This window comes from Kogia breviceps, chromosome 10 (assembly GCF_026419965.1).
Source record: "Kogia breviceps isolate mKogBre1 chromosome 10, mKogBre1 haplotype 1, whole genome shotgun sequence".
Lineage (NCBI taxonomy): Eukaryota > Metazoa > Chordata > Mammalia > Artiodactyla > Physeteridae > Kogia > Kogia breviceps.
This window is the reverse complement of record NC_081319.1, coordinates 59,641,158-59,713,246: the sequence shown is the minus strand read 5'-3', so window position 1 is coordinate 59,713,246 and position 72,089 is coordinate 59,641,158.

Below are 72,089 nucleotides of genomic sequence, written 5' to 3'. Positions count from 1 at the left end.
GCAAGGGCGACCACGTCCTTGGCGAGTTAGGGATTCTTGAACTGTGTCAGCGAAGCTGTTTGGAGGTCGGAAAATCAAACTGTCCCAAGGAAAAGTGCGGTGTGCTGCACCTTACTCTGCAAACACAGAGCGACTCTGAAAGGCCTGCGATGCTGGATTTTGCATACAGGGCCCAGAGCATCGTGGAGGTACAGAGTGTGCTGAAGCCTAAACGGTTGCTGACACGAGGTGGCAAGGAGAACGATAAAGCCTCTTCCCCATAAACTGACACAGAACAGCAATTTAGGGCTCACGGAGCTGTTGCACTCCTTCACTTAGGGAAGCTAAGTCAAGCTCTTCCTCCTAGGCTTGATCTCACATTGAGCTTCACATTTGCTATAGAGCAGAGCAGGATGAGTTTGCAACTAGGAAGTGCAAGCACAGTGCTTCTTTCCACAAAAGTAACTCATGGTCTATGCTGAGTCATGCTGGCATGTACTGAAAGGCCTGCCGTTACAAATGCTTTTCAGGTTGCTTTGATGCCTTATGAACGGAGCTTTCAAAACTGGAAAAAAAATCCTTTGGGATCACACTCCTCTTTCCAGGTTGACTTCCAGCCTTAGTACAGGCTGAGTCTAGCATGACAAAATAGACACAATTAACCCACTGGGCCCTTCGCTGATTCACGTTTTTCTATACCCGCTATTCTGGGGATAACGAACTCTCTAAAGGACGGACGCTGGTGGATGCCCAAGAGGTCTCTGCATCTTCCGTACGCCTGTCGTTTTACACCACGAACTGTGCTTCTGTGGAATTTGGAACGCACGCTGACCCTCTCCTTGACGAATTGCTTACCTCACATAAGACGTGTTGGAAGGAAATAGAAACAGAGTGCTTTGTTCTGTTGAGCTTACTTAGGGCAAGGGCGACCACGTCCTTGGCCAGTTAGGGATTCTTGAACTGTGTTCCCGAAGCTGTTTGGAGGTCGGAAAATCAAACCGTCCCCAGGAAAAGTGCAGTGTGCTGCACCTTACTCTGCAAACACAGAGCGACTCTGAAAGGCCTGCGATGCTGGATTTTGCATACAGGGCCCAGAGCATCGTGGAGGTACAGAGTGTGCTGAAGCCTAAACGGTTGCTGACACGAGGTGGCAAGGAGAACGGTAAAGTCTCTTCCCCATAAACTGACACAGAACAGCAATTTAGGGCTCACGGAGCTGTTGCACTCCTTCACTTAGGGAAGCTAAGTCAAGCTCTTCCTCCTAGGCTTGTGCTCACATTGAGCTTCACATTTGCTATAGAGCAGAGCAGGATGAGTTTGCAACTAGGAAGTGCAAGCACAGTGCTTCTTTCCACAAAAGGAACTCATGGTCTATGCTGAGTCATGCTGGCATGTACTGAAAGGCCTGCCGTTACAAATGCTTTTCAGGTTGCTTTGATGCCTTATGAACGGAGCTTTCAAAACTGGAAAAAAAATCCTTTGGGATCACACTCCTGTTTCCAGGTTGACTTCCAGCCTTAGTACAGGCTGAGTCTAGCATGACAAAAGAGACACAATTAACCCACTGGGCCCTTCGCTGATTCACGTTTTTCTATACCCGCTATTCTGGGGATAACGAACTCTCTAAAGGACGGACGCTGGTGGATGCCCAAGAGGTCTCTGCATCTTCCGTACGCCTGTCGTTTTACACCACGAACTGTGCTTCTGTGGAATTTGGAACGCACGCTGACCCTCTCCTTGACGAATTGCTTACCTCACATAAGACGTGTTGGAAGGAAATAGAAACAGAGTGCTTTGTTCTGTTGAGCTTACTTAGGGCAAGGGCGACCACGTCCTTGGCGAGTTAGGGATTCTTGAACTGTGTAACCGAAGTTGTTTGGAGGTTGAAAAATCAAACCGTCCCAAGGAAAAGTGCAGTGTGCTGCACCTTACTCTGCAAACACAGAGCGACTCTGAAAGGCCTGCAATGCTGGATTTTGCATAAAGGTCCCAGAGCATCGTGGAGGTACAGAGTGTGCTGAAGCCGAAACGGTTGCTGACACGAGGTGGCAAGGAGAACGATAAAGCCTCTTCCCCATAAACTGACACAGAACAGCAATTTAGGGCTCACGGAGCTGTTGCACTCCTTCACTTAGGGAAGCTAAGTCAAGCTCTTCCTCCTAGGCTTGTGCTCACATTGAGCGTCACATTTGCTATAGAGCAGAGCAGGATGAGATTGGAACTAGGAAGTGCAAGCACAGTGCTTCTTTCCACAAAAGTAACTCATGGTCTATGCTGAGTCAGGCTGGCATGTACTGAAAGGCCTGCCGTTACAAATGCTTTTCAGGTTGCTTTGATGCCTTATGAACGGAACTTTCAAAACTGGGAAAAAAGCCTTTGGGATCACACTCCTGTTTCCAGGTTGACTTCCAGCCTTAGTACAGGCTGAGTCTAGCATGTCAAAAGAGACACAATTAACCCACTGGGCCATTCGCTGATTCACGTTTTTCTATACCCGCTATTCTGGGTATAGTGAACTGCATAAAGGACGGACGCTAGAGGATGTCCAAGATGCCTCTGCATCATCCGTATGCCTGTCGTATTACACAACAAGCTGTGCTTCTGTGGAATTTGGAACGCACGCTGACCCTCTCCTTGAGGAATTGCTTACCTCACATAAGACGTGTTGGAAGGAAATAGAAACAGAGTGCTTTGTTCTGATGAGCTTACTTAGGGCAAGGGCGACCACGTCCTTGGCGAGTTAGGGATTCTTGAACTGTGTTCCCGAAGCTGTTTGGAGGTCGGAAAATCAAACCGTCCCCAGGAAAAGTGCAGTGTGCTTCACCTTACTCTGCAAACACAGAGCGACTCTGAAAGGCCTGCGATGCTGGATTTTGCATACAGGGCCCAGAGCATCGTGGAGGTAAAGAGTGTGCTGAAGCCTAAACGGTTGCTGACACGAGGTGGCAAGGAGAACGATAAAGCCTCTTCCCCATAAACTGACACAGAACAGCAATTTAGGGCTCACGGAGCTGTTGCACTCCTTCACTTAGGCAAGCTAAGTCAAGCTCTTCCTCCTAGGCTTGTGCTCACATTGAGCTTCACATTTCCTATAGAGCAGAGCAGGATGAGTTTGCAACTAGGCAGTGCAAGCACAGTGCTTCTTTCCACAAAAGTAACTCATGGTCTATGCTGAGTCATGCTGGCGTGTACTGAAAGGCCTGCCCTTACAAATGCTTTTCAGGTTGCTTTGATGCCTTATGAACGGAGCTTTCAAAACTGGAAAAAAAATCCTTTGGGATCACACTCCTGTTTCCAGGTTGACTTCCAGCCTTAGTACAGGCTGAGTCTAGCATGTCAAAAGAGACACAATTAACCCACTGGGCCCTTCGCTGATTCACGTTTTTCTATACCCGCTATTCTGGGGATAACGAACTCCCTAAAGGACGGACGCTGGTGGATGCCCAAGAGGTCTCTGCATCTTCCGTACGCCCGTCGTTTTACACCACAAGCTGTGCTTCTGTGGAATTTGGAAGGCACGGTGACCCTCTCCTTGAGGAATTGCTTACCTCACATAAGACGTGTTGGAAGGAAATAGAAACAGAGTGCTTTGTTCTGTTGAGCTTACTTAGGGCAAGGGCGACCACGTCCTTGGCGAGTTAGGGATTCTTGAACTGTGTAAGCGAAGCTGTTTGGAGGTCGGAAAATCAAACCGTGCCAAGGAAAAGTGCAGTGTGCTGCACCTTACTCTGCAAACACAGAGCGACTCTGAAAGGCCTGCGATGCTGGATTTTGCATACAGAGCCCAGAGCATCGTGGAGGTACAGAGTGTGCTGAAGCCGAAACCGTTGCTGACACGAGGTGGCAAGGAGAACGGTAAAGCCTCTTCCCCATAAACTGACACAGAACAGCAATTTAGGGCTCACGGAGCTGTTGCACTCCTTCACTTAGGCAAGCTAAGTCAAGCTCTTCCTCCTACGCTTGTGCTCACATTGAGCTTCACATTTGCTCTAGAGCAGAGCAGGATGAGCTTGCAACTAGGAAGTGCAAGCACAATGCTTCTTTCAACAAAACTAACTCATGGTCTACGCTGAGTCATGCTGGCATGTACTGAAAGGCCTGCCGTTACAAATGCTTTTAAGGTTGCTTTGATGACTTATGAATGGAACTTTCAAAACTGGGAAAAAAGCCTTTGGGATCACACTCCCGTTTCGCTGTAGACTTCCAGCCTTAGTACAAGCTGAGTCTAGCAAGTCCAAAGAGACACAATTAACCCACTGGGCCCTTCGCTGATTCACGTTTTTCTATACCCGCTATTCTGGGTATAGCGAACTGCCTAAAGGCCGGACGCTGGTGGATGCTCAAGAGGTCTCTGCATCTTCCGTACTCCTGTCGTTTTACACCACGAACTGTGCTTCTGTGGAATTTGGAACGCACGCTGACCCTCTCCTTGAGGAATTGCTTACCTCACATAAGACGTGTTGGAAGGAAATAGAAACAGAGTGCTTTGTTCTGTTGAGCTTACCTAGGGCAAGGGCGACCACGTCCTTGGCGAGTTAGGGATTCTTGAACTGTGTCAGCGAAGCTGTTTGGAGGTCGGAAAATCAAACTGTCCCAAGGAAAAGTGCGGTGTGCTGCACCTTACTCTGCAAACACAGAGCGACTCTGAAAGGCCTGCGATGCTGGATTTTGCATACAGGGCCCAGAGCATCGTGGAGGTACAGAGTGTGCTGAAGCCTAAACGGTTGCTGACACGAGGTGGCAAGGAGAACGATAAAGCCTCTTCCCCATAAACTGACACAGAACAGCAATTTAGGGCTCACGGAGCTGTTGCACTCCTTCACTTAGGGAAGCTAAGTCAAGCTCTTCCTCCTAGGCTTGATCTCACATTGAGCTTCACATTTGCTATAGAGCAGAGCAGGATGAGTTTGCAACTAGGAAGTGCAAGCACAGTGCTTCTTTCCACAAAAGTAACTCATGGTCTATGCTGAGTCATGCTGGCATGTACTGAAAGGCCTGCCGTTACAAATGCTTTTCAGGTTGCTTTGATGCCTTATGAACGGAGCTTTCAAAACTGGAAAAAAAATCCTTTGGGATCACACTCCTGTTTCCAGGTTGACTTCCAGCCTTAGTACAGGCTGAGTCTAGCATGACAAAATAGACACAATTAACCCACTGGGCCCTTCGCTGATTCACGTTTTTCTATACCCGCTATTCTGGGGATAACGAACTCTCTAAAGGACGGACGCTGGTGGATGCCCAAGAGGTCTCTGCATCTTCCGTACGCCTGTCGTTTTACACCACGAACTGTGCTTCTGTGGAATTTGGAACGCACGCTGACCCTCTCCTTGACGAATTGCTTACCTCACATAAGACGTGTTGGAAGGAAATAGAAACAGAGTGCTTTGTTCTGTTGAGCTTACTTAGGGCAAGGGCGACCACGTCCTTGGCCAGTTAGGGATTCTTGAACTGTGTTCCCGAAGCTGTTTGGAGGTCGGAAAATCAAACCGTCCCCAGGAAAAGTGCAGTGTGCTTCACCTTACTCTGCAAACACAGAGCGACTCTGAAAGGCCTGCGATGCTGTATTTTGCATACAGGGCCCAGAGCATCGTGGAGGTAAAGAGTGTGCTGAAGCCTAAACGGTTGCTGACACGAGGTGGCAAGGAGAACGATAAAGCCTCTTCCCCATAAACTGACACAGAACAGCAATTTAGGGCTCACGGAGCTGTTTCACTCCTTCACTTAGGCAAGCTAAGTCAAGCTCTTCCTCCTAGGCCTGTGCTCACATTGAGCTTCACATTTCCTATAGAGCAGAGCAGGATGAGTTTGCAACTAGGCAGTGCAAGCACAGTGCTTCTTTCCACAAAAGTAACTCATGGTCTATGCTGAGTCATGCTGGCGTGTACTGAAAGGCCTGCCGTTACAAATGCTTTTCAGGTTGCTTTGAGGCCTTATGAACGGAGCTTTCAAAACTGGAAAAAAAATCCTTTGGGATCACACTCCTGTTTCCAGGTTGACTTCCAGCCTTAGTACAGGCTGAGTCTAGCATGTCAAAAGAGACACAATTAACCCACTGGGCCCTTCGCTGATTCATGTTTTTCTATACCCGCTATTCTGGGGATAACGAACTCCCTAAAGGACGGACGCCGGTGGATGCCCAAGAGGGCTCTGCATCTTCCGTACGCCCCTCGTTTTACACCACAAGCTGTGCTTCTGTGGAATTTGGAAGGCACGGTGACCCTCTCCTTGAGGAATTGCTTACCTCACATAAGACGTGTTGGAAGGAAATAGAAACAGAGTGCTTTGTTCTGTTGAGCTTACTTAGGGCAAGGGCGACCACGTCCTTGGCGAGTTAGGGATTCTTGAACTGTGTAAGCGAAGCTGTTTGGAGGTCGGAAAATCAAACCGTGCCAAGGAAAAGTGCAGTGTGCTGCACCTTACTCTGCAAACACAGAGCGACTCTGAAAGGCCTGCGATGCTGGATTTTGCCTAGAGGGCCCAGAGCATCGTGGAGGTACAGAGTGTGCTGAAGCCGAAACGGTTGCTGACACGAGGTGGCAAGGAGAACGGTAAAGCCTCTTCCCCATAAACTGACACAGAACAGCAATTTAGGGCTCACGGAGCTATTGCACTCCTTCACTTAGGCAAGCTAAGTCAAGCTCTTCCTCCTAGGCTTGTGCTCACATTGAGCTTCACATTGGCTCTAGAGCAGAGCAGGATGAGCTTGCAACTAGGAAGTGCAAGCACAATGCTTCTTTCCACAAAACTAACTCATGGTCTACGCTGAGTCATGCTGGCATGTACTGAAAGGCCTGCCGTTACAAATGCTTTTCAGGTGGCTTTGATGCCTTATGAACCGTACTTTCAAAACTGGGAAAAAAGCCTTTGGGATCACACTCCCGTTTCGCTGTAGACTTCCAGCCTTAGTACAAGCTGAGTCTAGCAAGTCCAAAGAGACACAATTAACCCACTGGGCCCTTCGCTGATTCACGTTTTTCTATACCCGCTATTCTGGGTATAGCGAACTGCCTAAAGGACGGACGCTGGTGGATGCTCAAGAGGTCTCTGCATCTTCCGTACTCCTGTCGTTTTACACCACGAACTGTGCTTCTGTGGAATTTGGAACGCACGCTGACCCTCTCCTTGAGGAATTGCTTACCTCACATAAGACGTGTTGGAAAGAAATAGAAACAGAGTGCTTTGTTCTGTTGAGCTTACTTAGGGCAAGGGCGACCACGTCCTTGTCGAGTTAGGGATTCTTGAACTGTGTAACCGAAGTTGTTTGGAGGTTGGAAAATCAAACCGTCCCCAGGAAAAGTGCAGTGTGCTGCACCTTACTCTGCAAACACAGAGCGACTCTGAAAGCCCTGCGATGCTGGATTTTGCATACAGGGCCCAGAGCATCGTGGAGGTATAGAGTGTGCTGAAGCCTAAACGGTTGCTGACACGTGGTGGCAAGGAGAACGATAAAGCCTCTTCCCCATCAACTGACACAGAACAGCAATTTAGGGCTCACGGAGCTGTTGCACTCCTTCACTTAGGGAAGCTAATTCAAGCTCTTCCTCCTAGGCTTGTGCTCACATTGAGCTTCACATTTGCTCTAGAGCAGAGCAGGATGAGCTTGCAACTAGGAAGTGCAAGCACCATGCTTCTTTCCACAAAAGTAACTCATGGTCTATGCTGAGTCATGCTGGCATGTACTGAAAGGCCTGCCGTTCCAAATGCTTTTCAGGATGCTTTGATGCATTATGAACGGAGCTTTCAAAACTGGAGAAAAAATCCTTTGGGATCACACTCCTGTTTCCAGGTTGACTTCCAGCCTTAGTACAGGCTGAGTCTAGCATGTCAAAAGAGACACAATTAACCCACTGGGCCATTCGCTGATTCACGTTTTTCTATACCCGCTATTCTGGGTATAGTGAACTGCATAAAGGACGGACGCTAGAGGATGTCCAAGATGCCTCTGCATCATCCGTATGCCTGTCGTATTACACAACAAGCTGTGCTTCTGTGGAATTTGGAACGCACGCTGACCCTCTCCTTGAGGAATTGCTTACCTCACATAAGACGTGTTGGAAGGAATAGAAACAGAGTGCTTTGTTCTGTTGAGCTTACTTAGGGCAAGGGCGACCACGTCCTTGGCGAGTTAGGGATTCTTGAACTGTGTTCCCGAAGCTGTTTGGAGGTCGGAAAATCAAACCGTCCCCAGGAAAAGTGCAGTGTGCTGCACCTTACTCTGCAAACACAGAGCGACTCTGAAAGGCCTGCGATGCTGTATTTTGCATACAGGGCCCAGAGCATCGTGGAGGTAAAGAGTGTGCTGAAGCCTAAACGGTTGCTGACACGAGGTGGCAAGGAGAACGATAAAGCCTCTTCCCCATAAACTGACACAGAACAGCAATTTAGGGCTCACGGAGCTGTTGCACTCCTTCACTTAGGCAAGCTAAGTCAAGCTCTTCCTCCTAGGCTTGTGCTCACATTGAGCTTCACATTTGCTATAGAGCAGAGCAGGATGAGTTTGCAACTAGGAAGTGCAAGCACAGTGCTTCTTTCCACAAAAGTAACTCATGGTCTATGCTGAGTCATGCTGGCATGTACTGAAAGGCCTGCCGTTACAAATGCTTTTCAGGTTGCTTTGATGCCTTATGAACGGAGCTTTCAAAACTGGAAAAAAAATCCTTTGGGATCACACTCCTGTTTCCAGGTTGACTTCCAGCCTTAGTACAGGCTGAGTCTAGCATGACAAAAGAGACACAATTAACCCACTGGGCCCTTCGCTGATTCACGTTTTTCTATACCCGCTATTCTGGGGATAACGAACTCTCTAAAGGACGGACGCTGGTGGATGCCCAAGAGGTCTCTGCATCTTCCGTACGCCTGTCGTTTTACACCACGAACTGTGCTTCTGTGGAATTTGGAACGCACGCTGACCCTCTCCTTGAGGAATTGCTTACCTCACATAAGACGTGTTGGAAGGAAATAGAAACAGAGTGCTTTGTTCTGTTGAGCTTACTTAGGACAAGGGCGACCACGTCCTTGGCGAGTTAGGGATTCTTGAACAGTGTTCCCGAAGCTGTTTGGAGGTCGGAAAATCAAACCGTCCCAAGGAAAAGTGTAGTGTGCTGCACCTTACTCTGCAAACACAGAGCGACTCTGAAAGGCCTGCGATGCTGTATTTTGCATACAGGGCCCAGAGCATCGTGGAGGTACAGAGTGTGCTGAAGCCTAAACGGTTGCTGACACGAGGTGGCAAGGAGAACGGTAAAGTCTCTTCCCCATAAACTGACACAGAACAGCAATTTAGGGCTCACGGAGCTGTTGCACTCCTTCACTTAGGGAAGCTAAGTCAAGCTCTTCCTCCTAGGCTTGATCTCACATTGAGCTTCACATTTGCTATAGAGCAGAGCAGGATGAGTTTGCAACTAGGAAGTGCAAGCACAGTGCTTCTTTCCACAAAAGTAACTCATGGTCTATGCTGAGTCATGCTGGCATGTACTGAAAGGCCTGCCGTTACAAATGCTTTTCAGGTTGCTTTGATGCCTTATGAACGGAGCTTTCAAAACTGGAAAAAAAATCCTTTGGGATCACACTCCTGTTTCCAGGTTGACTTCCAGCCTTAGTACAGGCTGAGTCTAGCATGACAAAAGAGACACAATTAACCCACTGGGCCCTTCGCTGATTCACGTTTTTCTATACCCGCTATTCTGGGGATAACGAACTCTCTAAAGGACGGACGCTGGTGGATGCCCAAGAGGTCTCTGCATCTTCCGTACGCCTGTCGTTTTACACCACGAACTGTGCTTCTGTGGAATTTGGAACGCACGCTGACCCTCTCCTTGACGAATTGCTTACCTCACATAAGACGTGTTGGAAGGAAATAGAAACAGAGTGCTTTGTTCTGTTGAGCTTACTTAGGGCAAGGGCGACCACGTCCTTGGCGAGTTAGGGATTCTTGAACTGTGTAACCGAAGTTGTTTGGAGGTTGAAAAATCAAACCGTCCCAAGGAAAAGTGCAGTGTGCTGCACCTTACTCTGCAAACACAGAGCGACTCTGAAAGGCCTGCGATGCTGGATTTTGCATAAAGGTCCCAGAGCATCGTGGAGGTACAGAGTGTGCTGAAGCCGAAACGGTTGCTGACACGAGGTGGCAAGGAGAACGATAAAGCCTCTTCCCCATCAACTGACACAGAACAGCAATTTAGGGCTCACGGAGCTGTTGCACTCCTTCACTTAGGGAAGCTAAGTCAAGCTCTTCCTCCTAGGCTTGTGCTCACATTGAGCGTCACATTTGCTATAGAGCAGAGCAGGATGAGATTGGAACTAGGAAGTGCAAGCACAGTGCTTCTTTCCACAAAAGTAACTCATGGTCTATGCTGAGTCATGCTGGCATGTACTGAAATGCCTGCCGTTACAAATGCTTTTCAGGTTGCTTTGATGCCTTATGAACGGAACTTTCAAAACTGGGAAAAAAGCCTTTGGGATCAGACTCCTGTTTCCAGGTTGACTTCCAGCCTTAGTACAGGCTGAGTCTAGCATGTCAAAAGAGACACAATTAACCCACTGGGCCATTCGCTGATTCACGTTTTTCTATACCCGCTATTCTGGGTATAGTGAACTGCATAAAGGACGGACGCTAGAGGATGTCCAAGATGCCTCTGCATCATCCGTATGCCTGTCGTATTACACAACAAGCTGTGCTTCTGTGGAATTTGGAACGCACGCTGACCCTCTCCTTGAGGAATTGCTTACCTCACATAAGACGTGTTGGAAGGAAATAGAAACAGAGTGCTTTGTTCTGATGAGCTTAATTAGGGCAAGGGCGACCACGTCCTTGGCGAGTTAGGGATTCTTGAACTGTGTTCCCGAAGCTGTTTGGAGGTCGGAAAATCAAACCGTCCCCAGGAAAAGTGCAGTGTGCTGCACCTTACTCTGCAAACACAGAGCGACTCTGAAAGGCCTGCGATGCTGTATTTTGCATACAGGGCCCAGAGCATCGTGGAGGTAAAGAGTGTGCTGAAGCCTAAACGGTTGCTGACACGAGGTGGCAAGGAGAACGATAAAGTCTCTTCCCCATAAACTGACACAGAACAGCAATTTAGGGCTCACGGAGCTGTTGCACTCCTTCACTTAGGCAAGCTAAGTCAAGCTCTTACTCCTAGGCTTGTGCTCACATTGAGCTTCACATTTGCTATAGAGCAGAGCAGGATGAGCTTGCAACTAGGAAGTGCAAGCACAATGCTTCTTTCCACAAAACTAACTCATGGTCTACGCTGAGTCATGCTGGCATGTACTGAAAGGCCTGCAGTTACAAATGCTTTTCAGGTTGCTTTGATGCCTTATGAACCGTACTTTCAAAACTGGGAAAAAAGCCTTTGGGATCACACTCCTGTTTCCAGGTTGACTTCCAGCCTTAGTACAGGCTGAGTCTAGCATGTCAAAAGAGACACAATTAACCCAGTGGGCCCTTCGCTGATTCACGTTTTTCTATACCCGCTCTTCTGGGTATAGCGAACTGCCTAAAGGACGGACGCTGGTGGATGCTCAAGAGGTCTCTGCATCATCCGTACTCCTGTCGTTTTACACCACGAACTGTGCTTCTGTGGAATTTGGAAGGCACGCTGACCCTCTCCTTGAGGAATTGCTTACCTCACATAAGACGTGTTGGAAGGAAATAGAAACAGAGTGCTTTGTTCTGTTGAGCTTACCTAGGGCAAGGTCGACCACGTCCTTGGCGAGTTAGGGATTCTTGAACAGTGTTCCCGAAGCTGTTTGGAGGTCGGAAAATCAAACCGTCCCAAGGAAAAGTGCAGTGTGCTGCACCTTACTCTGCAAACACAGAGCGACTCTGAAAGGCCTGCGATGCTGGATTTTGCCTACAGGGCCCAGAGCATCGTGGAGGTACAGAGTGTGCTGAAGCCTAAACGGTTGCTGACACGAGGTGGCAAGGAGAACGGTAAAGCCTATTCCCCATAAACTGACAGAGAACAGCAATTTAGGGCTCATGGAGCTGTTGCACTCCTTCACTTAGGCAAGCTAAGTCAAGCTCTTCCTCCTACGCTTGTGCTCACATTGAGCTTCACATTTGCTCTAGAGCAGAGCAGGATGAGCTTGCAACTAGGAAGTGCAAGCACAATGCTTCTTTCAACAAAACTAACTCATGGTCTACGCTGAGTCATGCTGGCATGTACTGAAAGGCCTGCCCTTACAAATGCTTTTAAGGTTGCTTTGATGACTTATGAATGGAACTTTCAAAACTGGGAAAAAAGCCTTTGGGATCACACTCCCGTTTCGCTGTAGACTTCCAGCCTTAGTACAAGCTGAGTCTAGCAAGTCCAAAGAGACACAATTAACCCACTGGGCCCTTCGCTGATTCACGTTTTTCTATACCCGCTATTCTGGGTATAGCGAACTGCCTAAAGGACGGACGCTGGTGGATGCTCAAGAGGTCTCTGCATCTTCCGTACTCCTGTCGTTTTACACCACGAACTGTGCTTCTGTGGAATTTGGAACGCACGCTGACCCTCTCCTTGAGGAATTGCTTACCTCACATAAGACGTGTTGGAAAGAAATAGAAACAGAGTGCTTTGTTCTGTTGAGCTTACTTAGGGCAAGGGCGACCACGTCCTTGTCGAGTTAGGGATTCTTGAACTGTGTAACCGAAGTTGTTTGGAGGTTGGAAAATCAAACCGTCCCCAGGAAAAGTGCAGTGTGCTGCACCTTACTCTGCAAACACAGAGCGACTCTGAAAGCCCTGCGATGCTGGATTTTGCATACAGGGCCCAGAGCATCGTGGAGGTACAGAGTGTGCTGAAGCCTAAACGGTTGCTGACACGAGGTGGCAAGGAGAACGATAAAGCCTCTTCCCCATCAACTGACACAGAACAGCAATTTAGGGCTCACGGAGCTGTTGCACTCCTTCACTTAGGGAAGCTAAGTCAAGCTCTTCCTCCTAGGCTCGTGCTCACATTGAGCTTCACATTTGCTCTAGAGCAGAGCAGGATGAGCTTGCAACTTGGAAGTGCAAGCACCATGCTTCTTTCCACAAAAGTAACTCATGGTCTATGCTGAGTCATGCTGGCATGTACTGAAAGGCCTGCCGTTCCAAATGCTTTTCAGGATGCTTTGATGCATTATGAACGGAGCTTTCAAAACTGGAGAAAAAATCCTTTGGGATCACACTCCTGTTTCCAGGTTGACTTCCAGCCTTAGTACAGGCTGAGTCTAGCATGTCAAAAGAGACACAATTAACCCACTGGGCCATTCGCTGATTCACGTTTTTCTATACCTGCTATTCTGGGTATAGTGAACTGCATAAAGGACGGACGCTAGAGGATGTCCAAGATGCCTCTGCATCATCCGTATGCCTGTCGTATTACACAACAAGCTGTGCTTCTGTGGAATTTGGAACGCACGCTGACCCTCTCCTTGACGAATTGCTTACCTCACATAAGACGTGTTGGAAGGAAATAGAAACAGAGTGCTTTGTTCTGTTGAGCTTACTTAGGGCAAGGGCGACCACGTCCTTGGCGAGTTAGGGATTCTTGAACTGTGTTCCCGAAGCTGTTTGGAGGTCGGAAAATCAAACCGTCCCCAGGAAAAGTGCAGTGTGCTGCACCTTACTCTGCAAACACAGAGCGACTCTGAAAGGCCTGCGATGCTGTATTTTGCATACAGGGCCCAGAGCATCGTGGAGGTAAAGAGTGTGCTGAAGCCTAAACGGTTGCTGACACGAGGTGGCAAGGAGAACGATAAAGCCTCTTTCCCATAAACTGACAGAGAACAGCAATTTAGGGCTCATGGATCTGTTGCACTCCTTCACTTAGGCAAGCTAAGTCAAGCTCTTCCTCCTAGGCTTGTGCTCACATTGAGCTTCACATTTGCTATAGAGCAGAGCAGGATGAGTTTGCAACTAGGAAGTGCAAGCACAGTGCTTCTTTCCACAAAAGTAACTCATGGTCTATGCTGAGTCATGCTGGCATGTACTGAAAGGCCTGCCGTTACAAATGCTTTTAAGGTTGCTTTGATGACTTATGAATGGAACTTTCAAAACTGGGAAAAAAGCCTTTGGGATCACACTCCCGTTTCGCTGTAGACTTCCAGCCTTAGTACAAGCTGAGTCTAGCAAGTCCAAAGAGACACAATTAACCCACTGGGCCCTTCGCTGATTCACGTTTTTCTATACCCGCTCTTCTGGGTATAGCGAACTGCCTAAAGGACGGACGCTGGTGGATGCTCAAGAGGTCTCTGCATCTTCCGTACTCCTGTCGTTTTACACCACGAACTGTGCTTCTGTGGAATTTGGAACGCACGCTGACCCTCTCCTTGAGGAATTGCTTACCTCACATAAGACGTGTTGGAAGGAAATAGAAACAGAGTGCTTTGTTCTGTTGAGCTTACTTAGGACAAGGGCGACCAGGTCCTTGGCGAGTTAGGGATTCTTGAACTGTGTTCCCGAAGCTGTTTGGAGGTCGGAAAATCAAACCGTCCCAAGGAAAAGTGTAGTGTGCTGCACCTTACTCTGCAAACACAGAGCGACTCTGAAAGGCCTGCGATGCTGTATTTTGCATACAGAGCCCAGAGCATCGTGGAGGTACAGAGTGTGCTGAAGCCTAAACGGTTGCTGACACGAGGTGGCAAGGAGAACGGTAAAGTCTCTTCCCCATAAACTGACACAGAACAGCAATTTAGGGCTCACGGAGCTGTTGCACTCCTTCACTTAGGGAAGCTAAGTCAAGCTCTTCCTCCTAGGCTTGATCTCACATTGAGCTTCACATTTGCTATAGAGCAGAGCAGGATGAGTTTGCAACTAGGAAGTGCAAGCACAGTGCTTCTTTCCACAAAAGTAACTCATGGTCTATGCTGAGTCATGCTGGCATGTACTGAAAGGCCTGCCGTTACAAATGCTTTTCAGGTTGCTTTGATGCCTTATGAACGGAGCTTTCAAAACTGGAAAAAAAATCCTTTGGGATCACACTCCTGTTTCCAGGTTGACTTCCAGCCTTAGTACAGGCTGAGTCTAGCATGACAAAAGAGACACAATTAACCCACTGGGCCCTTCGCTGATTCACGTTTTTCTATACCCGCTATTCTGGGGATAACGAACTCTCTAAAGGACGGACGCTGGTGGATGCCCAAGAGGTCTCTGCATCTTCCGTACGCCTGTCGTTTTACACCACGAACTGTGCTTCTGTGGAATTTGGAACGCACGCTGACCCTCTCCTTGACGAATTGCTTACCTCACATAAGACGTGTTGGAAGGAAATAGAAACAGAGTGCTTTGTTCTGTTGAGCTTACTTAGGGCAAGGGCGACCACGTCCTTGGCGAGTTAGGGATTCTTGAACTGTGTAAACGAAGTTGTTTGGAGGTTGAAAAATCAAACCGTCCCAAGGAAAAGTGCAGTGTGCTGCACCTTACTCTGCAAACACAGAGCGACTCTGAAAGGCCTGCGATGCTGGATTTTGCATAAAGGTCCCAGTGCATCGTGGAGGTACAGAGTGTGCTGAAGCCGAAGCGGTTGCTGACACGAGGTGGCAAGGAGAAAGATAAAGCCTCTTCCCCATAAACTGACACAGAACAGCAATTTAGGGCTCACGGAGCTGTTGCACTCCTTCACTTAGGGAAGCTAAGTCAAGCTCTTCCTCCTAGGCTTGTGCTCACATTGAGCGTCACATTTGCTATAGAGCAGAGCAGGATGAGTTTGCAACTAGGAAGTGCAAGCACAGTGCTTCTTTCCACAAAAGTAACTCATGGTCTATGCTGAGTCATGCTGGCATGTACTGAAAGGCCTGCCGTTACAAATGCTTTTCAGGTTGCTTTGATGCCTTATGAACGGAGCTTTCAAAACTGGAAAAAAAATCCTTTGGGATCACACTCCTGTTTCCAGGTTGACTTCCAGCCTTAGTACAGGCTGAGTCTAGCATGACAAAAGAGACACAATTAACCCACTGGGCCCTTCGCTGATTCACGTTTTTCTATACCCGCTATTCTGGGGATAACGAACTCTCTAAAGGACGGACGCTGGTGGATGCCCAAGAGGTCTCTGCATCTTCCGTACGCCTGTCGTTTTACACCACGAACTGTGCTTCTGTGGAATTTGGAACGCACGCTGACCCTCTCCTTGACGAATTGCTTACCTCACATAAGACGTGTTGGAAGGAAATAGAAACAGAGTGCTTTGTTCTGTTGAGCTTACTTAGGGCAAGGGCGACCACGTCCTTGGCGAGTTAGGGATAATTGAACTGTGTAACCGAAGTTGTTTGGAGGTCGGAAAATCAAACCGTCCCAAGGAAAAGTGCAGTGTGCTGCACCTTACTCTGCAAACACAGAGCGACTCTGAAAGGCCTGCGATGCTGTATTTTGCATACAGGGCCCAGAGCATCGTGGAGGTACAGAGTGTGCTGAAGCCTAAACGGTTGCTGACACGAGGTGGCAAGGAGAACGATAAAGCCTCTTCCCCATAAACTGACACAGAACAGCAATTTAGGGCTCACGGAGCTGTTGCACTCCTTCACTTAGGGAAGCTAAGTCAAGCTCTTCCTCCTAGGCTTGTGCTCACATTGAGCGTCACATTTGCTATAGAGCAGAGCAGGATGAGTTTGCAACTAGGAAGTGCAAGCACAGTGCTTCTTTCCACAAAAGTAACTCATGGTCTATGCTGAGTCATGCTGGCATGTACTGAAAGGCCTGCCGTTACAAATGCTTTTCAGGTTGCTTTGATGCCTTATGAACGGAGCTTTCAAAACTGGAAAAAAAATCCTTTGGGATCACACTCCTGTTTCCAGGTTGACTTCCAGCCTTAGTACAGGCTGAGTCTAGCATGACAAAAGAGACACAATTAACCCACTGGGCCCTTCGCTGATTCACGTTTTTCTATACCCGCTATTCTGGGGATAACGAACTCTCTAAAGGACGGACGCTGGTGGATGCCCAAGAGGTCTCTGCATCTTCCGTACGCCTGTCGTTTTACACCACGAACTGTGCTTCTGTGGAATTTGGAACGCACGCTGACCCTCTCCTTGACGAATTGCTTACCTCACATAAGACGTGTTGGAAGGAAATAGAAACAGAGTGCTTTGTTCTGTTGAGCTTACTTAGGGCAAGGGCGACCACGTCCTTGGCGAGTTAGGGATTCTTGAACTGTGTAAACGAAGTTGTTTGGAGGTTGAAAAATCAAACCGTCCCAAGGAAAAGTGCAGTGTGCTGCACCTTACTCTGCAAACACAGAGCGACTCTGAAAGGCCTGCGATGCTGGATTTTGCATAAAGGTCCCAGAGCATCGTGGAGGTACAGAGTGTGCTGAAGCCGAAACGGTTGCTGACACGAGGTGGCAAGGAGAACGATAAAGCCTCTTCCCCATAAACTGACACAGAACAGCAATTTAGGGCTCACGGAGCTGTTGCACTCCTTCACTTAGGGAAGCTAAGTCAAGCTCTTCCTCCTAGGCTTGTGCTCACATTGAGCGTCACATTTGCTATAGAGCAGAGCAGGATGAGATTGGAACTAGGAAGTGCAAGCACAGTGCTTCTTTCCACAAAAGTAACTCATGGTCTATGCTGAGTCATGCTGGCATGTACTGAAAGGCCTGCCGTTACAAATGCTTTTCAGGTTGCTTTGATGCCTTATGAACCGTACTTTCAAAACTGGGAAAAAAGCCTTTGGGATCACACTCCTGTTTCCAGGTTGACTTCCAGCCTTAGTACAGGCTGAGTCTAGCATGTCAAAAGAGACACAATTAACCCACTGGGCCCTTCGCTGATTCACGTTTTTCTATACCCGCTCTTCTGGGTATAGCGAACTGCCTAAAGGACGGACGCTGGTGGATGCTCAAGAGGTCTCTGCATCATCCGTACTCCTGTCGTTTTACACCACGAACTGTGCTTCTGTGGAATTTGGAACGCACGCTGACCCTCTCCTTGAGGAATTGCTTACCTCACATAAGACGTGTTGGAAGGAAATAGAAACAGAGTGCTTTGTTCTGTTGAGCTTACCTAGGGCAAGGGCGACAACGTCCTTGGCGAGTTAGGGATTCTTGAACTGTGTTCCCGAAGCTGTTTGGAGGTCGGAAAATCAAACCGTCCCAAGGAAAAGTGCAGTGTGCTGCACCTTACTCTGCAAACACAGAGCGACTCTGAAAGGCCTGCGATGCTGGATTTTGCCTACAGGGCCCAGAGCATCGTGGAGGTACAGAGTGTGCTGAAGCCTAAACGGTTGCTGACACGAGGTGGCAAGGAGAACGATAAAGCCTCTTCCCCATAAACTGACACAGAACAGCAATTTAGGGCTCACGGAGCTGTTGCACTCCTTTACTTAGGGAAGCTAAGTCAAGCTCTTCCTCCTAGGCTTGTGCTCACATTGAGCTTCACATTTGCTATAGAGCAGAGCAGGATGAGTTTGCAACTAGGAAGTGCAAGCACAATGCTTCTTTCAACAAAACTAACTCATGGTCTACGCTGAGTCATGCTGGCATGTACTGAAAGGCCTGCCCTTACAAATGCTTTTAAGGTTGCTTTGATGACTTATGAATGGAACTTTCAAAACTGGGAAAAAAGCCTTTGGGATCACACTCCCGTTTCGCTGTAGACTTCCAGCCTTAGTACAAGCTGAGTCTAGCAAGTCCAAAGAGACACAATTAACCCACTGGGCCCTTCGCTGATTCACGTTTTTCTATACCCGCTATTCTGGGTATAGCGAACTGCCTAAAGGACGGACGCTGGTGGATGCTCAAGAGGTCTCTGCATCTTCCGTACTCCTGTCGTTTTACACCACGAACTGTGCTTCTGTGGAATTTGGAACGCACGCTGACCCTCTCCTTGAGGAATTGCTTACCTCACATAAGACGTGTTGGAAAGAAATAGAAACAGAGTGCTTTGTTCTGTTGAGCTTACTTAGGGCAAGGGCGACCACGTCCTTGTCGAGTTAGGGATTCTTGAACTGTGTAACCGAAGTTGTTTGGAGGTTGGAAAATCAAACCGTCCCCAGGAAAAGTGCAGTGTGCTGCACCTTACTCGGCAAACACAGAGCGACTCTGAAAGCCCTGCGATGCTGGATTTTGCATACAGGGCCCAGAGCATCGTGGAGGTATAGAGTGTGCTGAAGCCTAAACGGTTGCTGACACGACGTGGCAAGGAGAACGATAAAGCCTCTTCCCCATCAACTGACACAGAACAGCAATTTAGGGCTCACGGAGCTGTTGCACTCCTTCACTTAGGGAAGCTAAGTCAAGCTCTTCCTCCTAGGCTTGTGCTCACATTGAGCTTCACATTTGCTCTAGAGCAGAGCAGGATGAGCTTGCAACTAGGAAGTGCAAGCACCATGCTTCTTTCCACCAAAGTAACTCATGGTCTATGCTGAGTCATGCTGGCATGTACTGAAAGGCCTGCCGTTCCAAATGCTTTTCAGGATGCTTTGATGCATTATGAACGGAGCTTTCAAAACTGGAGAAAAAATCCTTTGGGATCACACTCCTGTTTCCAGGTTGACTTCCAGCCTTAGTACAGGCTGAGTCTAGCATGTCAAAAGAGACACAATTAACCCACTGGGCCATTCGCTGATTCACGTTTTTCTATACCCGCTATTCTGGGTATAGTGAACTGCATAAAGGACGGACGCTAGAGGATGTCCAAGATGCCTCTGCATCATCCGTATGCCTGTCGTATTACACAACAAGCTGTGCTTCTGTGGAATTTGGAACGCACGCTGACCCTCTCCTTGAGGAATTGCTTACCTCACATAAGACGTGTTGGAAGGAAATAGAAACAGAGTGCTTTGTTCTGTTGAGCTTACTTAGGGCAAGGGCGACCACGTCCTTGGCGAGTTAGGGATTCTTGAACTGTGTTCCCGAAGCTGTTTGGAGGTCGGAAAATCAAACCGTCCCAAGGAAAAGTGCAGTGTGCTGCACCTTACTCTGCAAACACAGAGCGACTCTGAAAGGCCTGCGATGCTGTATTTTGCATACAGGGCCCAGAGCATCGTGGAGGTAAAGAGTGTGCTGAAGCCGAAACGGTTGCTGACACGAGGTGGCAAGGAGAACGATAAAGCCTCTTCCCCATAAACTGACACAGAACAGCAATTTAGGGCTCACGGAGCTGTTGCACTCCTTCACTTAGGCAAGCTAAGTCAAGCTCTTCCTCCTAGGCTTGTGCTCACATTGAGCTTCACATTTGCTATAGAGCAGAGCAGGATGAGTTTGCAACTAGGAAGTGCAAGCACAGTGCTTCTTTCCACAAAAGTAACTCATGGTCTATGCTGAGTCATGCTGGCATGTACTGAAAGGCCTGCCGTTACAAATGCTTTTCAGGTTGCTTTGATGACTTATGAACGGAGCTTTCAAAACTGGGAAAAAAGCCTTTGGGATCACACTCCCGTTTCGCTGTAGACTTCCAGCCTTAGTACAAGCTGAGTCTAGCAAGTCCAAAGAGACACAATTAACCCACTGGGCCCTTCGCTGATTCACGTTTTTCTATACCCGCTATTCTGGGGATAACGAACTCTCTAAAGGACGGACGCTGGTGGATGCCCAAGAGGTCTCTGCATCTTCCGTACGCCTGTCGTTTTACACCACGAACTGTGCTTCTGTGGAATTTGGAACGCACGCTGACCCTCTCCTTGACGAATTGCTTACCTCACATAAGACGTGTTGGAAGGAAATAGAAACAGAGTGCTTTGTTCTGTTGAGCTTACTTAGGGCAAGGGCGACCACGTCCTTGGCGAGTTAGGGATTCTTGAACTGTGTAACCGAAGTTGTTTGGAGGTTGAAAAATCAAACCGTCCCAAGGAAAAGTGCAGTGTGCTGCACCTTACTCTGCAAACACAGAGCGACTCTGAAAGGCCTGCGATGCTGGATTTTGCATAAAGGTCCCAGAGCATCGTGGAGGTACAGAGTGTGCTGAAGCCGAAACGGTTGCTGACACGAGGTGGCAAGGAGAACGATAAAGCCTCTTCCCCATAAACTGACACAGAACAGCAATTTAGGGCTCACGGAGCTGTTGCACTCCTTCACTTAGGGAAGCTAAGTCAAGCTCTTCCTCCTAGGCTTGTGCTCACATTGAGCGTCACATTTGCTATAGAGCAGAGCAGGATGAGATTGGAACTAGGAAGTGCAAGCACAGTGCTTCTTTCCACAAAAGTAACTCATGGTCTATGCTGAGTCATGCTGGCATGTACTGAAAGGCCTGCCGTTACAAATGCTTTTCAGGTTGCTTTGATGCCTTATGAACGGAACTTTCAAAACTGGGAAAAAAGCCTTTGGGATCACACTCCTGTTTCCAGGTTGACTTCCAGCCTTAGTACAGGCTGAGTCTAGCATGTCAAAAGAGACACAATTAACCCACTGGGCCCTTCGCTGATTCACGTTTTTCTATACCCGCTATTCTGGGTATAGTGAACTGCATAAAGGATGGACGCTAGAGGATGTCCAAGATGCCTCTGCATCATCCGTATGCCTGTCGTATTACACAACAAGCTGTGCTTCTGTGGAATTTGGAACGCACGCTGACCCTCTCCTTGAGGAATTGCTTACCTCACATAAGACGTGTTGGAAGGAAATAGAAACAGAGTGCTTTGTTCTGATGAGCTTACTTAGGGCAAGGGCGACCACGTCCTTGGCGAGTTAGGGATTCTTTTTTTTTTTTTTTTTTTTTTTTTTTTTCGTTATGCGGGCCTCTCACTGTTGTGGCCTCTCCCGTTGCGGAGCACAGGCTCTGGACGCACAGGCTCAGCGGCCATGGCTCACGGGCTTAGTTGCTCCGCGGCATGTGGGATCTTCCCGGACCAGGGCACGAACCCGTGTCTCCTGCATCGGCAGGCGGATTCTCAACCACTGCGCCACCAGGGAAGCCCGAGTTAGGGATTCTTGAACTGTGTTCCCGAAGCTGTTTGGAGGTCGGAAAATCAAACCGTCCCCAGGAAAAGTGCAGTGTGCTGCACCTTATTCTGCAAGCACAGAGCGACTCTGAAAGGCCTGCGATGCTGTGTTTTGCATACAGGGCCCAGAGCATCGTGGAGGTAAAGAGTGTGCTGAAGCCGAAACGGTTGCTGACACGAGGTGGCAAGGAGAACGATAAAGCCTCTTCCCCATAAACTGACACAGAACAGCAATTTAGGGCTCACGGAGCTGTTGCACTCCTTCACTTAGGCAAGCTAAGTCAAGCTCTTCCTCCTAGGCTTGTGCTCACATTGAGCTTCACATTTCCTATAGAGCAGAGCAGGATGAGTTTGCAACTAGGCAGTGCAAGCACAGTGCTTCTTTCCACAAAAGTAACTCATGGTCTATGCTGAGTCATGCTGGCGTGTACTGAAAGGCCTGCCGTTACAAATGCTTTTCAGGTTGCTTTGAGGCCTTATGAACGGAGCTTTCAAAACTGGAAAAAAAATCCTTTGGGATCACACTCCTGTTTCCAGGTTGACTTCCAGCCTTAGTACAGGCTGAGTCTAGCATGTCAAAAGAGACACAATTAACCCACTGGGCCCTTCGCTGATTCACGTTTTTCTATACCCGCTATTCTGGGGATAACGAACTCTCTAAAGGACGGACGCTGGTGGATGCCCAAGAGGTCTCTGCATCTTCCGTACGCCCGTCGTTTTACACCACAAGCTGTGCTTCTGTGGAATTTGGAAGGCACGGTGACCCTCTCCTTGAGGAATTGCTTACCTCACATAAGACGTGTTGGAAGGAAATAGAAACAGAGTGCTTTGTTCTGTTGAGCTTACTTAGGGCAAGGGCGACCACGTCCTTGGCGAGTTAGGGATTCTTGAACTGTGTAAGCGAAGCTGTTTGGAGGTCGGAAAATCAAACCGTGCCAAGGAAAAGTGCAGTGTGCTGCACCTTACTCTGCAAACACAGAGCGACTCTGAAAGGCCTGCGATGCTGGATTTTGCATACAGAGCCCAGAGCATCGTGGAGGTACAGCGTGTGCTGAAGCCGAAACCGTTGCTGACACGAGGTGGCAAGGAGAACGGTAAAGCCTCTTCCCCATAAACTGACACAGAACAGCAATTTAGGGCTCACGGAGCTATTGCACTCCTTCACTTAGGCAAGCTAAGTCAAGCTCTTCCTCCTAGGCTTGTGCTCACATTGAGCTTCACATTTGCTCTAGAGCAGAGCAGGATGAGCTTGCAACTAGGAAGTGCAAGCACAATGCTTCTTTCCACAAAACTAACTCATGGTCTACGCTGAGTCATGCTGGCATGTACTGAAAGGCCTGCCGTTACAAATGCTTTTCAGGTTGCTTTGATGCCTTATGAACCGTACTTTCAAAACTGGGAAAAAAGCCTTTGGGATCACACTCCTGTTTCCAGGTTGACTTCCAGCCTTAGTACAGGCTGAGTCTAGCATGTCAAAAGAGACACAATTAACCCACTGGGCCCTTCGCTGATTCACGTTTTTCTATACCCGCTCTTCTGGGTATAGCGAACTGCCTAAAGGACGGACGCTGGTGGATGCTCAAGAGGTCTCTGCATCATCCGTACTCCTGTCGTTTTACACCACGAACTGTGCTTCTGTGGAATTTGGAACGCACGCTGACCCTCTCCTTGAGGAATTGCTTACCTCACATAAGACGTGTTGGAAGGAAATAGAAACAGAGTGCTTTGTTCTGTTGAGCTTACCTAGGGCAAGGGCGACAACGTCCTTGGCGAGTTAGGGATTCTTGAACTGTGTTCCCGAAGCTGTTTGGAGGTCGGAAAATCAAACCGTCCCAAGGAAAAGTGCAGTGTGCTGCACCTTACTCTGCAAACACAGAGCGACTCTGAAAGGCCTGCGATGCTGGATTTTGCCTACAGGGCCCAGAGCATCGTGGAGGTACAGAGTGTGCTGAAGCCTAAACGGTTGCTGACACGAGGTGGCAAGGAGAACGATAAAGCCTCTTCCCCATAAACTGACACAGAACAGCAATTTAGGGCTCACGGAGCTGTTGCACTCCTTTACTTAGGGAAGCTAAGTCAAGCTCTTCCTCCTAGGCTTGTGCTCACATTGAGCTTCACATTTGCTATAGAGCAGAGCAGGATGAGTTTGCAACTAGGAAGTGCAAGCACAATGCTTCTTTCAACAAAACTAACTCATGGTCTACGCTGAGTCATGCTGGCATGTACTGAAAGGCCTGCCGTTACAAATGCTTTTAAGGTTGCTTTGATGACTTATGAATGGAACTTTCAAAACTGGGAAAAAAGCCTTTGGGATCACACTCCCGTTTCGCTGTAGACTTCCAGCCTTAGTACAAGCTGAGTCTAGCAAGTCCAAAGAGACACAATTAACCCACTGGGCCCTTCTCTGATTCACGTTTTTCTATACCCGCTATTCTGGGTATAGCGAACTGCCTAAAGGCCGGACGCTGGTGGATGCTCAAGAGGTCTCTGCATCTTCCGTACTCCTGTCGTTTTACACCACGAACTGTGCTTCTGTGGAATTTGGAACGCACGCTGACCCTCTCCTTGAGGAATTGCTTACCTCACATAAGACGTGTTGGAAGGAAATAGAAACAGAGTGCTTTGTTCTGTTGAGCTTACCTAGGGCAAGGGCGACCACGTCCTTGGCGAGTTAGGGATTCTTGAACTGTGTCAGCGAAGCTGTTTGGAGGTCGGAAAATCAAACTGTCCCAAGGAAAAGTGCGGTGTGCTGCACCTTACTCTGCAAACACAGAGCGACTCTGAAAGGCCTGCGATGCTGGATTTTGCATACAGGGCCCAGAGCATCGTGGAGGTACAGAGTGTGCTGAAGCCTAAACGGTTGCTGACACGAGGTGGCAAGGAGAACGATAAAGCCTCTTCCCCATAAACTGACACAGAACAGCAATTTAGGGCTCACGGAGCTGTTGCACTCCTTTACTTAGGGAAGCTAAGTCAAGCTCTTCCTCCTAGGCTTGTGCTCACATTGAGCTTCACATTTGCTCTAGAGCAGAGCAGGATGAGCTTGCAACTAGGAAGTGCAAGCACAATGCTTCTTTCCACAAAAGTAACTCATGGTCTATGCTGAGTCATGCTGGCATGTACTGAAAGGCCTGCCATTACAAATGCTTTTCAGGTTGCTTTGATGCCTTATGAACGGAGCTTTCAAAACTGGAAAAAAAATCCTTTGGGATCACACTCCTGTTTCCAGGTTGACTTCCAGCCTTAGTACAGGCTGAGTCTAGCATGTCAAAAGAGACACAATTAACCCACTGGGCCCTTCGCTGATTCACTTTTTTCTATACCCGCTATTCTGGGGATAACGAACTCTCTAAAGGACGGACGCTGGTGGATGCCCAAGAGGTCTCTGCATCTTCCGTACGCCTGTCGTTTTACACCACGAACTGTGCTTCTGTGGAATTTGGAAGGCACGGTGACCCTCTCCTTGAGGAATTGCTTACCTCACATAAGACGTGTTGGAAAGAAATAGAAACAGAGTGCTTTGTTTTGTTGAGCTTACTTAGGGCAAGGGCGACCACGTCCTTGTCGAGTTAGGGATTCTTGAAATGTGTAACCGAAGTTGTTTGGAGGTTGGAAAATCAAACCGTCCCCAGGAAAAGTGCAGTGTGCTGCACCTTACTCTGCAAACACAGAGCGACTCTGAAAGACCTGCGATGCTGGATTTTGCATACAGGGCCCAGAGCATCGTGGAGGTACAGAGTGTGCTGAAGCCTAAACGGTTGCTGACACGAGGTGGCAAGGAGAACGATAAAGCCTCTTCCCCATCAACTGACACAGAACAGCAATTTAGGGCTCACGGAGCTGTTGCACTCCTTCACTTAGGGAAGCTAAGTCAAGCTCTTCCTCCTAGGCTTGTGCTCACATTGAGCTTCACATTTGCTCTAGAGCAGAGCAGGATGAGCTTGCAACTAGGAAGTGCAAGCACCATGCTTCTTTCCACAAAAGTAACTCATGGTCTATGCTGAGTCATGCTGGCATGTACTGAAAGGCCTGCCGTTCCAAATGCTTTTCAGGATGCTTTGATGCATTATGAACAGAGCTTTCAAAACTGGAAAAAAAATCCTTTGGGATCACACTCCTGTTTCCAGGTTGACTTCCAGCCTTAGTACAGGCTGAGTCTAGCATGTCAAAAGAGACACAATTAACCCACTGGGCCCTTCGCTGATTCACGTTTTTCTATACCCGCTATTCTGGTTATAGCGAATTCCCTAAAGGACGGACGCTGGTGGATGCCAAAGAGGTCTCTGCATCTTCCGTACGCCTGTCGTTTTACACCACGAACTGTGCTTCTGTGGAATTTGGAACGCACGCTGACCCTCTCCTTGAGGAATTGCTTACCTCACATAAGACGTGTTGGAAGGAAATAGAAACAGAGTGCTTTGTTCTTTTGAGCTTACCTAGGGCAAGGGCGACCACGTCCTTGGCGAGTTAGGGATTCTTGAACTGTGTAAGCGAAGTTGTTTGGAGGTCGGAAAATCAAACCGTGCCAAGGAAAAGTGCAGTGTGCTGCACCTTACTCTGCAAACACAGAGCGACTCTGAAAGGCCTGCGATGCTGGATTTTGCATACAGGGCCCAGAGCATCGTGGAGGTACAGAGTGTGCTGAAGCCTAAACGGTTGCTGACACGAGGTGGCAAGGAGAACGGTAAAGCCTATTCCCCGTAAACTGACACAGAACAGCAATTTAGGGCTCACGGAGCTGTTGCACTCCTTCACTTAGGCAAGCTAAGTCAAGCTCTTCCTCCTAGGCTTGTGCTCACATTGAGCTTCACATTTGCTCTAGAGCAGAGCAGGATGAGCTTGCAACTAGGAAGTGCAATCACAATGCTTCTTTCAACAAAACTAACTCATGGTCTATGCTGAGTCATGCTGGCATGTACTGAAAGGCCTGCCTTTACAAATGCTTTTCAGGTTGCTTTGATGCCTTATGAACGGAACTTTCAAAACTGGGAAAAAAGCCTTTGGGATCACACTCCTGTTTCCAGCTTGACTTCCAGCCTTAGTACAGGCTGAGTCTAGCATGTCAAAAGAGACACAATTAACCCACTGGGCCATTCGCTGATTCACGTTTTTCTATACCCGCTCTTCTGGGTATAGTGAACTGCATAAAGGACGGACGCTAGAGGATGTCCAAGATGCCTCTGCATCATCCGTACGCCTGTCGTATTACACAACAAGCTGTGCTTCTGTGGAATTTGGAACGCACGCTGACCCTCTCCTTGAGGAATTGCTTACCTCACATAAGACGTGTTGGAAGGAAATAGAAACAGAGTGCTTTGTTCTGTTGAGCTTACTTAGGGCAAGGGCGACCACGTCCTTGGCGAGTTAGGGATTCTTGAATTGTGTTCCCGAAGCTGTTTGGAGATCGGAAAATCAAACCGTCCCCAGGAAAAGTGCAGTGTGCTGCACCTTACTCTGCAAACACAGAGCGACTCTGAAAGGCCTGCGATGCTGTATTTTGCATACAGGGCCCAGAGCATCGTGGAGGTAAAGAGTGTGCTGAAGCCTAAACGGTTGCTGACACGAGGTGGCAAGGAGAACGATAAAGCCTCTTCCCCATAAACTGACACAGAACAGCAATTTAGGGCTCACGGAGCTGTTGCACTCCTTCACTTAGGCAAGCTAAGTCAAGCTCTTCCTCCTAGGCCTGTGCTCACATTGAGCTTCACATTTCCTATAGAGCAGAGCAGGATGAGTTTGCAACTAGGCAGTGCAAGCACAGTGCTTCTTTCCACAAAAGTAACTCATGGTCTATGCTGAGTCATGCTGGCGTGTACTGAAAGGCCTGCCGTTACAAATGCTTTTCAGGTTGCTTTGAGGCCTTATGAACGGAGCTTTCAAAACTGGAAAAAAAATCCTTTGGGATCACACTCCTGTTTCCAGGTTGACTTCCAGCCTTAGTACAGGCTGAGTCTAGCATGTCAAAAGAGACACAATTAACCCACTGGGCCCTTCGCTGATTCACGTTTTTCTATACCCGCTATTCTGGGGATAACGAACTCCCTAAAGGACGGACGCTGGTGGATTCCCAAGAGGTCTCTGCATCTTCCGTACGCCCCTCGTTTTACACCACAAGCTGTGCTTCTGTGGAATTTGGAAGGCACGGTGACCCTCTCCTTGAGGAATTGCTTACCTCACATAAGACGTGTTGGAAGGAAATAGAAACAGAGTGCTTTGTTCTGTTGAGCTTACTTAGGGCAAGGGCGACCACGTCCTTGGCGAGTTAGGGATTCTTGAACTGTGTAAGAGAAGCTGTTTGGAGGTCGGAAAATCAAACCGTGCCAAGGAAAAGTGCAGTGTGCTGCACCTTACTCTGCAAACACAGAGCGACTCTGAAAGGCCTGCGATGCTGGATTTTGCATACAGAGCCCAGAGCATCGTGGAGGTACAGAGTGTGCTGAAGCCGAAACGGTTGCTGACACGAGGTGGCAAGGAGAACGGTAAAGCCTCTTCCTCATAAACTGACACAGAACAGCAATTTAGGGCTCACGGAGCTATTGCACTCCTTCACTTAGGCAAGCTAAGTCAAGCTCTTCCTCCTAGGCTTGTGCTCACATTGAGCTTCACATTTGCTCTAGAGCAGAGCAGGATGAGCTTGCAACTAGGAAGTGCAAGCACAATGCTTCTTTCCACAAAACTAACTCATGGTCTACGCTGAGTCATGCTGGCATGTACTGAAAGGCCTGCCGTTACAAATGCTTTTCAGGTTGCTTTGATGCCTTATGAACCGTACTTTCAAAACTGGGAAAAAAGCCTTTGGGATCACACTCCTGTTTCCAGGTTGACTTCCAGCCTTAGTACAGGCTGAGTCTAGCATGTCAAAAGAGACACAATTAACCCACTGGGCCCTTCGCTGATTCACGTTTTTCTATACCCGCTCTTCTGGGTATAGCGAACTGCCTAAAGGACGGACGCTGGTGGATGCTCAAGAGGTCTCTGCATCATCCGTACTCCTGTCGTTTTACACCACGAACTGTGCTTCTGTGGAATTTGGAACGCACGCTGACCCTCTCCTTGAGGAATTGCTTACCTCACATAAGACGTGTTGGAAGGAAATAGAAACAGAGTGCTTTGTTCTGTTGAGCTTACCTAGGGCAAGGGCGACAACGTCCTTGGCGAGTTAGGGATTCTTGAACTGTGTTCCCGAAGCTGTTTGGAGGTCGGAAAATCAAACCGTCCCAAGGAAAAGTGCAGTGTGCTGCACCTTACTCTGCAAACACAGAGCGACTCTGAAAGACCTGCGATGCTGGATTTTGCATACGGGGCCCAGAACATCGTGGAGGTACAGAGTGTGCTGAAGCCTAAACGGTTGCTGACACGAGGTGGCAAGGAGAACGATAAAGCCTCTTCCCCATAAACTGACACAGAACAGCAATTTAGGGCTCACGGAGCTGTTGCACTCCTTCACTTAGGCAAGCTAAGTCAAGCTCTTCCTCCTAGGCCTGTGCTCACATTGAGCTTCACATTTCCTATAGAGCAGAGCAGGATGAGTTTGCAACTAGGCAGTGCAAGCACAGTGCTTCTTTCCACAAAAGTAACTCATGGTCTATGCTGAGTCATGCTGGCGTGTACTGAAAGGCCTGCCGTTACAAATGCTTTTCAGGTTGCTTTGAGGCCTTATGAACGGAGCTTTCAAAACTGGAAAAAAAATCCTTTGGGATCACACTCCTGTTTCCAGGTTGACTTCCAGCCTTAGTACAGGCTGAGTCTAGCATGTCAAAAGAGACACAATTAACCCACTGGGCCCTTCGCTGATTCACGTTTTTCTATACCCGCTATTCTGGGGATAACGAACTCCCTAAAGGACGGACGCTGGTGGATGCCCAAGAGGTCTCTGCATCTTCCGTACGCCCCTCGTTTTACACCACAAGCTGTGCTTCTGTGGAATTTGGAAGGCACGGTGACCCTCTCCTTGAGGAATTGCTTACCTCACATAAGACGTGTTGGAAGGAAATAGAAACAGAGTGCTTTGTTCTGTTGAGCTTACTTAGGGCAAGGGCGACCACGTCCTTGGCGAGTTAGGGATTCTTGAACTGTGTAAGCGAAGCTGTTTGGAGGTCGGAAAATCAAACCGTGCCAAGGAAAAGTGCAGTGTGCTGCACCTTACTCTGCAAACACAGAGCGACTCTGAAAGGCCTGCGATGCTGGATTTTGCATACAGAGCCCAGAGCATCGTGGAGGTACAGAGTGTGCTGAAGCCGAAATGGTTGCTGACACGAGGTGGCAAGGAGAACGGTAAAGCCTCTTCCCCATAAACTGACACAGAACAGCAATTTAGGGCTCACGGAGCTGTTGCACTCCTTCACTTAGGCAAGCTAAGTCAAGCTCTTCCTCCTAGGCTTGTGCTCACATTGAGCTTCACATTTGCTCTAGAGCAGAGCAGGATGAGCTTGCAACTAGGAAGTGCAAGCACAATGCTTCTTTCCACAAAACTAACTCATGGTCTACGCTGAGTCATGCTGGCATGTACTGTAAGTCCTGCCGTTACAAATGCTTTTCAGGTTGCTTTGATGCCTTATGAACGGAGCTTTCAAAACTGGAAAAAAAGCCTTTGGGATCACACTGCTGTTTCCAGGTTGACTTCCAGCCTTAGTACAGGCTGAGTCTACCATGTCAAAAGAGACACAATTAACCCACTGGGCCCTTCGCTGATTCACGTTTTTCTATACCCGCTCTTCTGGGTATAGCGAACTGCCTAAAGGACGGACGCTGGTGGATGCTCAAGAGGTCTCTGCATCTTCCGTACTCCTGTCGTTTTACACCACGAACTGTGCTTCTGTGGAATTTGGAACGCACGCTGACCCTCTCCTTGAGGAATTGCTTACCTCACATAAGACGTGTTGGAAGGAAATAGAAACAGAGTGCTTTGTTCTGTTGAGCTTACCTAGGGCAAGGGCGACCACGTCCTTGGCGAGTTAGGGATTCTTGAACTGTGTTCCCGAAGCTGTTTGGAGGTCGGAAAATCAAACTGTCCCAAGGAAAAGTGCAGTGTGCTGCACCTTACTCTGCAAACACAGAGCGACTCTGAAAGGCCTGCGATGCTAGATTTTGCATACAGGGCCCAGAGCATCGTGGAGGTACAGAGTGTGCTGAAGCCTAAACGGTTGCTGACACGAGGTGGCAAGGAGAACGATAAAGCCTCTTCCCCATAAACTGACACAGAACAGCAATTTAGGGCTCACGGAGCTGTTGCACTCCTTCACTTAGGCAAGCTAAGTCAAGCTCTTCCTCCTAGGCTTGTGCTCACATTGAGCTTCACATTTGCTCTAGAGCAGAGCAGGATGAGCTTGCAACCAGGAAGTGCAAGCACAGTGCTTCTTTCCACAAAAGTAACTCATGGTCTATGCTGAGTCATGCTGGCATGTACTGAAAGGCCTGCCGTTACAAATGCTTTTCAGGTTGCTTTGATGCCTTATTAACGGAGCTTTCAAAACTGGAAAAAAAATCCTTTGGGATCACACTCCTGTTAACAGGTTGACTTCCAGCCTTAGTAAAGGCTGAGTCTAGCATGTCAAAAGAGACACAATTAACCCACTGGGCCCTTCGCTGATTCAAGTTTTTCTATACCCGCTATTCTGGGGATAACGAACTCTCTAAAGGACGGACGCTGGTGGATGCCCAAGAGGTCTCTGCATCTTCCGTACGCCTGTCGTTTTACACCACGAACTGTGCTTCTGTGGAATTTGGAAGGCACGGTGACCCTCTCCTTGACGAATTGCTTACCTCACATAAGACGTGTTGGAAGGAAATAGAAACAGAGTGCTTTGTTCTGTTGAGCTTAATTAGGGCAAGGGCGACCACGTCCTTGGCGAGTTAGGGATTCTTGAACTGTGTAACCGAAGTTGTTTGGAGGTTGGAAAATCAAACCGTCCCAAGGAAAAGTGCAGTGTGCTGCACCTTACTCTGCAAACACAGAGCGACTCTGAAAGGCCTGCGATGCTGGATTTTGCATACAGGGCCCAGAGCATCGTGGAGGTACAGAGTGTGCTGAAGCCTAATCGGTTGCTGACACGAGGTGGCAAGGAGAACGATAAAGCCTCTTCCCCATAAACTGACACAGAACAGCAATTTAGGGCTCACGGAGCTGTTGCACTCCTTCACTTAGGGAAGCTAAGATAAGCTCTTCCTCCTAGGCTTGTGCTCACATTGAGCTTCACATTTGCTATAGAGCAGAGCAGGATGAGTTTGCAACTAGGAAGTGCAAGCACAGTGCTTCTTTTCACAAAAGTAACTCATGGTCTATGCTGAGTCATGCTGGCATGTACTGAAAGGCCTGTCGTTCCAAATGCTTTTCAGGTTGCTTTGATGCCTTATGAACGGAGCTTTCAAAACTGGAAAAAAAATCCTTTGGGATCACACTCCTGTTTCCAGGTTGACTTCCAGCCTTAGTACAGGCTGAGTCTAGCATGTCAAAAGAGACACAATTAACCCACTGGGCCCTTTGCTGATTCACGTTTTTCTATACCCGCTATTCTGGGTATAACGAACTCCCTAAAGGACGGACTCTGGTGGATGCCCAAAAGGTCTCTGCATCTTCCGTACGCCTGTCGTTTTACACCACGAACTGTGCTTCTGTGGAATTTGGAACGCACGCTGACCCTCTCCTTGAGGAATTGCTTACCTCACATAAGACGTGTTGGAAGGAAATAGAAACAGAGTGCTTTGTTCTGTTGAGCTTACTTAGGGCAAGGGCAACCACGTCCTTGGCGATTTAGGGATTCTTGAACTGTGTAACCGAAGTTGTTTGGAGGACGGAAAATCAAACCGTCCCAAGGAAACGTGCAGTGTGCTGCACCTTACTCTGCAAACACAGAGCGACTCTGAAAGGCCTGCGATGCTGGATTTTGCATACAGGGCCCAGAGCATCGTGGAGGTACAGAGTGTGCTGAAGCCGAAACAGTTGCTGACACGAGGTGGCAAGGAGAACGATAAAGCCTCTTCCCCATAAACTGACACAGAACAGCAATTTAGGGCTCACGGAGCTGTTGCACTCCTTCACTTAGGGAAGCTAAGTCAAGCTCTTCCTCCTAGGCTTGTGCTCACATTGAGCTTCACATTTGCTATAGATCAGAGCAGGATGAGTTTGGAACTAGGAAGTGCAAGCACAGTGCTTCTTTCCACAAAAGTAACTCATGGTCTATGCTGAGTCATGCTGGCATGTACTGAAAGGCCTGCCGTTACAAATGCTTTTCAGGTTGCTTTGATGCCTTATGAACGGAGCTTTCAAAACTGGAAAAAAAATCCTTTGGGATCACACTCCTGTTTCCAGGTTGACTTCCAGCCTTAGTACAGGCTGAGTCTAGCATGTCAAAAGAGACACAATTAACCCACTGGGCCCTTCGCTGATTCACGTTTTTGTATACCCGCTATTCTGGGGATAACGAACTCCCTAAAGGACGGACGCTGGTGTATGCTCAAGAGGTCTCTGCATCTTCCGTACGCCTGTCGTTTTACACCACGAACTGTGCTTCTGTGGAATTTGGAACGCACGCTGACCCTCTCCTTGAGGAATTGCTTACCTCACATAAGACGTGTTGGAAGGAAATAGAAACAGAGTGCTGGGTTCTGTTGAGCTTACCTAGGGCAAAGGCGACCACGTCCTTGGCGAGTTAGGGATTCTTGAACTGTGTAAGCGAAGCTGTTTGGAGGTCGGAAAATCAAACCGTGCCAAGGAAAAGTGCAGTGTGCTGCACCTTACTCTGCAAACACAGAGGGACTCTGAAAAGCCTGTGATGCTGGATTTTGCATACAGGGCCCAGAGCATCGTGGAGGTACAGAGTGTGCTGAAGCCGAAACGGTTGCTGCCACGAGGTGGCAAGGAGAACGATAAAGCCTCTTCCCCATAAACTGACACAGAACAGCAATTTAGGGCTCACGGAGCTGTTGCACTCCTTCACTTAGGGAAGCTAAGTCAAGCTCTTCCTCCTAGGCTTGTGCTCACATTGAGCTTCACATTTGCTATAGAGCAGAGCAGGATGAGTTTGCAACTAGGAAGTGCAAGCACAGTGCTTCTGTCCACAAAAGTAACTCATGGTCTATGCTGAGTCATGCTGGCATGTACTGAAAGGCCTGCCGTTACAAATGCTTTTCAGGTTGCTTTGATGCCTTATTAACGGAGCTTTCAAAACTGGAAAAAAAATCCTTTGGGATCACACTCCTGTTTCCAGGTTGACTTCCAGCCTTAGTACAGGCTGAGTCTAGCAAGTCCAAAGAGACACAATTAACCCACTGGGCCCTTCGCTGATTCACGTTTTTCTATACCCGCTATTCTGGGTATAGTGAACTGCCTAAAGGACGGACGCTAGAGGATGTCCAAGAGGCCCCTGCATCATCCGTACGCCTGTCGTTTTACACCACGAACTGTGCTTCTGTGGAATTTGGAACGCACGCTGACCCTCTCCTTGAGGAATTGCTAACCTCACATGAGACGCGTTGGAAGGAAATAGAAACAGAGTGCTTTGTTCTGTTGACCTTACCTAGGGCAAGGGCGACCACGTCCTTGGCGAGTGAGGGATTCTTGAACTGTGTTCCCGAAGCTGTTTGGAGGTCGGAAAATCAAACCGTCCCAAGGAAAAGTGCAGTGTGCTGCACCTGACTCTGCAAACACAGAGCGACTCTGAAAGGCCTGCGATGCTGGATTTTGCATACAGGGCCCAGAGAATCGTGGAGGTACACAGTGTGCTGAAGCCGAAACGTTTGCTGACACGAGGTGGCCAGGAGAAAGACAAAGCCTCTTCCCCATAAACTGACACAGAACAGCAATTTAGGGCTCACGGAGCTGTTGCACTCCTTCACTTAGGCAAGCTAAGTCAAGCTGTTCCTTCGAGGCTTGTGCTCACATTGAGCTTCACATTTGCTATAGAGCAGAGCGGGATGAGCTTGCAACTAGGAAGTGCAAGCACAATGCTTCCTTCCACAAAACTAACTCATGGTTTATGCTGAGTCATGCTGGCATGTACTGAAAGCCCTGCCGCTACAAATGCTTTTCAGGTTGCTTTGACGCCTTATGAACGGAGCTTTCAAAACTGGAAAAAAAGCCTTTGGTATCACACTCCTGTTTCCAGGTTGACTTCCAGCCTTAGTACAGGCTGAGTCTACCATGTCAAAAGAGACACAATTAACCCACTGGGCCCTTCGCTGATTCACGTTTTTCTATACCCGCTATTCTGGGTATAGTGAACTGCCTAAAGGACGGACGCTAGAGGATGTCCAAGATGCCTCTGCATCATCCGTATGCCTGTCGTATTACACCACAAGCTGTGCTTCTGTGGAATTTGGAACGCACGCTGATCCTCTCCTTGAGGAATTGCTTACCTCACATAAGACGTGTTGGAAGGAAATAGAAACAGAGTGCTTTGTTCTGTTGAGCTTACTTAGCGCAAGGGCGACCACGGCCTTGGCGAGTTAGGGATTCTTGAACTGTGTAACCGAAGTTGTTTGGAGGTTGGAAAATCAAACCGTCCCAAGGAAAAGTGCAGTGTGCTGCACCTTACTCTGCAAACACAGAGCGACTCTGAAAGGCCTGCGATGCTGGATTTTGCATACAGGGCCCAGAGCATCGTGGAGGTACAGAGTGTGCTGAAGCCGAAACGGTTGCTGACACGAGGTGGCAAGGAGAACGATAAAGCCTCTTCCCCATAAACTGACACAGAACAGCAATTTAGGGCTCACGGAGTTGTTGCACTCCTTCACTTAGGCAAGCTAAGTCAAGCTCTTCCTTCGAGGCTTGTGCTCACATTGAGCTTCACATTTGCTATAGAGCAGAGCAGGATGAGCTTGCAACTAGGAAGTGTAAGCACAATGCTTCTTTCCACAAAAGTAACTCATGGTCTATGCTGAGTCATGCTGGCATATACTGAAAGTCCTGCCGTTACAAATGCTTTTCAGGTTGCTTTGATGCCTTATGAACCGAACTTTCAAAACTGGGGCAAAGGCCTTTGGGATCACACTCCTGTTTCCAGGTTGACTTCCAGCCTTAGTACAGGCTGAGTCTAGCATGTCAAAAGAGACACAATTAACCGACTGGGCCCTTCGCTGATTCACGTTTTTCTATACCCGCTATTCTGGGTATAGTGAACTGCCTAAATGACGGACGCTGGGGGATGCTCAAGAGGTCTCTGCATCTTCCGTACTCCTGTCGTTTTACACCACGAACTGTGCTTCTGTGGAATTTGGAACGCACGCTGACCCTCTCCTGGAGGAATTGCTTACCTCACATAAGACGTGTTGGAAGGAAATAGAAACAGAGTGCTTTGTTCTGTTGAGTTTACTTAGGGCAAGGGCGACCACGTCCTTGGCGAGATAGGGATTCTTGAACTGTGTAACCGAAGTTGTATGGAGGTCGGAAAATCAAACCGTCCCCAGGAAAAGTGCAGTGTGCTGCACCTTACTCTGCAAACACAGAGCCACTCTGAAAGGCCTGTGATGCTGGATTTTGCATACAGGGCCCAGAGCATCGTGGAGGTACACAGTGTGCTGAAGCCGAAACGGTTGCTGACACGAGGTGGCAAGGAGAACGATAAAGCCTCTTCCCCATTAACTGACACAGAGCAGCAATTTAGGGCTCACGGAGCTGTTGCACTCCTTCACTTAGGGAAGCTAAGTCAAGCTCTTCCTCCTAGGCTTGTGCTCACATTGAGCTTTACATTTGCTCTAGAGCAGAGCAGGATGAGCTTGCAACTAGGAAGTGCAAGCACATTGCTTCTTTCCACAAAAGTATCTCATGGTCTATGCTGAGTCATGCTGGCATGTAGAAACGCCTGCCGTTACAAATGCTTTTCAGGGTGCTTTGACGCCTTATGAACGGAGCTTTCAAAACTGGGGAAAAAGCCTTTGGGATCACACTCCCGTATCGCTGTTGACTTCCAGCCTTAGTACACGCTGAGTCTAGCAAGTCCAAAGAGACACAATTAACCCAATGTGCCCTTCGCTGATTCTCGTTTTTCTATACCCGCTATTCTGGGTATAGTGAACTGCCTAAAGGACGGACGCTAGAGGATGTCCAGGAGGCCTCTGCATCATCCGTACGCCTGTCGTTTTACACCACGAACTGTGCTTCCGTAGAATTTGGAACGCACGCTGACCCTCTCCTTGAGTAATTGCTTACATCACATATGACGTATTGGAAGGGAATAGAAACAGAGTGCTTTGTTCTGTTGAGCTTACCTAGGGCGAGGGCGACCACGTCCTTGGCGAGTTAGGGATTCTTGAACTGTGTTCCGAAGCTGTTTGGAGGTCGGAAAATCAAACTGTCCCAAGGAAAAGTGCAGTGTGCTGCACCTTACTCTGCAAACACAGAGCGACTCTGAAAGGCTTGCGATGCTGGATTTTGCATACAGGGCCCAGAGCATCGTGGAGGTACAGAGTGTGCTGAAGCCGAAACGGTTGCTGACACGAGGTGGCAAGGAGAACGATAAAGCCTCTTCCCCATAAACTGACACAGAACAGCAATTTAGGGCTCACGGAGCTGTTGCACTCCTTCACTTAGGGAAGCTAAGTCAAGCTCTTCCTCCTAGGCTTGTGCTCACATTGAGCTTCACATTTCCTATAGAGCAGAGCAGGATGAGTTTGCAACTAGGAAGTGCAAGCACAGTGCTTCTTTCCACAAAAGTAACTCATGGTCTATGCTGAGTCATGCTGGCGTGTACTGAAAGGCCTGCCGTTACAAATGCTTTTCAGGTTGCTTTGAGGCCTTATGAACGGAGCTTTCAAAACTGGAAAAAAAATCCTTTGGGATCACACTCCTGTTTCCAGGTTGACTTCCAGCCTTAGTACAGGCTGAGTCTAGCATGTCAAAAGAGACACAATTAACCCACTGGGCCCTTCGCTGATTCACGTTTTTCTATACCCGCTATTCTGGGTATAACGAACTCCCTAAAGGACGGACGCTGGTGGATGCCCCAGAGGTCTCTGCATCTTCCGTACGCCTGTTGTTTTACACCACGAACTGTGCGTCTGTGGAATTTGGAACGCACGCTGACCCTCTCCTTGCGGAGTTGCTTACCTCACATAAAACGTGTTGGAAGGAAATAGAAACAGAGTGCTTTGTTCTGTTGAGCTTACCTAGGGCAAGGGCGACCACGTCCTTGGCGAGTTAGGGATTCTTGAACTATGTAACCGAAGTTGTTTGGAGGTCGGAAGATTAAACCGTCCCAAGGAAAAGTGCAGTGTGCTGCACCTTACTCTGCAAACACAGAGCGACTCTGAAAGGCCTGCGATGCTGTATTTTGCATACAGGGCCCAGAGCATCGTGGAGCTACAGAGTGTTCTGAAACCGAAACGGTTGATGACACGAGGTGGCAAGGAGAACGATAAAGCCTCTTCCCCACAAACGGACACAGAACAGAAATTTAGGGCTCACGGAGCTGTTGCACTCCTTCACTTAGGCAAGGCAAGTCCAGCTCTTCCTTCGAGGCTTGTGCTAACATTGAGCTTCACCTTTGCTCTAGAGCAGAGCAGGATGAGCTTGCAACTTGGAAGTGCAAGCACAATGCTTCTTTCCACAAAACTAACTCATGGTCTACGCTGAGTCATGCTGCAATGTACTGAAAGGCCTGCCGTTACAAATGCTTTTCAGGTTGCTTTGACCCCTTATGTACGGAGCTTTCAAAACTGGGAAAAAAGCCTTTGGGATTACACTCCCGTAACGTTGTTGACTTCCAGCCTTAGTACACGCTGAGTCTAGCATGTCAAAAGAGACACAATTAACCCACTGGGCCCTTCGCTGATTCACGTTTTTCTATACCCGCTATTCTGGGTATAGTGAACTGCCTAAAGGAAGGACGCTAGAGGATGTCCAGGAGGCCTCTGCATCATCCGTACGCCTGTCGTTTTACACCACGAACTGTGCTTCCGTGGAATTTGGAACGCACGCTGACCCTCTCCTTGAGGAATTGCTTACCTCACATAAGACGTGTTGGAAGGAAATAGAAACAGAGTGCTTTGTTCTGTTGAGCTTACCTAGGGCAAGGGCGACCACGTCCTTGGCGAGTTAGGGATTCTTGAACTGTGTTCCCGAAGCTGTTTGGAGGTCGGAAAATCAAACCGTCCCAAGGAAAAGTGCAGTGTGCTGCACCTTAATCTGCAAACACAGAGCGACTCTGAAAGGCCTGCGATGCTGGATTTTGCATACAGGGCCCAGAGCATCGTGGAGGTACAGAGTGTGCTGAAGCCTAAACGGTTGCTGACACGAGGTGGCAAGGAGAACGATAAAGCCTCTTCCCCATAAACTGACACAGAACAGCAATTTAGGGCTCACGGAGCTGTTGCACTCCTTCACTTCGGCAAGGCAAGTCCAGCTCTTCCTTCGAGGCTTGTGCTCACATTGAGCTTCACATTTGCTATAGAGCAGAGCAGGATGAGTTTGCAACTAGGAAGTGCAAGCTAAGTGCTTCTTTCCACAAAAGTAACTCATGGTCTATGCTGAGTCATGCTGGCATGTACTGAAAGACCTCCCATTACAAATGCTTTTCAGGTTGCTTTGATGCCTTATGAACGGAGCTTTCAAAACTGGAAAAAAATCCTTTGGGATCACACTCCTGTTTCCAGGTTGACTTCCAGCCTTAGTACAGGCTGAGTCTAGCATGTCAAAAGAGACACAATTAACCCACTGGGCCCTTCGCTGATTCACGTTTTTCTATACCCGCTATTCTGGGGATAACAAACTCCCTAAAGGACGGACGCTGGTGGATGCTCAAGAGGTCTCTGCATCTTCCGTACTCCTGTCGTTTTACACCACGAACTGTGCTTCTGTGGAATTTGGAACGCACGCTGACCCTCTCCTTGAGGAATTGCTTACCTCACATAAGACGTGTTGGAAGGAAATAGAAACAGAGTGCTTTGTTCTGTTGAGCTTACCTAGGGCAAGGGCGACCACGTCCTTGGCGAGTTAGGGATTCTTGAACTGTGTTTCCGAAGCTGTTTGGAGGTCGGAAAATCAAACCGTGCCAAGGAAAATTGCAGTGTGCTGCACCTTACTCTGCAAACACAGAGCGACTCTGAAAGGCCTGCGATGCTGGATTTTGCATACAGGGCCCAGAGCATCGTGGAGGTACAGAGTGTGCTGAAGCCGAAACGGTTGCTGACACGAGGTGGCAAGGAGAACGATAAAGCCTCTTCCCCATAAACTGACACAGAACAGCAATTTAGGGCTCACGGAGTTGTTGCACTCCTTCACTTAGGGAAGCTAAGTCAAGCTCTTCCTCCTAGGCTTGTGCTCACATTGAGCTTCACATTTGCTCTAGAGCAGAGCAGGATGAGCTTGCAACTAGGAAGTGCAAGCACAATGCTTCTTTCCACAAAAGTAACTCATGGTCTATGCTGAGTCATGCTGGCATGTACTGAAAGGCCTTCCATTACAAATGCTTTTCAGGTTGCTTTGATGCCTTATGAACTGAACTTTCAAAACTGGGAAAAAAGCCTTTGGGATCACACTCCTGTTTCCAGGTTGACTTCCAGCCTTAGTACAGGCTGAGTCTAGCATGTCAAAAGAGACACAATTAACCCACTGGGCCCTTCGCTGATTCACGTTTTTCTATACCCGCTATTCTGGGTATAGCGAACTGCCTAAAGGACGGACGCTGGTGGATGCTCAAGAGGTCTCTGCATCTTCCGTACTCCTGTCGTTTTACACGACGAACTGTGCTTCTGTGGAATTTGGAACGCACGCTGACCCTCTCCTTGAGGAATTGCTTACCGCACATAAGACGTGTTGGAAGGACATAGAAACAGAGTGCTTTGTTCTGTTGAGCTTACCTAGGGCAAGGGCGACCACGTCCTTGGCGAGTTAGGGATTCTTGAACTGTGTAAGCGAAGCTGTTTGGAGGTCGGAAAATCAAACCGTCCCAAGGAAAAGTGCAGTGTGCTGCACCTTACTCTGCAAACACAAAGCGACTCTGAAAGGCCTGCGATGCTGGATTTTGCATACAGGGCCCAGAGCATCGTGGAGGTACAGAGTGTGCTGAAGCCGAAACGGTTGCTGACACGAGGTGGCAAGGAGAACGATAAAGCCTCTTCCCCATAAACTGACACAGAGCAGCAATTTAGGGCTCACGGAGCTGTTGCACTACTTCACTTAGGGAAGCTAAGTCAAGCTGTTCCTCCGAGGCTTGTGCTCACATTGAGCTTCACATTTGCTATAGAGCAGAGCAGGATGAGCTTGCAACTAGGAAGTGCAAGCACAATGCTTCTTTCCACAAAAGTAACTCATGGTCTATGCTGAGTCATGCTGGCATGTACTGAAAGGCCTGCCGTTACAAATGCTTTTCAGGTTGCTTTGATGCCTTAGGAACCGAACTTTCAAAACTGGGAAAAAAGCCTTTGAGATCACACTCCTGTTTCCAGGTTGACTTTCAGCCTTAGTACAGGCTGAGTCTAGCATGTCAAAAGAGACACAATTATCCCACTGGACCCTTCGCTGATTCACGTTTTTCTGTACCCGCTATTATGGGTATAACGAACTCCCTAAAGGACGGACGCTGGTGGATGCCCAAGAGGTCTCTGCATCTTCCGTACGCTTGTCGTTTTACACCACGAACTGTGCTTCTGTGGAATTTGGAACGCACGCTGACCCTCTCCTTGAGGAGTTGCTTACTTCACATAAGACGTGTTGGAAGGAAATAGAAACAGAGTGCTTTGTTCTGTTGAGCTTACTTAGGGTAAGGGCGACCACGTCCTTGGCGAGTTAGGGATTCTTGAACTGTGTTCCCGAAGCTGTTTGGAGGTCGGAAAATCAAACCGTCTCAAGGAAAAGTGCAGTGTGCTGCACCTTACTCTGCAAACACAGAGCGACTCTGAAAGGCCTGAGATGCTGGATTTTGCATACAGGGCCCAGAGCATCGTGGAGGTACAGAGTGTGCTGAAGCCGAAACGGTTGCTGACACGAGGTGGCAAAGCGAGCGATAAAGCCTCTTCCCCATAAACTGACACAGAACAGCAATTTAGGGCTCACGGAGCTGTTGCACTCCTTCACTTAGGCAAGGCAGTCCAGCTCTTCCTCCTAGGCTTGTGCTCACATTGAGCTTCACATTTGCTATACAGCAGAGCAGGATGAGTTTGCAACTAGGAAGTGCAAGCACAGTGCTTCTTTCCACAAAAGTAACTCATGGTCTATGCTGAGTCATGCTGGCATCTACTGAAAGGCCTGCCGTTACAAATGCTTTTCAGGTTGCTTTGATGCCTTATGAACGGAGCTTTCAAAACTGGAAAAAAAATCCTTTGGGATCACACTCCTGTTTCCAGGTTGACTTCCAGCCTTAGTACAGGCTGAGTCTAGCATGTCAAAAGAGACACAATTGACCCACTGGGCCCTTCGCTGATTCACGTTTTTCTATACCCGCTCTTCTGGGGATAACAAACTCCCTAAAGGACGGACGCTGGTGGATGCTCAAGAGGTCTCTGCATCTTCCGTACTCCTGTCGTTTTACACCACGAACTGTGCTTCTGTGGAATTTGGAACGCACGCTGACCCTCTCCTTGAGGAATTGCTTACCTCACATAAGACGTGTTGGAACGAAATAGAAACAGAGTGCTTTGTTCTGTTGAGCTTACCTAGGGCAAGGGCGACCACGTCCTTGGCGAGTTAGGGATTCTTGAACTGTGTAAGCGAAGCTGTTTGGAGGTCGGAAAATCAAACCGTCCCCAGGAAAAGTGCAGTGTGCTGCACCTTACTCTGCAAACACAGAGCGACTCTGAAAGGCCTGCGATGCTGGATTTTGCATACAGGGCCCAGAGCATCGTGGAGGTACAGAGAGTGCTGAAGCCTAAACGGTTGCTGACACGAGGTGGCAAGGAGAACGATAAAGCCTCTAACCCATAAACTGACACAGAGCAGCAATTTAGGGCTCACGGAGCTCTTGCACTCCTTCACTTAGGGAAGCTAAGTCAAGCTCTTCCTCCTAGGCTTGTGCTCACATTGAGCTTCACATTTGCTATAGAGCAGAGCAGGATGAGCTTGCAACTAGGAAGTGCAAGCACAATGCTTCTTTCCACAAAAGTAACTCATGGTCTATGCTGAGTCATGCTGGCATGTACTGAAAGGCCTGCCGTTACAAATGCTTTTCAGGTTGCTTTGATGCCTTAGGAACCGAACTTTCAAAACTGGGAAAAAAGTCTTTGAGATCACACTCCTGTTTCCAGGTTGACTTCCAGCCTTAGTACACGCTGAGTCTAGCATGTCAAAAGAGACACAATTAACCCACTGGGCCCTTCGCTGATTCACGTTTTTCTATACCCGCTATTCTGGGTATAGCGAACTGCCTAAAGGACGGACGCTAGTGGATGCTCAAGAGGTCTCTGCATCTTCCGTACGCCTGTCGTTTTACACCACGAACTGTGCTTCTGTGGAATTTGGAACGCACGCTGACCCTCTCCTTGAGGAATTGCTTACCTCACATAAGACGTGTTGGAAGGAAATAGAAACAGAGTGCTTTGTTCTGTTGAGCTTACCTAGGGCAAGGGCGACCACGTCCTTGGCGAGTTAGGGATTCTTGAACTGTGTTCCCGAAGCTGTTTGGAGGTCGGAAAATCAAACCGTCCCCAGGAAAAGTGCAGTGTGCTGCACCTTACTCTGCAAACACAGAGCGACTCTGAAAGGCCTGCGATGCTGGATTTTGCATACAGGGCCCAGAGCATCGTGGAGGTACAGAGTGTGCTGAAGCCGAAACGGTTGCTGACACGAGGTGGCAAGGAGAACGATAAAGCCTCTTCCCCACAAACGGACACAGAACAGAAATTTAGGGCTCACGGAGCTCTTGCACTCCTTCACTTAGGCAAGGCAAGTCCAGCTCTTCCTTCGAGGCTTGTGCTAACATTGAGCTTCACATTTGCTATAGAGCAGAGCAGGATGAGCTTGCAACTTGGAAGTGCAAGCACAATGCTTCTTTCCACAAAACTAACTAATGGTCTACGCTGAGTCATGCTGGCATTTACTGAAAGGCCTGCCGTTACAAATGCTTTTCAGGTTGCTTTGACGCCTTATGAACGGAGCTTTCAAAACTGGGAAAAAAGCCTTTGGGATCACACTCCCGTTTCGCTGTTGACTTCCAGGCTTAGTACACGCTGAGTCTAACAAGTCCAAAGAGACACAATTAACCCAATGTGCCCTTCGCTGATTCACGTTTTTCTATACCCGCTATTCTGGGTATAGTGAACTGCCTAAAGGACGGACGCTAGAGGATGTCCAAGAGGCCTGTGCATCATCCGTACGCCTGTCGTTTTATACCACGAAATGTGCTTCTGTGGAATTTGGAACGCACGCTGACGCTCTCCTTGAGGAATTGCTTACCTCACATAAGACGTGTTGGAAGGAAATAGAAACAGAGTGCTTTGTTCTGTTGAGCTTACCTAGGGCAAGGGCGACCACGTCCTTGGCGAGTTAGGGATTCTTGAACTGTGTTCCCGAAGCTGTATGGAGGTCGGAAAATAAAACTGTCCCAAGGAAAAGTGCAGTGTGCTGCACCTTACTCTGCAAACACAGAGCGACTCTGAAAGGCCTGCGATGCTGGATTTTGCATACAGGGCCCAGAGCATCGTGGAGGTACACAGTGTGCTGAAGCCGAAACGGTTGCTGCCACGAGGTGGCAAGGAGAACGATAAAGCCTCTTCCCCATAAACTGACACAGAACAGCAATTTAGGGCTCACGGAGCTGTTGCACTCCTTCACTTAGGCAAAGCAGTCCAGCTCTTCCTCCTAGGCTTGTGCTCACATTGAGCTTCACATTTGCTATAGAGCAGAGCAGGATGAGCTTGCAACTAGGAAGTGCAAGCACAATGCTTCTTTCCACAAAAGTAACTCATGGTCTATGCTGGGTTATGCTGGCATGTACTGAGAGGCCTGCCGTTACAAATGCTTTTCAGGTTGCTTTGATGCCTTAGGAACCGAACTTTCAAAACTGGGAAAAAAGCCTTTGAGATCACACTCCTGTTTCCAGGTTGACTTCCAGCCTTAGTACAGGCTGAGTCTAGCATGTCAAAAGAGACACAATTGACCCACTGGGGCCTTCGCTGATTCACGTTTTTCTATACCCGCTCTTCTGGGGATAACGAACTCCCTAAAGGACGGACGCTGGTGGATGCTCAAGAGGTCTCTGCATCTTCCGTACTCCTGTCGTTTTACACCACGAACTGTGCTTCTGTGGAATTTGGTACGCACGCTGACCCTCTCCTTGAGGAATTGCTTACCTCACATAAGACGTGTTGGAAGGAAATAGAAACAGAGTGCTTTGTTCTGTTGAGCTTACCTAGGGCAAGGGCGACCACGTCCTTGGCGAGTTAGGGATTCTTGAACTGTGTAAGCGAAGCTGTTTGGAGGTCGGAAAATCAAACCGTCCCCAGGAAAAGTGCAGTGTGCTGCACCTTACTCTGCAAACACAGAGCGACTCTGAAAGGCCTGCGATGCTGGATTTTGCATACAGGGCCCAGAGCATCGTGGAGGTACAGAGTGTGCTGAAGCCGAAACGGTTGCTGACACGAGGTGGCAAGGAGAACGATAAAGCCTCTAACCCATAAACTGACACAGAGCAGCAATTTAGGGCTCACGGAGCTGTTGCACTCCTTCACTTAGGGAAGCTAAGTCAAGCTCTTGCTCCTAGGCTTGTGCTCACATTGAGCTTCACATTTGCTATAGAGCAGAGCAGGATGAGCTTGCAACTAGGAAGTGCAAGCACAACGCTTCTTTCCACAAAAGTAACTCATGGTCTATGCTGAGTCATGCTGGCATGTACTGAGAGGCCGGCCGTTACAAATGCTTTACAGGTTGCTTTGACGCCTTAGGAACCGAACTTTCAAAACTGGGAAAAAAGCCTTTGGGATCACACTCCTGTTTCCAGGTTGACTTCCAGCCTTAGTACAGGCTGAGTCTAGCATGTCAAAAGAGACACAATTAACCCACTGGGCCCTTCGCTGATTCACGTTTTTCTATACCCGCTATTCTGGGTATAGCGAACTGCCTAAATGACGGACGCTGGTGGATGCTCAAGAGGTCTCTGCATCTTCCGTACTCCTGTCGTTTAACACCACGAACTGTGCTTCTGTGGAATTTGGAACGCACGCTGACCCTCTCCTTGAGGAATTGCTTACCGCACATAAGACGTGTTGGAAGGAAATAGAAACAGAGTGCTTTGTTCTGTTGAGCTTACCTAGGGCAAGGGCGACCACGTCCTTGGCGAGTTAGGGATTCTTGAACTGTGTAAGCGAAGCTGTTTGGAGGTCGGAAAATCAAACCGTCCCAAGGAAAAGTGCAGTGTGCTGCACCTTACTCTGCAAACACAGAGCGACTCTGAAAGGCCTGCGATGCTGGATTTTGCATACAGGGCCCAGAGCATCGTGGAGGTAAAGAGTGTGCTGAAGCCTAAACGGTTGCTGCCAGGAGGTGGCAAGGAGAACGATAAAGCCTCTTCCCCATAAACTGACACAGAACAGCAATTTAGGGCTTACGGAGCTGTTGCACTCCTTCACTTAGGGAAGCTAAGTCAAGCTCTACCTCCTAGGCTTGTGCTCACATTGAGCTTCACATTTGCTATAGAGCAGAGCAGGATGAGCTTGCAACTAGGAAGTGCAAGCACAATGCTTCTTTCCACAAAAGTAACTCATGGTCTATGCTGAGTTATGCTGGCATGTACTGAAAGGCCTGCCGTTACAAATGCTTTTCAGGTTGCTTTGATGCCTTAGGAACCGAACTTTCAAAACTGGGAAAAAAGCCTTTGAGATCACACTCCTGTTTCCAGGTTGACTTCCAGCCTTAGTACAGGCTGAGTCTAGCATGTCAAAAGAGACACAATTGACCCACTGGGCCCTTCGCTGATTCACGTTTTTCTATACCCGCTCTTCTGGGGATAACGAACTCCCTAAAGGACGGACGCTGGTGGATGCTCAAGAGGTCTCTGCATCTTCCGTACTCCTGTCGTTTTACACCACGAACTGTGCTTCTGTGGAATTTGGAACGCACGCTGACCCTCTCCTTGAGGAATTGCTTACCTCACATAAGACGTGTTGGAAGGAAATAGAAACAGAGTGCTTTGTTCTGTTGAGCTTACCTAGGGCAAGGGCAACCACGTCCTTGACGAGTTAGGGATTCTTGAACTGTGTAAGCGAAGCTGTTTGGAGGTCGGAAAATCAAACCGTCCCCAGGAAAAGTGCAGTGTGCTGCACCTTACTCTGCAAACACAGAGCGACTCTGAAAGGCCTGCGATGCTGGATTTTGCATACAGGGCCCAGAGCATCGTGGAGGTACAGAGTGTGCTGAAGCCGAAACGGTTGCTGACACGAGGTGGCAAGGAGAACGATAAAGCCTCTAACCCATAAACTGACACAGAGCAGCAATTTAGGGCTCACGGAGCTGTTGCACTCCTTCACTTAGGGAAGCTAAGTCAAGCTCTACCTCCTAGGCTTGTGCTCACATTGAGCTTCACATTTGCTATAGAGCAGAGCAGGATGAGCTTGCAACTAGGAAGTGCAAGCACAACGCTTCTTTCCACAAAAGTAACTCATGGTCTATGCTGAGTCATGCTGGCATGTACTGAAAGGCCTGCCGTTTCAAATGCTTTTCAGGTTGCTTTGATGCCTTAGGAACCGAACTTTGAAAACTGGGAAAAAAGCCTTTGAGATCACACTCCTGTTTCCAGGTTGACTTCCAGCCTTAGTACAGGCTGAGTCTAGCATGTCAAAAGAGACACAATTGACCCACTGGGCCCTTCGCTGATTCACGTTTTTCTATACCCGCTCTTCTGGGGATAACGAACTCCCTAAAGGACGGACGCTGGAGGATGCCCAAAAGGTCTCTGCATCTTCCGTACTCCTGTCGTTTTACACCACGAACTGTGCTTCTGTGGAATTTGGAACGCACGCTGACCCTCTCCTTGAGGAATTGCTTACCTCACATAAGACGTGTTGGAAGGAAATAGAAACAGAGTGCTTTGTTCTGTTGAGCTTACCTAGGGCAAGGGCGACCACGTCCTTGGCGAGTTAGGGATTCTTGAACTGTGTAAGCGAAGCTGTTTGGAGGTCGGAAAATCAAACCGTCCCCAGGAAAAGTGCAGTGTGCTGCACCTTACTCTGCAAACACAGAGCGACTCTGAAAGGCCTGCGATGCTGGATTTTGCATACAGGGCCAGGAGCATCGTGGAGGTACAGAGAGTGCTGAAGCCTAAACGGTTGCTGACACGAGGTGGCAAGGAGAACGATAAAGCCTCTAACCCATAAACTGACACAGAGCAACAATTTAGGGCTCACGGAGCTCTTGCACTCCTTCACTTAGGGAAGCTAAGTCAAGCTCTTCCTCCTAGGCTTGTGCTCACATTGAGCTTCACATTTGCTATAGAGCAGAGCAGGATGAGCTTGCAACTTGGAAGTGCAAGCACAATGCTTCTTTCCACAAAACTAACTCATGGTCTACGCTGAGTCATGCTGGCATTTACTGAAAGGCCTGCCGTTACAAATGCTTTTCAGGTTGCTTTGATGCCTTAGGAACCGAACTTTCAAAACTGGGAAAAAAGCCTTTGAGATCACACTCCTGTTTCCAGGTTGACTTCCAGCCTTAGTACAGGCTGAGTCTAGCATGTCAAAAGAGACACAATTGACCCACTGGGCCCTTCGCTGATTCACGTTTTTCTATACCCGCTCTTCTGGGGATAACGAACTCCCTAAAGGACGGACGCTGGTGGATGCTCAAGAGGTCTCTGCATCTTCCGTACTCCTGTCGTTTTACACCACGAACTGTGCTTCTGTGGAATTTGGAACGCACGCTGACCCTCTCCTTGAGGAATTGCTTACCTCACATAAGACGTGTTGGAAGGAAATAGAAACAGAGTGCTTTGTTCTGTTGAGCTTACCTAGGGCAAGGGCGACCACGTCCTTGGCGAGTTAGGGATTCTTGAACTGTGTAAGCGAAGCTGTTTGGAGGTCGGAAAATCAAACCGTCCCAAGGAAAAGTGCAGTGTGCTGCACCTTACTCTGCAAACACAGAGCGACTCTGAAAGGCCTGCGATGCTGGATTTTGCATACAGGGCCCAGAGCATCGTGGAGGTACAGAGAGTGCTGAAGCCTAAACGGTTGCTGACACGAGGTGGCAAGGAGAACGATAAAGCCTCTTCCCCATAAACTGACACAGAACAGCAATTTAGGGCTCACGGAGCTGTTGCACTCCTTCACTTAGGGAAGCTAAGTCCAGCTCTTCCTCCTAGGCTTGTGCTCACATTGAGCTTCACATTTGCTATAGAGCAGAGCAGGATGAGCTGGCAACTAGGAAGTGCAAGCACAATGCTTCTTTCCACAAAAGTAACTCATGGTCTATGCTGAGTCATGCTGGCATGTACTGAAAGGCCTGCCGTTTCAAATGCTTTTCAGGTTGCTTTGATGCCTTAGGAACCGAACTTTCAAAACTGGGAAAAAAGCCTTTGAGATCACACTCCTGTTTCCAGGTTGACTTCCAGCCTTAGTACAGGCTGAGTCTAGCATGTCAAAAGAGACACAATTAACCCACTGGGCCCTTCGCTGATTCACGTTTTTCTATACCCGCTATTCTGGGTATAGCGAACTGCCTAAAGGACGGACGCTGGTGGATGCTCAAGAGGTCTCTGCATCTTCCGTACGCCTGTCGTTTTACACCACGAACTGTGCTTCTGTGGAATTTGGAACGCACGCTGACCCTCTCCTTGAGGAATTGCTTACCTCACATAAGACGTGTTGGAAGGAAATAGAAACAGAGTGCTTTGTTCTGTTGAGCTTACCTATGGCAAGGGCGACCACGTCCTTGGAGAGTTAGGGATACTTGAACTGTGTAAGCGAAGCTGTTTGGAGGTCGGAAAATCAAACCGTCCCCAGGAAAAGTGCAGTGTGCTTCACCTTACTCTGCAAACACAGAGCGACTCTGAAAGGCCTGCGATGCTGGATTTTGCATACAGGGCCCAGAGCATCGTGGAGGTACAGAGTGTGCTGAAGCCTAAACGGTTGCTGACACGAGGTGGCAAGGAGAACGATAAAGCCTCTAACCCATAAACTGACACAGAGCAGCAATTTAGGGCTCACGGAGCTGTTGCACTCCTTCACTTAGGGAAGCTAAGTCAAGCTCTTCCTCCTAGGCTTGTGCTCACATTGAGCTTCACATTTGCTATAGAGCAGAGCAGGATGAGCTTGCAACTAGGAAGTGCAAGCACAATGCTTCTTTCCACAAAAGTAACTCATGGTCTATGCTGAGTCATGCTGGCATGTACTGAAAGGCCTGCCGTTACAAATGCTTTTCAGGTTGCTTTGATGCCTTAGGAACCGAACTTTGAAAACTGGGAAAAAAGCCTTTGAGATCACACTCCTGTTTCCAGGTTGACTTCCAGCCTTAGTACAGGCTGAGTCTAGCATGTCAAAAGAGACACAATTGACCCACTGGGCCCTTCGCTGATTCACGTTTTTCTATACCCGCTCTTCTGGGGATAACGAACTCCCTAAAGGACGGACGCTGGTGGATGCTCAAGAGGTCTCTGCATCTTCTGTACTCCTGTCGTTTTACACCACGAACTGTACTTCTGTGGAATTTGGAACGCACGCTGACCCTCTCCTTGAGGAATTGCTTACCTCACATAAGACGTGTTGGAAGGAAATAGAAACAGAGTGCTTTGTTCTGTTGAGCTTACCTAGGGCAAGGGCGACCACGTCCTTGGCGAGTTAGGGATTCTTGAACTGTGTAAGCGAAGCTGTTTGGAGGTCGGAAAATCAAACCGTCCCCAGGAAAAGTGCAGTGTGCTGCACCTTACTCTGCAAACACAGAGCGACTCTGAAAGGCCTGCGATGCTGGATTTTGCATACAGAGCCCAGAGCATCGTGGAGGTACAGAGTGTGCTGAAGCCTAAACGGTTGCTGACACGAGGTGGCAAGGAGAACGATAAAGCCTCTAACCCATAAACTGACACAGAGCAGCAATTTAGGGCTCACGGAGCTGTTGCACTCCTTCACTTAGGGAAGCTAAGTCAAGCTCTTCCTCCTAGGCTTGTGCTCACATTGAGCTTCACATTTGCTATAGAGCAGAGCAGGATGAGCTTGCAACTAGGAAGTGCAAGCACAATGCTTCTTTCCACAAAAGTAACTCATGGTCTATGCTGAGTCATGCTGGCATGTACTGAAAGGCCTGCCGTTACAAATGCTTTTCAGGTTGCTTTGATGCCTTAGGAACCGAACTTTGAAAACTGGGAAAAAAGCCTTTGAGATCACACTCCTGTTTCCAGGTTGACTTCCAGCCTTAGTACAGGCTGAGTCTAGCATGTCAAAAGAGACACAATTGACCCACTGGGCCCTTCGCTGATTCACGTTTTTCTATACCCGCTCTTCTGGGGATAACGAACTCCCTAAAGGACGGACGCTGGTGGATGCTCAAGAGGTCTCTGCATCTTCTGTACTCCTGTCGTTTTACACCACGAACTGTGCTTCTGTGGAATTTGGAACGCACGCTGACCCTCTCCTTGAGGAACTGCTTACCTCACATAAGACGTGTAGGAAGGAAATAGAAACAGAGTGCTTTGTTCTGTTGATCTTACCTAGGGCAAGGGCGACCACGACCTTGGCGAGTTAGGGATTTTTGAACTGTGTAAGCGAAGCTGTTTGGAGGTCGGAAAATCAAACCGTCCCCAGGAAAAGTGCAGTGTGCTGCACCTTACTCTGCAAACACAGAGCGACTCTGAAAGGCCTGCGATGCTGGATTTTGCATACAGGGCCCAGAGCATCGTGGAGGTACAGAGAGTGCTGAAGCCTAAACGGTTGCTGACACGAGGTGGCAAGGAGAACGATAAAGCCTCTAACCCATAAACTGACACAGAGCAGCAATTTAGGGCTCACGGAGCTGTTGCACTCCTTCACTTAGGGAAGCTAAGTCCAGCTCTTCCTCCTAGGCTTGTGCTCACATTGAGCTTCACATTTGCTATAGAGCAGAGCAGGATGAGCTGGCAACTAGGAAGTGCAAGCACAATGCTTCTTTCCACAAAAGTAACTCATGGTCTATGCTGAGTCATGCTGGCATGTACTGAAAGGCCTGCCGTTACAAATGCTTTTCAGGTTGCTTTGATGCCTTAGGAACCGAACTTTGAAAACTGGGAAAAAAGCCTTTGAGATCACACTCCTGTTTCCAGGTTGACTTCCAGCCTTAGTACAGGCTGAGTCTAGCATGTCAAAAGAGACACAATTGACCCACTGGGCCCTTCGCTGATTCACGTTTTTCTATACCCGCTATTCTGGGTATAGCGAACTGCCTAAAGGACGGACGCTGGTGGATGCTCAAGAGGTCTCTGCATCTTCCGTACGCCTGTCGTTTTACACCACGAACTGTGCTTCTGTGGAATTTGGAACGCACGCTGACCCTCTCCTTGAGGAATTGCTTACCTCACATAAAACGTGTTGGAAGGAAATAGAAACAGAGTGCTTTGTTCTGTTGAGCTTACCTAGGGCAAGGGCGACCACGTCCTTGGAGAGTTAGGGATACTTGAACTGTGTAAGCGAAGCTGTTTGGAGGTCGGAAAATCAAACCGTCCCCAGGAAAAGTGCAGTGTGCTGCACCTTACTCTGCAAACACAGAGCGACTCTGAAAGGCCTGCGATGCTGGATTTTGCATACAGTGCCCAGAGCATCGTGGAGGTACATAGTGTGCTGAAGCCGAAACGGTTGCTGACACGAGGTGGCAAGGAGAACGATAAAGCCTCTAACCCATAAACTGACACAGAGCAGCAATTTAGGGCTCACGGAGCTGTTGCACTCCTTCACTTAGGGAAGCTAAGTCAAGCTCTTCCTCCTAGGCTTGTGCTCACATTGAGCTTCACATTTGCTATAGAGCAGAGCAGGATGAGCTTGCAACTAGGAAGTGCAAGCACAATGCTTCTTTCCACAAAAGTAACTCATGGTCTATGCTGAGTCATGCTGGCATGTACTGAAAGGCCTGCCGTTACAAATGCTTTTCAGGTTGCTTTGATGCCTTAGGAACCGAACTTTGAAAACTGGGAAAAAAGCCTTTGAGATCACACTCCTGTTTCCAGGTTGACTTCCAGCCTTAGTACAGGCTGAGTCTAGCATGTCAAAAGAGACACAATTGACCCACTGGGCCCTTCGCTGATTCACGTTTTTCTATACCCGCTCTTCTGGGGATAACGAACTCCCTAAAGGACGGACGCTGGTGGATGCTCAAGAGGTCTCTGCATCTTCCGTACGCCTGTCGTTTTACACCACGAACTGTGCTTCTGTGGAATTTGGAACGCACGCTGACCCTCTCTTGAGGAATTGCTTACCTCACATAAGACGTGTTGGAAGGAAATAGAAACAGAATGCTTTGTTCTGTTGAGCTTACCTAGGGCAAGGGCGACCACGTCCTTGGCGAGTTAGGGATTCTTGAACTGTGTAAGCGAAGCTGTTTGGAGGTCGGAAAATCAAACCGTCCCCAGGAAAAGTGCAGTGTGCTGCACCTTACTCTGCAAACACAGAGCGACTCTGAAAGGCCTGCGATCCTGGATTTTGCATACAGGGCCCAGAGCATCGTGGAGGTACAGAGAGTGCTGAAGCCTAAACGGTTGCTGACACGAGGTGGCAAGGAGAACGATAAAGCCTCTTCCCCAAAAACTGACACAGAACAGCAATTTAGGGCTCACGGAGCTGTTGCACTCCTTCACTTAGGGAAGCTAAGTCAAGCTCTTCCTCCTAGGCTTGTGCTCACATTGAGCTTCACATTTGCTATAGAGCAGAGCAGGATGAGCTTGCAACTAGGAAGTGCAAGACAATGCTTCTTTCCAGAAAAGTAACTCATGGTCTATGCTGAGTCATGCTGGCATGTACTGAAAGGCCTGCCGTTACAAATGCTTTTCAGGTTGCTTTGATGCCTTAGGAACCGAACTTTGAAAACTGGGAAAAAAGCCTTTGAGATCACACTCCTGTTTCCAGGTTGACTTCCAGCCTTAGTACAGGCTGAGTCTAGCATGTCAAAAGAGACACAATTAACCCACTGGGCCCTTCGCTGATTCACGTTTTTCTATACCCGCTATTCTGGGTATAGCGAACTGCCTAAAGGACGGACGCTGGTGGATGCTCAAGAGGTCTCTGCATCTTCCGTACGCCTGTCGTTTTACACCACGAACTGTGCTTCTGTGGAATTTGGAACGCACGCTGACCCTCTCCTTGAGGAATTGCTTACCTCACATAAGACGTGTTGGAAGGAAATAGAAACAGAGTGCTTTGTTCTGTTGAGCTTACCTAGGGCAAGGGCGACCACGTCCTTGGCGAGTTAGGGATTCTTGAACTGTGTAAGCGAAGCTGTTTGGAGGTCGGAAAATCAAACCGTCCCCAGGAAAAGTGCAGTGTGCTGCACCTTACTCTGCAAACACAGAGCGACTCTGAAAGGCCTGCGATGCTGGATTTTGCATACAGGGCCCAGAGCATCGTGGAGGTACAGAGTGTGCTGAAGCCGAAACGGTTGCTGACACGAGGTGGCAAGGAGAACGATAAAGCCTCTTCCCCATAAACTGACACAGAGCAGCAATTTAGGGCTCACGGAGCTGTTGCACTCCTTCACTTAGGGAAGCTAAGTCAAGCTCTTCCTCCTAGGCTTGTGCTCACATTGAGCTTCACATTTGCTATAGAGCAGAGCAGGATGAGCTTGCAACTAGGAAGTGCAAGCACAATGCTTCTTTCCACAAAAGTAACTCATGGTCTACGCTGAGTCATGCTGGCATGTACTGAAAGGCCTGCCGTTACAAATGCTTTTCAGGTTGCTTTGATGCCTTAGGAACAGAACTTTCAAAACTGGGAAAAAAGCCTTTGAGATCACACTCCTGTTTCCAGGTTGACTTCCAGCCTTAGTACAGGCTGAGTCTAGCATGTCAAAAGAGACACAATTGACCCACTGGGCCCTTCGCTGATTCACGTTTTTCTATACCCGCTCTTCTGGGGATAACGAACTCCCTAAAGGACGGACGCTGGTGGATGCTCAAGAGGTCTCTGCATCTTCCGTACTCCTGTCGTTTTACACCACGAACTGTGCTTCTGTGGAATTTGGAACGCACGCTGACCCTCTCCTTGAGGAATTGCTTACCTCACATAAGACGTGTTGGAACGAAATAAAAACAGAGTGCTTTGTTCTGTTGAGCTTACCTAGGGCAAGGGCGACCACGTCCTTGGCGAGTTAGGGATTCTTGAACTGTGTAAGCGAAGCTGTTTGGAGGTCGGAAAATCAAACCGTCCCCAGGAAAAGTGCAGTGTGCTGCACCTTACTCTGCAAACACAGAGCGACTCTGAAAGGCCTGCGATGCTGGATTTTGCATACAGGGCCCAGAGCATCGTGGAGGTACAGAGAGTGCTGAAGCCTAAACGGTTGCTGTCACGAGGTGGCAAGGAGAACGATAAAGCCTCTAACCCATAAACTGACACAGAGCAGCAATTTAGGGCTCACGGAGCTGTTGCACTCCTTCACTTAGGGAAGCTAAGTCCAGCTCTTCCTCCTAGGCTTGTGCTCACATTGAGCTTCACATTTGCTATAGAGCAGAGCAGGATGAGCTTGCAACTAGGAAGTGCAAGCACAATGCTTCTTTCCACAAAAGTAACTCATGGTCTATGCTGAGTCATGCTGGCATGTACTGAAAGGCCTGCCGTTACAAATGCTTTTCAGGTTGCTTTGATGCCTTAGGAACCGAACTTTCAAAACTGGGAAAAAAGCCTTTGAGATCACACTCCTGTTTCCAGGTTGACTTCCAGCCTTAGTACAGGCTGAGTCTAGCATGTCAAAAGAGACACAATTAACCCACTGGGCCCTTCGCTGATTCACGTTTTTCTATACCCGCTATTCTGGGTATAGCGAACTGCCTAAAGGACGGACGCTGGTGGATGCTCAAGAGGTCTCTGCATCTTCCGTACGCCTGTCGTTTTACACCACGAACTGTGCTTCTGTGGAATTTGGAACGCACGCTGACCCTCTCCTTGAGGAATTGCTTACCTCACATAAAACGTGTTGGAAGGAAATAGAAACAGAGTGCTTTGTTCTGTTGAGCTTACCTAGGGCAAGGGCGACCACGTCCTTGGAGAGTTAGGGATACTTGAACTGTGTAAGCGAAGCTGTTTGGAGGTCGGAAAATCAAACCGTCCCCAGGAAAAGTGCAGTGTGCTGCACCTTACTCTGCAAACACAGAGCGACTCTGAAAGGCCTGCGATGCTGGATTTTGCATACAGGGCCCAGAGCATCGTGGAGGTACATAGTGTGCTGAAGCCGAAACGGTTGCTGACACGAGGTGGCAAGGAGAACGATAAAGCCTCTAACCCATAAACTGACACAGAGCAGCAATTTAGGGCTCACGGAGCTGTTGCACTCCTTCACTTAGGGAAGCTAAGTCAAGCTCTTCCTCCTAGGCTTGTGCTCACATTGAGCTTCACATTTGCTATAGAGCAGAGCAGGATGAGCTTGCAACTAGGAAGTGCAAGCACAATGCTTCTTTCCACAAAAGTAACTCATGGTCTATGCTGAGTCATGCTGGCATGTACTGAAAGGCCTGCCGTTACAAATGCTTTTCAGGTTGCTTTGATGCCTTAGGAACCGAACTTTGAAAACTGGGAAAAAAGCCTTTGAGATCACACTCCTGTTTCCAGGTTGACTTCCAGCCTTACTACAGGCTGAGTCTAGCATGTCAAAAGAGACACAATTGACCCACTGGGCCCTTCGCTGATTCACGTTTTTCTATACCCGCTCTTCTGGGGATAACGAACTCCCTAAAGGACGGACGCTGGTGGATGCTCAAGAGGTCTCTGCATCTTCTGTACTCCTGTCGTTTTACACCACGAACTGTACTTCTGTGGAATTTGGAACGCACGCTGACCCTCTCCTTGAGGAATTGCTTACCTCACATAAGACGTGTTGGAAGGAAATAGAAACAGAGTGCTTTGTTCTGTTGAGCTTACCTAGGGCAAGGGCGACCACGTCCTTGGCGAGTTAGGGATTCTTGAACTGTGTAAGCGAAGCTGTTTGGAGGTCGGAAAATCAAACCGTCCCCAGGAAAAGTGCAGTGTGCTGCACCTTACTCTGCAAACACAGAGCGACTCTGAAAGGCCTGCGATGCTGGATTTTGCATACAGGGCCCAGAGCATCGTGGAGGTACAGAGTGTGCTGAAGCCGAAACGGTTGCTGACACGAGGTGGCAAGGAGAACGATAAAGCCTCTAACCCATAAACTGACACAGAGCAGCAATTTAGGGCTCACGGAGCTGTTGCACTCCTTCACTTAGGGAAGCTAAGTCAAGCTCTTCCTCCTAGGCTTGTGCTCACATTGAGCTTCACATTTGCTATAGAGCAGAGCAGGATGAGCTTGCAACTAGGAAGTGCAAGCACAATGCTTCTTTCCACAAAAGTAACTCATGGTCTATGCTGAGTCATGCTGGCATGTACTGAAAGGCCTGCCGTTACAAATGCTTTTCAGGTTGCTTTGATGCCTTAGGAACCGAACTTTCAAAACTGGGAAAAAAGCCTTTGAGATCACACTCCTGTTTCCAGGTTGACTTCCAGCCTTAGTACAGGCTGAGTCTAGCATGTCAAAAGAGACACAATTGACCCACTGGGCCCTTCGCTGATTCACGTTTTTCTATACCCGCTCTTCTGGGGATAACGAACTCCCTAAAGGACGGACGCTGGTGGATGCTCAAGAGGTCTCTGCATCTTCCGTACGCCTGTCGTTTTACACCACGAACTGTGCTTCTGTGGAATTTGGAACGCACGCTGACCCTCTCTTGAGGAATTGCTTACCTCACATAAGACGTGTTGGAAGGAAATAGAAACAGAGTGCTTTGTTCTGTTGAGCTTACCTAGGGCAAGGGCGACCACGTCCTTGGCGAGTTAGGGATTCTTGAACTGTGTAAGCGAAGCTGTTTGGAGGTCGGAAAATCAAACCGTCCCCAGGAAAAGTGCAGTGTGCTGCACCTTACTCTGCAAACACAGAGCGACTCTGAAAGGCCTGCGATGCTGGATTTTGCATACAGGGCCCAGAGCATCGTGGAGGTACAGAGAGTGCTGAAGCCTAAACGGTTGCTGACACGAGGTGGCAAGGAGAACGATAAAGCCTCTAACCCATAAACTGACACAGAGCAGCAATTTAGGACTCACGGAGCTGTTGCACTCCTTCACTTAGGGAAGCTAAGTCCAGCTCTTCCTCCTAGGCTTGTGCTCACATTGAGCTTCACATTTGCTATAGAGCAGAGCAGGATGAGCTTGCAACTAGGAAGTGCAAGCACAATGCTTCTTTCCACAAAAGTAACTCATGGTCTATGCTGAGTCATGCTGGCATGTACTGAAAGGCCTGCCGTTACAAATGCTTTTCAGGTTGCTTTGATGCCTTAGGAACCGAACTTTCAAAACTGGGAAAAAAGCCTTTGAGATCACACTCCTGTTTCCAGGTTGACTTCCAGCCTTAGTACAGGCTGAGTCTAGCATGTCAAAAGAGACACAATTAACCCACTGGGCCCTTCGCTGATTCACGTTTTTCTATACCCGCTATTCTGGGTATAGCGAACTGCCTAAAGGACGGACGCTGGTGGATGCTGAAGAGATCTCTGCATCTTCCGTACTCCTGTCGTTTTACAGCACGAAGTGTGCTTCTGTGGAATTTGGAACGCACGCTGACCCTCTCCTTGAGGAATTGCTTACCGCACATAAGACGTGTTGGAAGGAAATAGAAACAGAGTGCTTTGTTCTGTTGAGCTTACCTAGGGCAAGGGCGACCACGTCCTTGGCGAGTTAGGGATTCTTGAACTGTGTAAGCGAAGCTGTTTGGAGGTCGGAAAATCAAACCGTCCCAAGGAAAAGTGCAGTGTGCTGCACCTTACTCTGCAAACACAGAGCGACTCTGAAAGGCCTGCGATGCTGGATTTTGCATACAGGGCCCAGAGCATCGTGGAGGTACAGAGTGTTCTGATACCGAAACGGTTGCTGACACGAGTTGGCAAGGAGAACGATAAAGCCTCTTCCCCACAAACGGACACAGAACAGAAATTTAGGGCTCTCGGAGCTGTTGCACTCCTTCACTTAGGCAAGGCAAGTCCAGCTCTTCCTCCTAGGCTTGTGCTCACATTGAGCTTCACATTTGCTATACAGCAGAGCAGGATGAGTTTGCAACTAGGAAGTGCAAGCACAAAGCTTCTTTCCACAAAACTAACTCATGGTCTACGCTGAGTCATGCTGGCATGTACTGAAAGGCCTGCCGTTACAAATGCTTTTCAGGTTGCTTTGACGCCTTATGAACGGAGCTTTCAAAACTGGGAAAAATGCCTTTGGGATCACACTCCTGTTTCCAGGTTGACTTCCACCCTTAGTACAGGCTGAGTCTAGCATGTCAAAAGAGACACAATTAACCCACTGGGCCCTTCGCTGATTCACGTTTTTCTATACCCGCTATTCTGGGTATAGCTACCTGCCTACAGGACGGACGCTGGTGGATGCTCAAGCGGTCTCTGCATCTTCCGTACTCCTGTTGTTTTTCACCACGAATTGTGCTTCTGTGGAATTTGGAACGCACGCTGACCCTCCTCTTGAGGAATTGCTAACCTCACATAAGACGTGTTGGAAGGAAATTCAAACAGAGTGTTTTGTTCTGTTGAGCTTACCTAGGGCAAGGGCGACCACGTCCTTGGCGAGTTAGGGATTCTTGAACTGTGTTCCCGAAGCTGTATGGAGGTCGGAATCTAAAACTGTCCCAAGGAAAAGTGCAGTGTGCTGCACCTTACTCTGCAAACACAGAGCGACTCTGAAAGGCCTGCGATGCTGGATTTTGCATACAGGGCCCAGAGCATCGTGGAGGTACACAGTGTGCTGAAGCCGAAATGGTTGCTGCCACGAGGTGGCAAGGAGAACGATAAAGCCTCTTCCCCATAAACTGACACAGAACAGCAATATAGGGCTCACGGAGCTGTTGCACTCCTTCACTTAGGCAAGGCAGTCCAGCTCTTCCTCCTAGGCTTGTGCTCACATTGAGCTTCACATTTGCTATACAGCAGAGCAGGATGAGTTTGCAACTAGGAAGTGCAAGCACAGTGCTTCTTTCCACAAAAGTAACTCATGGTCTATGCTGAGTCATGCTGGCATGTACTGAAAGGCCTGCCGTTACAAATGCTTTTCAGGTTGCTTTGATGCCTTATGAACGGAGCTTTCAAAACTGGAAAAAAAATCCTTTGGGATCACCCTCCTGTTTCCAGGTTGACTTCCAGCCTTAGTACAGGCTGAGTCTAGCATGTCAAAAGAGACACAATAAACCCACTGGGCCCTTCGCTGATTCACGTTTTTCTCTACCCGCTATTCTGGGGATAACGAACTCCCTAAAGGACGGACGCCGGTGGATGCCCAAAAGGTCTCTGCATCTTCCGTACTCCTGTCGTTTTACACCACGAACTGTGCTTCTGTGGAATTTGGAACGCACGCTGACCCTCTCCTTGAGGAATTGCTTACCTCACATAAGACGTGTTGGAAGGAAATAGAAACAGAGTGCTTTGTTCTGTTGAGCTTACCTAGGGCAAGGGCGACCACGTCCTTGGCGAGTTAGGGATTCTTGAACTGTGTTCCCGAAGCTGTTTGGAGGTCGGAAAATCAAACCGTCCCAAGGAAAAGTGCAGTGTGCTGCACCTTACTCCTCAAACACAGAGCGACTCTGAAAGGCCTGCGATGCTGGATTTTGCATACAGGGCCCAGAGCATCGTGGAGGTACAGAGTGTGCTGAAGCCGAAACGGTTGCTGACACGAGGTGGCAAGGAGAACGATAAAGCCTCTTCCCCACAAACGGACACAGAACAGAAATTTAGGGCTCACGGAGCTCTTGCACTCCTTCACTTAGGCAAGGCAAGTCCAGCTCTTCCTTCGAGGCTTGTGCTCACATTGAGCTTCACATTTGCTTTAGAGCTGAGCAGGATGAGCTTGCAACTTGGAAGTGCAAGCACAATGCTTCTTTCCACAAAACTAACTCATGGTCTACGCTGAGTCATGCTGGCATGTACTGAAAGGCCTGCCGTTACAAATGCTTTTCAGGTTGCTTTGACGCCTTATGAACGGAGCTTTCAAAACTGGGAAAAAAGCCTTTGGGATCACACTCCCGTTTCGCTGTTGACTTCCAGCCTTAGTACACGCTGAGTCTAGCAAGTCCAAAGAGACACAATTAACCCAATTTGCCCTTCACTGATTCACGTTTTTCTATACCCGCTATTCTGGGTATAGTGAACTGTCTAAAGGACGGACGCTAGAGGATGTCCAAGAGGCCTGTGCATCATCCGTACGCCTGTCGTTTTATACCACGAAATGTGCTTCTGTGGAATTTGGAACGCACGCTGACCCTCTCCTTGAGGAATTGCTTACCTCACATAAGACGTGTTGGAAGGAAATAGAAACAGAGTGCTTTGTTCTGTTGAGCTTACCTAGCGCAAGGGCGACCACGTCCTTGGCGAGTTAGGGATTCTTGAACTGTGTTCCCGAAGCTGTTTGGAGGTCGGAAAATCAAACCGTCCCCAGGAAAAGTGCAGTGTGCTGCACCTTACTCTGCAAACACAGAGCGACTCTGAAAGGCCTGCGATGCTGGATTTTGCATACAGGGCCCAGAGCATCGTGGAGGTACAGAGTGTGCTGAAGCCAAAACGGTTGCTGACACGAGGTGGCAAGGAGAACGATAAAGCCTCTTCCCCATAAACTGACACAGAACAGCAATTTAGGGCTCACGGAGCTGTTGCACTCCTTCACTTAGGGAAGCTAAGTCAAGCTCTTCCTCCTAGGCTTGTGCTCACATTGAGCTTCACATTTGCTCTAGAGCAGAGCAGGATGAGCTTGCAACTAGGAAGTGCAAGCACAATGCTTCTTTCCACAAAAGTAACACATGGTCTATGCTGAGTCATGCTGGCATGTACTGAGAGGCCTGCCGTTACAAATGCTTTTCAGGTTGGTTTGATGCCTTAGGAACCGAACTTTCAAAACTGGGAAAAAAGCCTTTGAGATCAAACTCCTGTTTCCAGGTTGACTTCCAGCTTTAGTACAGGCTGAGTCTAGCATGTCAAAAGAGACACAATTAACCCACTGGGCCCTTCGCTGATTCACGTTTTTCTATACCCGCTATTCTGGGTATAGCGAACTGCCGAAAGGACGGACGCTGGTGGATGCTCAAGAGGTCTCTGCATCTTCCGTACTCCTGTCGTTTTACACCACGAAGTGTGCTTCTGTGGAATTTGGAACGCACGCTGACCCTCTCCTTGAGGAATTGCTTACCGCACATAAGATGTGTTGGAAGGATATAGAAACAGAGTGCTTTGTTCTGTTGAGCTTACCTAGGGCAAGGGCGACCAACGTCCTTGGCGAGTTAGGGATTCTTGAACTGTGTAAGCGAAGCTGTTTGGAGGTCGGAAAATCAAACCGTCCCAAGGAAAAGTGCAGTGTGCTGCACCTTACTCTGCAAACACAGAGCGACTCTGAAAGGCCTGCGATGCTGGATTTTGCATACAGGGCCCAGAGCATCGTGGAGGTACAGAGTGTCCTGAAGCCTAAACGGTTGCTGACACGAGGTGGCAAGGAGAACGATAAAGCCTCTTCCCCATAAACTGACACAAAACAGCAATTTAGGGCTCACGGAGCTGTTGCACTCCTTCACTTAGGGAAGCTAAGTCAAGCTCTTCCTCCTAGGCTTCTTCTCACATTGAGCTTCACATTTGCTATAGAGCAGAGCAGGATGAGCTTGCAACTAGGAAGTGCAAGCACAATGCTTCTTTCCACAAAAGTAACTCATGGTCTATGCTGAGTCATGCTGGCATGTACTGAAAGGCCTGCCGTTACAAATGCTTTTCAGGTTGCTTTGATGCCTTATGAACGGAGCTTTCAAAACTGGAAAAAAAATCCTTTGGGATCACACTCCTGTTTCCAGGTTGACTTCCAGCCTTAGTACAGGCTGAGTCTAGCATGTCAAAAGAGACACAATTAACCCACTGGGCCCTTCCCTGATTCACGTTTTTCTATACCCGCTATTCTGGGTATAGCGAACTGCCTAAAGGACGGACGCTGGAGGATGCTCAAGAGGTCTCTGCATCTTCCGTACTCCTGTCGTTTTACACCACGAACTGTGCTTCTGTGGAATTTGGACCGCACGCTGACCCTCTCCTTGAGGAATTGCTTACCTCACATAAGACATGTTGGAAGGAAATAGAAACAGAGTGCTTTGTTCTGTTGAGATTACGTAGGGCAAGGGCGACCACGTCCTTGGCGAGGTAGGGATTCTTGAACCCTGTAACCGAAGTTGTTTGGAGGTCGGAACATTAAACCGTCCCAAGGAAAAGTGCAGTGTGCTGCACCTTACTCTGCAAACACAGAGAGTCTCTGAAAGGCCTGCGATGCTGGATTTTGCATACAGGGCCCAGAGCATCGTGGAGGTACACAGTGTGCTGAAGCCGAAACGGTTGCTGCCACGAGGTGGCAAGGAGAACGATAAAGCCTCTTCCCCACAAACGGACAGAGAACAGAAATTTAGGGCTCACGGAGCTGTTGCACTCCTTCACTTAGGCAAGGCAAGTCCAGGTCTTCCTCCTAGGCTTGTGCTCACATTGAGCTTCACATTTGCTATACAGCAGAGCAGGATGAGTTTGCAACTAGGAAGTGCAAGCACAATGCTTCTTTCCACAAAACTAACTCATGGTCTACGCTGAGTCATGCTGGCATGTACTGAAAGGCCTGCCGTTACAAATGCTTTTCAGGTTGCTTTGACGCCTTATGAACGGAGCTTTCAAACTGGAATAAATGCCTTTGGGATCACACTCCTGTTTCCAGGTTGACTTCCAGCCTTAGTACAGGCTGAGTCTAGCATGTCAAAAGAGACACAATAAACCCACTGGGCCCTTCGCTGATTCACGTTTTTCTCTACCCGCTATTCTGGGGATAACGAACTCCCTAAAGGACGGACGCTGGTGGATGCCCAAAAGGTCTCTGCATCTTCCGTACTCCTGTCGTTTTACACCACGAACTGTGCTTCTGTGGAATTTGGAACGCACGCTGACCCTCTCCTTGAGGAATTGCTTACCTCACATAAGACGTGTTGGAAGGAAATAGAAACAGAGTGCTTTGTTCTGTTGAGCTTACCTAGGGCAAGGGCGACCACGTCCTTGGCGAGTTAGGGATTCTTGAACTGTGTTCCCGAAGCTGTTTGGAGGTCGGAAAATCAAACCGTCCCCAGGAAAAGTGCAGTGTGCTGCACCTTACTCCTCAAACACAGAGCGACTCTGAAAGGCCTGCGATGCTGGATTTTGCATACAGGGCCCAGAGCATCGTGGAGGTACAGAGTGTGCTGAAGCCGAAACGGTTGCTGCCACGAGGTGGCAAGGAGAACGATAAAGCCTCTTCCCCACAAACGGACACAGAACAGAAATTTAGGGCTCACGGAGCTCTTGCACTCCTTCACTTAGGCAAGGCAAGTCCAGCTCTTCCTTCGAGGCTTGTGCTAACATTGAGCTTCACATTTGCTCTAGAGCAGAGCAGGATGAGCTTGCAACTTGGAAGTGCAAGCACAATGCTTCTTTCCACAAAACTAACTCATGGTCTACGCTGAGTCATGCTGGCATGTACTGAAAGGCCTGCCGTTACAAATGCTTTTCAGGTTGCTTTGACGCCTTATGAACGGAGCTTTCAAAACTGGGAAAAAAGCCTTTGGGATCACACTCCCGTTTCGCTGTTGACTTCCAGCCTTAGTACACGCTGAGTCTAGCAAGTCCAAAGAGACACAATTAACCCAATGTGCCCTTCGCTGATTCACGTTTTTCTATACCCGCTATTCTGGGTATAGTGAACTGCCTAAAGGACGGACGCTAGAGGATGTCCAAGAGGCCTGTGCATCATCCGTACGCCTGTCGTTTTATACCACGAAATGTGCTTCTGTGGAATTTGGAACGCACGCTGACCCTCTCCTTGAGGAATTGCTTACCTCACATAAGACGTGTTGGAAGGAAATAGAAACAGAGTGCTTTGTTCTGTTGAGCTTACCTAGGGCAAGGGCGACCAAGTCCTTGGCGAGTTAGGGATTCTTGAACTGTGTTCCCGAAGCTGTATGGAGGTCGGAAAATCAATCCGTCCCAAGAAAAAGTGCAGTGTGCTGCACCTTACTCTGCAAACACAGAGCGACTCTGAATGGCCGGCGATGCTGGATTTTGCATACAGGGCCCAGAGTATCGTGGAGGTACACAGTGTGCTGAAGCCGAAACGGTTTGTGCCACGAGGTGGCAAGGAGAACGATAAAGCCTCTTCCCCATAAACTGACACAGAACAGCAATTTAGGGCTCACGGAGCTCTTGCACTCCTTCACTTAGGCAAGGCAGTCCAGCTCTTCCTCCTAGGCTTGTGCTCACATTGAGCTTCACATTTGCTATAGAGCAGAGCAGGATGAGTTTGCAACTAGGAAGTGCAAGCACAGTGCTTCTTTCCACAAAAGTAACTCATGGTCTATGCTGAGTCATGCTGGCATGTACTGAAAGGCCTGCCGTTACAAATGCTTTTCAGGTTGCTTTGATGCCTTATGAACGGAGCTTTCAAAACTGGAAAAAAAATCCTTTGGGATCACACTCCTGTTTCCAGGTTGACTTCCAGCCTTAGTACAGGCTGAGTCTAGCATATCAAAAGAGACACAATTGACCCACTGGGCCCTTCGCTGATTCACGTTTTTCCATACCCGCTCTTCTGGGGATAACGAACTCCCTAAAGGACGGACGCTGGAGGATGCCCAAAAGGTCTCTGCATCTTCCGTACTCCTGTCGTTTTACACCACGAACTGTGCTTCTGTGGAATTTGGAACGCACGCTGACCCTCTCCTTGAGGAATTGCTTACCTCACATAAGACGTGTTGGAAGGAAATAGAAACAGAGTGCTTTGTTCTGTTGAGCTTACCTAGGGCAAGGGCGACCACGTCCTTGGCGAGTTAGGGATTCTTGAACTGTGTTCCCGAAGCTGTTTGGAGGTCGGAAAATCAAACCGTCCCCAGGAAAAGTGCAGTGTGCTGCACCTTACTCTGTAAACACAGAGCGACTCTGAAAGGCCTGCGATGCTGGATTTTGCATACAGGGCCCAGAGCATCGTGGAGGTACAGAGTGTGCTGAAGCCTAAACGGTTGCTGACACGAGGTGGCAAGGAGAACGATAAAGCCTCTTCCCCATAAACTGACACAGAACAGCAATTTAGGGCTCACGGAGCTGTTGCACTCCTTCACTTAGGGAAGCTAAGTCAGGCTCTTCCTCCTAGGCTTCTTCTCACATTGAGCTTCACATTTGCTATAGAGCAGAGCAGGATGAGCTTGCAACTAGGAAGTGCAAGCACAATGCTTCTTTCCACAAAAGTAACTCATGGTCTATGCTGAGTCATGCTGGCATGTACTGAAAGGCCTGCCGTTACAAATGCTTTTCAGGTTGCTTTGATGCCTTATGAACGGAGCTTTCAAAACTGGAAAAAAAATCCTTTGGGATCACACTCCTGTTTCCAGGTTGACTTCCAGCCTTAGTACAGGCTGAGTCTAGCATGTCAAAAGAGACACAATTAACCCACTGGGCCCTTCCCTGATTCACGTTTTTCTATACCCGCTATTCTGGGTATAGCGAACTGCCTAAAGGACGGACGCTGGAGGATGCTCAAGAGGTCTCTGCATCTTCCGTACTCCTGTCATTTTACACCACGAACTGTGCTTCTGTGGAATTTGGACCGCACGCTGACCCTCTCCTTGAGGAATTGCTTACCTCACATAAGACATGTTGGAAGGAAATAGAAACAGAGTGCTTTGTTCTGTTGAGATTACGTAGGGCAAGGGCGACCACGTCCTTGGCGAGTTAGGGATTCTTGAACTCTGTAACCGAAGTTGTTTGGAGGTCGGAACATTAAACCGTCCCAAGGAAAAGTGCAGTGTGCTGCACCTTACTCTGCAAACACAGAGCGACTCTGAAAGGCCTGCGATGCTGGATTTTGCATACAGGGCCCAGAGCATCGTGGAGGTACACAGTGTGCTGAAGCCGAAACGGTTGCTGCCACGAGGTGGCAAGGAGAACGATAAAGCCTCTTCCCCACAAACGGACAGAGAACAGAAATTTAGGGCTCACGGAGCTGTTGCACTCCTTCACTTAGGCAAGGCAAGTCCAGGTCTTCCTCCTAGGCTTGTGCTCACATTGAGCTTCACATTTGCTATACAGCAGAGCAGGATGAGTTTGCAACTAGGAAGTGCAAGCACAATGCTTCTTTCCACAAAACTAACTCATGGTCTACGCTGAGTCATGCTGGCATGTACTGAAAGGCCTGCCGTTACAAATGCTTTTCAGGTTGCTTTGACGCCTTATGAACGGAGCTTTCAAAACTGGGAAAAAAGCCTTTGGGATCACACTCCCGTTTCGCTGTTGACTTCCAGCCTTAGTACACGCTGAGTCTAGCAAGTCCAAAGAGACACAATTAACCCAATGTGCCCTTCGCTGATTCACGTTTTTCTATACCCGCTATTCTGGGTATAGTGAACTGCCTAAAGGACGGACGCTAGAGGATGTCCAAGAGGCCTGTGCATCATCCGTACGCCTGTCGTTTTATACCACGAAATGTGCTTCTGTGGAATTTGGAACGCACGCTGACCCTCTCCTTGAGGAATTGCTTACCTCACATAAGACGTGTTGGAAGGAAATAGAAACAGAGTGCTTTGTTCTGTTGAGCTTACCTAGGGCAAGGGCGACCAAGTCCTTGGCGAGTTAGGGATTCTTGAACTGTGTTCCCGAAGCTGTATGGAGGTCGGAAAATCAATCCGTCCCAAGAAAAAGTGCAGTGTGCTGCACCTTACTCTGCAAACACAGAGCGACTCTGAATGGCCGGCGATGCTGGATTTTGCATACAGGGCCCAGAGTATCGTGGAGGTACACAGTGTGCTGAAGCCGAAACGGTTTGTGCCACGAGGTGGCAAGGAGAACGATAAAGCCTCTTCCCCATAAACTGACACAGAACAGCAATTTAGGGCTCACGGAGCTCTTGCACTCCTTCACTTAGGCAAGGCAGTCCAGCTCTTCCTCCTAGGCTTGTGCTCACATTGAGCTTCACATTTGCTATAGAGCAGAGCAGGATGAGTTTGCAACTAGGAAGTGCAAGCACAGTGCTTCTTTCCACAAAAGTAACTCATGGTCTATGCTGAGTCATGCTGGCATGTACTGAAAGGCCTGCCGTTACAAATGCTTTTCAGGTTGCTTTGATGCCTTATGAACGGAGCTTTCAAAACTGGAAAAAAAATCCTTTGGGATCACACTCCTGTTTCCAGGTTGACTTCCAGCCTTAGTACAGGCTGAGTCTAGCATATCAAAAGAGACACAATTGACCCACTGGGCCCTTCGCTGATTCACGTTTTTCCATACCCGCTCTTCTGGGGATAACGAACTCCCTAAAGGACGGACGCTGGAGGATGCCCAAAAGGTCTCTGCATCTTCCGTACTCCTGTCGTTTTACACCACGAACTGTGCTTCTGTGGAATTTGGAACGCACGCTGACCCTCTCCTTGAGGAATTGCTTACCTCACATAAGACGTGTTGGAAGGAAATAGAAACAGAGTGCTTTGTTCTGTTGAGCTTACCTAGGGCAAGGGCGACCACGTCCTTGGCGAGTTAGGGATTCTTGAACTGTGTTCCCGAAGCTGTTTGGAGGTCGGAAAATCAAACCGTCCCCAGGAAAAGTGCAGTGTGCTGCACCTTACTCTGTAAACACAGAGCGACTCTGAAAGGCCTGCGATGCTGGATTTTGCATACAGGGCCCAGAGCATCGTGGAGGTACAGAGTGTGCTGAAGCCTAAACGGTTGCTGACACGAGGTGGCAAGGAGAACGATAAAGCCTCTTCCCCATAAACTGACACAGAACAGCAATTTAGGGCTCACGGAGCTGTTGCACTCCTTCACTTAGGGAAGCTAAGTCAGGCTCTTCCTCCTAGGCTTCTTCTCACATTGAGCTTCACATTTGCTATAGAGCAGAGCAGGATGAGCTTGCAACTAGGAAGTGCAAGCACAATGCTTCTTTCCACAAAAGTAACTCATGGTCTATGCTGAGTCATGCTGGCATGTACTGAAAGGCCTGCCGTTACAAATGCTTTTCAGGTTGCTTTGATGCCTTATGAACGGAGCTTTCAAAACTGGAAAAAAAATCCTTTGGGATCACACTCCTGTTTCCAGGTTGACTTCCAGCCTTAGTACAGGCTGAGTCTAGCATGTCAAAAGAGACACAATTAACCCACTGGGCCCTTCCCTGATTCACGTTTTTCTATACCCGCTATTCTGGGTATAGCGAACTGCCTAAAGGACGGACGCTGGAGGATGCTCAAGAGGTCTCTGCATCTTCCGTACTCCTGTCATTTTACACCACGAACTGTGCTTCTGTGGAATTTGGACCGCACGCTGACCCTCTCCTTGAGGAATTGCTTACCTCACATAAGACATGTTGGAAGGAAATAGAAACAGAGTGCTTTGTTCTGTTGAGATTACGTAGGGCAAGGGCGACCACGTCCTTGGCGAGTTAGGGATTCTTGAACTCTGTAACCGAAGTTGTTTGGAGGTCGGAACATTAAACCGTCCCAAGGAAAAGTGCAGTGTGCTGCACCTTACTCTGCAAACACAGAGCGACTCTGAAAGGCCTGCGATGCTGGATTTTGCATACAGGGCCCAGAGCATCGTGGAGGTACACAGTGTGCTGAAGCCGAAACGGTTGCTGCCACGAGGTGGCAAGGAGAACGATAAAGCCTCTTCCCCACAAACGGACAGAGAACAGAAATTTAGGGCTCACGGAGCTGTTGCACTCCTTCACTTAGGCAAGGCAAGTCCAGGTCTTCCTCCTAGGCTTGTGCTCACATTGAGCTTCACATTTGCTATACAGCAGAGCAGGATGAGTTTGCAACTAGGAAGTGCAAGCACAATGCTTCTTTCCACAAAACTAACTCATGGTCTACGCTGAGTCATGCTGGCATGTACTGAAAGGCCTGCCGTTACAAATGCTTTTCAGGTTGCTTTGACGCCTTATGAACGGAGCTTTCAAAACTGGGAAAAAAGCCTTTGGGATCACACTCCAGTTTCGCTGTTGACTTCCAGCCTTAGTACACGCTGAGTCTAGCAAGTCCAAAGAGACACAATTAACCCAATGTGCCCTTCGCTGATTCACGTTTTTCTATACCCGCTATTCTGGGTATAGTGAACTGCCTAAAGGACGGACGCTAGAGGATGTCCAATATGCCTCTGCATCATCCGTACGCCTGTCGTTTTATACCACGAACTGTGCTTCTGTGGAATTTGGAACGCACGCTGACCCTCTCCTTGAGGAATTGCTTACCTCACATAAGACGTGTTGGAAGGAAATAGAAACAGAGTGCTTTGTTCTGTTGAGCTTACCTAGGGCAAGGGCGACCACGTCCTTGGCGAGTTAGGGATTCTTGAACTGTGTTCCCGAAGCTGTATGGAGGTCGGAAAATAAAACTGTCCCAAGGAAAAGTGCAGTGTGCTGCACCTTACTCTGCAAACACAGAGCGACTCTGAAAGGCCTGCGATGCTGGATTTTGCATACAGGGCCCAGAGCATCGTGGAGGTACACAGTGTGCTGAAGCCGAAACGGTTGCTGCCACGAGGTGGCAAGGAGAACGATAAAGCCTCTTCCCCATAAACTGACACAGAACAGCAATTTAGGGCTCACGGAGCTGTTGCACTCCTTCACTTAGGCAAGGCAGTCCAGCTCTTCCTCCTAGGCTTGTGCTCACATTGAGCTTCACATTTGCTATAGAGCAGAGCAGGATGAGTTTGCAACTAGGAAGTGCAAGCACAGTGCTTCTTTCCACAAAAGTAACTCATGGTCTATGCTGAGTCATGCTGGCATGTACTGAAAGGCCTGCCGTTACAAATGCTTTTCAGGTTGCTTTGATGCCTTATGAACGGAGCTTTCAAAACTGGAAAAAAAATGCTTTGGGATCACACTCCTGTTTCCAGGTTGACTTCCAGCCTTAGTACAGGCTGAGTCTAGCATGTCAAAAGAGACACAATAAGCCCACTGGGCCCTTCGCTGATTCACGTTTTTCTATACCCGCTATTCTGGGTATAGCGAACTGCCTAAATGACGGACGCTGGTGGATGCTTAAGAGGTCTCTGCATCTTCCGTACTCCTGTCGTTTAACACCACGAACTGTGCTTCTGTGGAATTTGGAACGCACGCTGACCCTCTCCTTGAGGAATTGCTTACCGCACATAAGACGTGTTGGAAGGAAATAGAAACAGAGTGCTTTGTTCTGTTGAGCTTACCTAGGGCAAGGGCGACCACGTCCTTGGCGAGTTAGGGATTCTTGAACTGTGTTCCCGAAGCTGTTTGGAGGTCGGAAAATCAAACCGTCCCCAGGAAAAGTGCAGTGTGCTGCACCTTACTCTGCAAACACAGAGCGACTCTGAAAGGCCTGCGATGCTGGATTTTGCATACAGGGCCCAGAGCATCGTGGAGGTACAGAGTGTGCTGAAGCCGAAACGGTTGCTGACACGAGGTGGCAAGGAGAACGATAAAGCCTCTTCCCCATAAACTGACACAGAACAGCAATTTAGGGCTCACGGAGCTCTTGCACTCCTTCACTTAGGGAAGCTAAGTCAAGCTCTTCCTCCTAGGCTTGTGCTCACATTGAGCTTCACATTTGCTATAGAGCAGAGCAGGATGAGCTTGCAACTAGGAAGTGCAAGCACAATGCTTCTTTCCACAAAAGGAACTCATGGTCTATGCTGAGTCATGCTGGCATGTACTGAAAGGCCTGCCGTTACAAATGCTTTTCAGGTTGCTTTGATGCCTTAGGAACCGAACTTTCAAAACTGGGAAAAAAGCCTTTGAGATCACACTCCTGTTTCCAGGTTGACTTCCAGCCTTAGTACAGGCTGAGTCTAGCATGTCAAAAGAGACACAATTGACCCACTGGGCCCTTCGCTGATTCACGTTTTTCTATACCCGCTCTTCTGGGGATAACAAACTCCCTAAAGGACGGACGCTGGTGGATGCTCAAGAGGTCTCTGCATCTTCTGTACTCCTGTCGTTTTACACCACGAACTGTGCTTCTGTGGAATTTGGAACGCACGCTGACCCTCTCCTTGAGGAATTGCTTACCTCACATAAGACGTGTTGGAAGGAAATAGAAACAGAGTGCTTTGTTCTGTTGAGCTTACCTAGGGCAAGGGCGACCACGTCCTTGGCGAGTTAGGGATTCTTGAACTGTGTAAGCGAAGCTGTTTGGAGGTCGGAAAATCAA